The following is a 64246-nucleotide window of genomic DNA, read 5'->3' on the forward strand; positions in this document are numbered from 1 at the left end:
CAAAATATCAGTATACGATGTAAAATAGTAAATTTGTGTTTTGTCAGAATTAGGTGTTGTTCCAGATGTTACAACATCTGGGACAACATGCAGCGGAAAATCGTATTTTGTAACACAAATTCACTTAACTTAAACAGATAGACGAGATTAAATTTGCACAAGTATTCTTTATGGCAAAAATTAATCACTAGAAAATCAAACCGATTACAAAAACCTAACACTAGTGATTATGCCAAAAATCAATTTTCTCGACAAGTTGAGAAAATAAAGCTTTCTAAAAACAACCAACAATATTAAAACATGAATAAGAAAGCAAAAAACGAGATCCCTAAAAACACGAGCAGCTAAACACGATCTTCAGCCAACATCGTTACAGATGTTGTCTGTAGATGTTGGCAATATTCAAGGTAACACGTAAACCAGCACTCTTCAAAACAGCAACGTCTTTGTAGAATTATTTGTCTCTGAAATCTCGACGTGCAAAAGTGCATGAGTTATGCATTCATGAAAACCTCCAAGCGAAGAGTGGAAAACAAAACGGACTACTCCTCTTATTTATAGATGAAGAATCCTATCTCCACAAGGAAACCTAGTATCATAAGGAAAGTAAGAGTTTTATTAGAAGTAAACTCTATTTAAACATTGATATCATATCTCTTTAAATTATTCCAATAAATATCATATCTAGTCTACTTTTGAATGATAATCTTATTATCTAAGAAAGGTTAAATATCACATAAAATATTATACTCAAATGAATCAATAAGGAAAAGATATTGTTAGGGAAATAATTTAAAATCCAAAGACTTATATCAATTAAATTCCGAAATAATATTTCCCTTCAATAACCAAATGAGTTTGTGGAAAAAGAAACGCGAATACAAAGAGTTTTGGTCCACTAGATTTCTAAAATTTGGTTTATATACTCAAATTTTTAATTTTCGATTGTTTTTAACTAATTGCTAATGCACAGCAAATTCGAAATCAGAGAAATGAGAAGTTGATTATAACTTGGAGAAATATTATGTTTATAGTATATGTTTTTGGATGCACAAAGTCTCGATGGATTGTTTAGTTGCAATCTTTGTTTGATGGTATGGTTTTAGCCGAATTCTCAATTGGTAATTAGTTGTCAATTTTGCATTCTACTGTGTTCGACTCAAATAATACTAGAACAATTATTGAACAGTTAAAATGAAAAAATTCAAACTTAAATGTTTATGCTCTTGAGAAGTTCAGAGATTTGGTGATCAACAAGTTTAATCGTTCCGGTACCCTGTCTTTACGGTTGGTAAGACCAACAAGTTAAGGGTTCGGTAATCAACAAGTTTGGGCAAAAACTTATGTGAGACGGTCTCACATGTCATATTTTGTGAGACGGATCTCTTATTTGGATCATCCATGAAAAAATATTAATTTTTATGCTAAGAGTATTACTTTTTATTGTAAATATCGGTAGGGGTATTATTTTTTATGCTAAGAATATTACTTTTTATTGTAAATATCAGTAGGGTTGACCCGTCTCACAGATAAAGATTCGTGAGACCATCTCACAAGAGACCTACTCACAAGTTTAAGGGTTAGCAAAATAATTTGTCTAGGGCAGCAGCAGATGATGGGGAATAACAGTTTTTGTTTTATAAAATGTATTTTAAATTTTTGCTCATGTTGTCAGTAAATTCACATTTTTAATACGTTAATTTGTTTTTTCCCCAATTTAAGTCATTTTCAACTCGAATGCTGATTTGACACCGAAAACGCAAATATGACACAAAATATTACTGACATTTGTTTTTATATCTAATCAATACTACGATGAAAATGATTAAAATTTTTAAAAAAATGGGTACTATATTATTCTACCCACATGATGAGTCCTCAATTCTCCACTGGTGGGTTCTCATATTTAAGAATCATATATATCTTTCATAGGTTTGCAATAAGGTAGAGCAAGATTTTGTGGGATTGGGTATACCCAATTGTGTAAAGCACTGGGCCTCTATGGAAAGGGCCCACGGCCCGAAATGGAAAAGGATTCCATCGCCAAGGATATTAATTGGATTCTTTGGGTTTACGTCTCAACCGAATGTCGGAATGTGTGGTTTCAGATATCAGCATCTGCATTACCTTTTGCGTCCGAAGAAGAGAGTGTTTGATTAAATTTATTTAAAATAGTTTATATATTTTTATATTTTATAAATTATTTCATGAGCTTATAAATTGTATCGTCTTATTTTAAAAATAAATTGTTAAAGTGTTTGGATAAAATAAGATAATAAAGTTTAAAGTTGTTGATATGTTTGATATTATAAGATTTTTTGTTTTTGGGATAATTACTAAACGAGCATGATAATATTAAATTGATATACATAGTTATTTTTTAACATCTACATATAACATGTGGGGACCCGGACGCTAATCATATTCATAATCATCATTGGGACAATTCAATTCATTATAATAAACATGGTCTAGTTTTTTTTTAATGCGGAATGTATTCAATTTAATATACATATCAGTATTAAGGTACAAGTCTTGTACAACAAGCATCAAACTCAAACTAAGGTTCAACAACTAAATGTCAAGTGTTGAATCCTATCTACAGCAATGTCAAAGTCCGTAGTCTCCACTCTAATCACGATCACTCATCATCTCCTCGACTCTGATCCTATCCCACCTGTTGCCATGCACACATACAAACACGACAACAGCCGGATAACTCTGGTGAGAATAAAATCCCAGTATAAATCAATGAAACATGCGATCATATAAACAATGTAAAAGCATGTAACAAATATCAGTAATATGTATCAAATCTGAAAACATAATCAATATAAAACTGTCAATCAGACTCGTGACTCTACGTCTCAGACTAGACTCATTCCTAGTCTAGGGATCCCGGTTTCCAGACGTTGTCATTCCTATATCGAATTTCAGTAATAGAAGAAACTCCAATTCTATTCAATCGATATAACCAAACATCCGGTGTCTTGACCTATCCGTCACAGACTTTAGCACTATCGCCAAATCACTGTCCTGTGACAATGTGCAATGTGACAGTGACGATTCCATCACTATCTGGCACTTATGTCACAAGATCACTCGTCTAATACTCGTCTAATACATGCTTTCTATAAATCAATAAAACAAGTCTATCAATTCAAATCAATACACATAATAACAATAAGTATGTGATTTAGGGAAACTCAAGTATATCATACTCGAGTCGTTCTCCCGGTACCACATTGACTTATACATTTCGTTCGTAGTCTCGGTATGATGAATTGGAAATTCTGAATTCAAGACTGTCTCTGTCAATCTGAAATGACATATCGAGAATAGTAATATCAACATTCCATTCCCAATTCAATACTAAATCCGATCAATCTGAATCTAATTCAAAATTAACAGCATAACGGCACAATCCCGATATCCCCGTCAATACAATATCAACAGATATAAATTACAAATCATAACCAATATCCGATACAATCCAGAATCAATCAATAATCCAAATCTGTTCAATTTCCAATTAATATAATCAGAAAATCATAACAATTCCATAATCAATCTGTTCTTCGATCTGACTTCGATTCTACGATGTCTAACATATCCAAAACACCACATAATGATCAAATAATAATTCTTCCAACATCATAATTTCAAATGATAACAGAACCCAATAAAACTTACGTCCAGTTGTAGCTGTCGATGAGAGGAGCACAGAACTGTGTTCGGATTCAAATTCTGATAAACGGATCTTGCACAATAAATTTATAGGCTTTGAGGAAATTTGAGAGAATAGCTATGGAATTCGTTCGGTTCTTGCTGGAGTCTGAAGAAGGAAATGATATTTGACATATCAAGTTGCATAAGAAAGCCAAGTGTCCCATTCAATCCAATTAATTGCACTTTAGCCCCTGAAACTTCACTATTTGCAATTTGGTCCTCACAATTTTTTTAATTCAATTTCAATCCTCAACATTCCAAAATCATAAATTAAATAATCTCGAATTAAAATGATAAAATCTCGGGTCTCACATAATAACTTATATGTATAATATAATTATTATTAATAACAATTTTATTAACCAATTCACGAAAGTACACTTGAAATGTTATAAATATATAAAGATAATTTGGTATTTAAATGAGATTCAAATAAGATCTTAAAAAAAGTGCGGGTACTGGACTTTTTTTAAAACAACGTATAAACAATAAAACAACTTATTTTGACTACTTATAAGCTGTTTTTTAAAAAATTTATCAAACAGAATTTCAGAGTTTGTAAGCTCTAAAAAAATATATAAACTGTTTGAGAGAGTTTATATCACCGGAGTTATGTATAATTTTTAACATCAATATTTTAGAAATTTGGTAAATATATAGATAATTGTAAATTGAATTAAATTAAGATATATTCAATATATATTTATACTCATTAATAGTTTAATCCTTTGTCGTGGAAATTCGACCTACCAATTCTTTTTTAACTTCATTTGGGCTCATAGTATCAAATTTTATTTAAATACAAACTCCTGAATTTTCAAAAAGTAAATCTTGAAGCATCGTACTGTAAAATTAACGATAATATGTAACATAACGTATGTCTAAATAAAATATGTTGGCTCGGATAGTTGTCGGGCAACACTGAAAGTTAATTGTTGTCCGAGGGAAAGGAGTTCGGGCAGTCGGTTCGCCAATCCAATGGTAAACTGTTTAGTAGCAATAACATGCTTGTCAACATGAAAAAAATCAACGTAAAAGACACAAATAAAAGAAACATCACTTCAACTTGGACGAGAGAGAGCTTTCAACATAGAAGAAATTACAAGAGCCTAAAATATATTTTCTCTACAGTTTTTATGTGATCCGATGATCACTTTATTGTGCAGCTGCTGAAGTTTTATGTGATCGGATGATCACTTTTGTAGGAGCTTTTTGGTGAGTCTTTTGGTGTGAGCTTTTGAGAGGATCGACCGAGGAGTTCTTGTTTGGAAGAAAAATACGAGAGCCAAGCCTATTTTGATGAGACGTTTTTGTGTGATCGTGTGATCACTTTGCAGCGCAGAAGAGCTGCTATAGTTTGTCTCTGAACACACTCACATTTCAGAGTTGAAGATTTTCGTGTGAAAAGTTTGTGTGATTAATTCATATATTTACCGTGTTGCTAATTGCTGTCGACAACACTGACGCAGAGTGTTGATCAAATAGTGTTCTTTTATTTGTTTTAAGCAACTTCGGTTTATGCATCTAGTTTTATGTTGTTTATTTTGATGCATTTTTAGTTTTTTGGAGTTTTAAGGAATTTGGTTTTGTTATTCTCACTAGTATTGTTTTGTGTAAACGATTTAAATATTTTTCTAGTGAATTTTTGTCATGTGACATTGCACAAGTATTCGTATTTGTGCATAATTTAAATTCGGTTTTTCTTTATTAAAAGTTTACGTGTTGTTAAATAATAAATTTCTGCTGCATGTTGTGTGCTCGTGTTGACAACACTAGAGCACAACACTAACTTTTGATACACATATTATAGTTTATTTCCTGTACGTTTATGAGCAACAATCCCTTTTCATATACTTTAATTATCAAGTTCACAATTACGAGTACCATGAGCATTCTTTGCCATTTACTTTTCTCATTCTTTGCCATTTACTTTTCTCAGGAAAAATCAACATCCAATTGAAGCACAACTTAATCATTTATTGTTTGATGAAGCTAAAATTCGATTGGCGAAACTTTTCGAATTAACAAAATAAGCCCATGTAATCAAAAAAATTCTAAAATGAATCACACTCACAAACTTCAATAGAATAAGCATTATTCCAGCTATAGTTTGGAAAAGAGCTTGTGGCTGCGATACAGTGATCTCGACGACAGTGATGGAGGATGGTTAAGGATAATCAGCAATGATCCAGCAGAGAGTATGACGCCGACAATGTACAAACACATTTGAGAAAAAAGTCATGAAGAGGAAGAAAATAAGTCCCGTTGGGTCGGACCACAACTTTTTGATACATGGGATTTGAAAATAAATTATTTTTATAAATACCGAAATTTTTGGACTAAAATCTATTAAAGTTGGAAACCCTATGGACTAAATCATAATTTAACATAAATTGTTTCGATTTTTCAATACATAAAAACCTAAAATTTCCAAAACTTAACCGAAAAATCGAAAAGCCGAAAAAAAACCAAAATTTCAAAATCCGGTCGATCTTTTGGGTTATATCCAAACAATTAACACCCCCGTTTACAATGTAGAAATTGGAAACTAGCCTTTTCCGGCTTCCCATGCCTTTGCGAGTTGCAAAACGGAACTTACACTACGCGTTGAAAATTTCGTCCAAAACCTGAAATGTGACAGCCCTAAAACCCCTAATTATTCCAATTTCAACTAGATCTGGCGCGTTTTTCGAATTGTTTTCTTCGCATATCTTAGATTATGGCTAGGGTTTTTGATAACTGGAATAGATTGGTGAGTGCTGCGCTGCGGAGGGACCAGTTGCGGGCTACCGGGCATGGTCACGAGCGGACCTCCAGTGGAATTGCAGGCTCCGTTCCCGATTCGCTTCAGCGGACCACCAATGTTGAGGCAATTCTGCAGGCGGCTGATGAGATTCAATCTCAGGATCCCAATGTTGCAAGGATACGTGAGTTACAAATGTTTTTAGGAGCTCTTAACTGCCAGTGGAATTATATACTTAATGTTTCGGTTGGGTGCTATCATATCCTTTGTTGAAGCGTATGTGCGTGATAAATTTGTTGACAAGCTGAAATATTGTTTTCACTTGAATTTAGACCTGGTGTTGCACTGAGTAAGGACACTTGTTTTTGAGGTTAGTGGGGGCTCAAACTGTCTATTCCAACAGCCACTATCTCAATTTTTTTTAGTTGGATTGGACCTGGTGCTTTGCCACGTTCAATTGTCGAGTTAGGTTCCAACATTGTGTACCCCAATTGTACTTTGGTCTCGATCCGTAGCTTGAGCCCGACTCTATCGAAGTCTATCCCAAACAAGCAATGCAAACTCTTGTCAACAATTTCATTTTGTGAAATATCACCCAAGTAAATTATTAATTGAACGTGACATACATAAATGCATTTCAGCGGAAGTACGGGAAAAAACTGAAGAAATTTCAAGGATTGTTGAGTGTTAGGGATGTAGATGGTTTCAAGATTTGTTTCTGTTCTAGAAGAATCATTTTTTTCATGTAGTCCTCAGAGATTTTCATTTCTCAGCAAATAGTTGCTAATTGGAGCATGATGTGGGTTGGCAGCCATGACCAACAATTTTTATGGCAGGTTAATTGGAGTGGTTTCCAAACGACGAGGGAAGATATGAGATGGAAACAGTCAGATGGTGGGAAAAATTGAGAAGATTATGTTTATGTTTGAAAACTGAAATTAAGATTATTCTCTTAATTTGATCTTCTGAGTTTTGTGAAATATTTTCACATAGGTGGAATGATTAAATCCCCAGCCATTACTTCACACAAATCTATTTATTTCATTCCTCTTTTTAACTTGAGTGGGCAGTTAATGTAGACTATACTATTTTTTATGAGTATTGTGATAGAAATAAAACAAAGCCAGCTGAGGCCCAAAGCCATCAATAAATTAGATTTGAATCAACCTCTATTTGAACTTTGAAGCTTACTCATGCATGTGGGAACTTGGATTAAAATCAAGCTGGCTCCAAGCGGTTCTTTAACCATTTTTGTTTGTCCATATGGGTTTAGTGATAAATTATGTCACTTCGTTTAATTTATTATCATTTCAACTAGGGGTGACCTTGCTAAAAGACAGTGGCAGTATGAAATTCTTACCATATTTATTGAAACTACATGTATATGTTCCATATTTATTGTAGGGTATAATTATGTGAATAAATTTGTTCATGATATCCAATATGTCTGCTACAAACTGTTGATCAACAATAAAATAGAGATTCATTACCATACAAGCAAATGTGAAGGAATGTGATGTTGTAATTCGTGTTGGATTCTCAATTCTTGCATTGAGGACTTGGTTTATTGGCTTTGAGCCTTTAAGGTATACCAAGGTGCAGGCTTTGGTATCAAGACCTTGATGGTTGTGCGTTGATTTTATATGTGCAGCAGAGTTTACAGGATGCTTGTGATAAATCTATGGATGTATAGTACCTTATTGATTTGTGTTTAAATTCTTGGAGAACTATATTCGAAGTGCTTTTGTTTTTCACACAAATGCCGCTTATGGAGGTTTCTTATTTGTGTATGCTTGATAAGAAAGTGGGGATTATATTGATCATGTTACCAGTGACAATGACAGTGGTGGGCTGGTGTCAGTTTCTATTGAAAAAGTTGAGCCCTGGTATTTTTGAAATATCTCGAGAACTTTGAGTGGGATTATATTCTGTGTATCCTTGCTGGCATTTGTAGTAGGATGGATTATTGAGCATATATTCCCACAATTTGTTGTAAATTCTTTTCCCCCCTTGCTCGCTTCATGTTATATTATTTCTTTGGATAAAGGTCTGATTGTCCATGTTTCGTCACCCCATACTGATATGTAAGAACTGGGAGTAGTTTCATCAATTTGATTTCCATTGTATTCATAACTGTCATGCTCTGAGCCCACAGGGTAAGGTCCAAAGCAAGACCTAATATAACGGGTTCCACCTGGAATTTCTTCGCACATTTGGTCACTTTGCAAAGATAAAGTTCTCCAACAAATCGTTGTGGGAACTTCAATAATTAGTTTAAAGCTTGTATGCATCCTTGCTTGCAGTGTGATGAGTCATAATTGCTTCGCTTTCCCGAATTAGTTAATTGCTCTCATTTGTTTTTATTTTCTAAAAAATTTAGCCAAAGGACACTTTCAAATTTTAGACTCAACAAAATTTTTTTTGATAGGAAACTATATTATTTTAATTAATTAGAAGTAATAATAACAGAAAGCGGACTAGTGATCCGCACAGAAAGAGAGAAAAGGAAAAAGTCATGGTCAAATCAACATGTATAACTCCAACTCCAATTTCTCACTAGGTTCGAGTGATCCTCTTCTACACCTACCTGTTTTGTAGTCAAATTTGAAGTTTTGGTCCGATGTTGATCCTATATTGATATCGGTGATTTTCTTAGAGATATATATCCGATGTATTTTGATGTCCTTATTCCAAACATCAAAGACTGCCTTCTTTGTTAATTACAAAATGCAGATTTGTCCCAAATGATACTCTTCTACTCATACCGTCAATTTTGATGTCTTGGTCTGATGGCGATCCTATTGTTTTCGTGATTTTCTTTGGAGATATCTTTCCAGTGTTTTTTACTGTCCTACTTCCAAGCATAAATCATGGAAAAAATCACCTTTTTGTTTGATTGTTTCTAGGTAGTCCTGCGAAATTTCTACTCAAAAAAATATTATTGATTCAATTATAAAAACGTGAAATGTTTTTTACCGTCGAGTTCTCCATTTGCTGTCAATCTCTCATGCTTGATTTCCTTGCTGACTTTGCTTGATTAACTGTCTTAAAGTGGTTTCAGATATTCTTTCATGAATGCAATTTTTTTGTGTAAATGATTTCTTTGTTGTTATAGCTATTCTTTTCATTCTTTTCATGTTAATAAGTTCAGGTATCTGCTTCGACAATCTAAAGTTTATTTAATCATGCCTTGACTTTTGTTCTGAAGTATGTGAGCAGGCATACAGTATGGCTCAGAATTTGGACCCTAACAGTGAAGGTAGGGGTGTTCTTCAGTTCAAGACCGGTTTAATGTCTGTTATTAAGGTACAATAGCATATTCATCTATGCTCGTGTCTTTGATAGCCTTGGATGCAATTTTTGAATATAGGAAATCATGTCATAGGAGTATATTGTATTTATTTATTGCTATACGCATCGTATTTGATCTGAAAAACTTCTGTAATTGATTTTGATAGTCGCATGTGATCATCAGGACTTTAGTTTCATGTTGTGCTTGGCACTCTTCTTTGAGAAGTACAGTTTTAACTAGGCTCTTCACCATTGGCTGCAGCAAAAGCTTGCCAAAAAGGATGGTGCTCGAATAGATCGTAATCATGATGTTGAACGGTTGTGGGACTTTTATCAGCAGTATAAGAGACGTCACAAAGTTGATGACATCCAGAATGAGGAAAAGAGATGGCGCGAATCTGGAAATTTTAGTGCTAACATTGGAGAGTGCGTTATTTACTAATTTGTTTATTTCATTATTGTTTGTTTACCCTTGGCCACCCCTTTGCCGTTCTCATGTGATCAATAACATTCCAAAAGCTACCTTGGACGAATGTGGATTCTATTTCCAATTGCTCTTTTCCGTTCCTAAAAATGAAGTCAAATATTATAGTCTCCTTGCATTTTACCAGGAACTCGTTCTCACCAATTCTCATATCTCCCATGTATCTATTATTTTTCCTTTTAACTATCACTACTTCCCAAATATTTTCAAACTTTAGATGCCCTCCATATTATTGAAAAATATTTATCTATGACATGATATCATTAATTTAAAATATTTCTGCATGAGATGGTATTGTACAATAAAAGATGTCTTCTTTAGAAGCAAAACCAAACATATATTATATTATCCATTTTTTTTGAAAATATTTAAAAAAGTATTTTCCAGAAAAATAATAAACAGAACTAGATATGGCTGTTGTGTTTGTGGGTTGTTCATGACTAGTAGTGCATTCATATAGTCCAACGAAATTACCTGGCTTGTGCATGTAGCATTTCTGCCCATTCAAAAAGTGAAATTTTCTAAATACCACCGTTTTACATCTATGCACGTGCACTCTCTGAATTCTTTGTATTTCTTTATTTTTCTTCTCTTGAAATTCCCTTGCAATGTCAATATGCTGGCCTTTTGATTTAGTGAAACTTTAGACACAACTTATTGGAATATTAATATTTATAAATATTCTTGCATGCTTTATGAAAGATGAAATTTGGTTTCTTTCGCCTTTGTCTCATCTTGATTTTTGCTCAGTTACTTTACCTGACATCTGCAACGCAGCCACCAAAATTTTTATTCACTCCTGGCACTGATTAAAATTTTCTGTATCTTTTCTGTGTGTAGCCTTTTCGATTAAAACAGTTCAATTTCAACATATGTTTTTTAAATAATAGTTTTTCAAAGGGCAGACACCATCCATTTTACCTCGATTCTGCTACTTGATACTTATCAGAATATGGTACCTTTGCAAAGTATCCTTACAGCTTCTCTGTTTTCTCCACCTGTTGTAGCTTGGAACTTAGATTCTCGGAAATGAAAAGAGTATTTGCTACTCTGAGGGCTTTGGTTGAGGTGATGGAGTCACTTAGCAAAGATGTGCCTTCAGATGGAGTGGGAAGGCTAATCACGGATGAGGTATTACCTTGCCTTCTTCCCCAGTTTCTTAAACTCTTGATATGTATATATTTCCGACTGCTTTGCTTCTTTTATTATTTTGCGCCATTGATTGATTTATTTTTGGGTTAAAGCACTCATTCCTAGACAATTTGTTTTCTCCAAACTTGCTTTCTTGTGGTTATTGTTACAGTTGAGAAGGATAAAAAAGTCAGATGCAACTATGTCAGCAGAACTGATCCCGTACAATATTGTCCCTCTGGAAGCACAGTCTCTAACCAATGCTATTGGGTACTTTCCAGAAGTAAGTTCATACTCGATTATATAATCGATACATCTGCCACTTACCTGATTTTATCAGCATTTCTAGGCATGAAGTCAAAAGTGCTTTTTGAAATTTGTAGAATGATTTTGTGATCTTTGGGTTTTATAACCAATATCGGATGTTAAGATCTCGTGTTTCTGTGGAATGAATATTTCTTGATATTGACAATCTTTCTTTCTCGTGTTTCGAATTTTGCTGTCATGGAATTCTCTTGAGACTTTTAAGAAGTATTTTCGATTTGTTCAGATTTGGTTTTGCTGATGATCTATGCAGGTCAGGGCTGCCATGTCAGCAATCCGATATTCTGACCAGTTTCCTCGACTTCCAGCTGGTTTTGAAATTTCTGGACAGCGAGATTTGGACATGTTTGACCTGTTGGAATATGTGTTTGGTTTTCAGGTTTTATCTCTTTTCAGTCCCTTTGTCTGTTGGGGGAATTTAGCGTATATGATATTGAAACTTTGAATTTTGAATGATTTACGTTAAAGTTTGGCAATCCAATCAATTTTGGGAAAACAACTAACAAATTCACTCTACAGAATTTCATGTTAAAAAAAGTCATGAAATAAAAGTTTTATTTTAAGTTATCTATTTTACTTAATTTTTATGCCAAGAAGCCCATTTATTAATCTAATATTATCTCTTCCTAAATTTCCATACTTAAAAGGTGAGTATTGTTTAAAATATAAAACAATTTTTAAATTTTTTTTACAAGATAAAGTGTATGTCCACGGCTATATTCAAACATATATTCGTAAAAAAAAATTTGTTTCCAATTTAAAAATGTCTATTTGGATAAACTTTTATTAAAAAACTTTCAAATGAACTTTTTATATGTTTTTAGTAAAAATATTATGTTAATTAATTAATTTGATATAACTTTGATTTAATTAAGTTGAACTTTAATGTTATTATTAAATTTTATATAAGAATTTTTATGTGGTAATTAAATTTGATAATTTGTAGATAATTAAATATATTCATAAAATATTTTTACTTGACGATAATTAAAATATTTTTCATAAAGTTAAGGTGTTTTGGATAAAATTTAACTTTCAAGTATATCGATCAACTATCAAGGGTAATTGAGGACAAGATAATCTTGAGTTTGATCAAATGTGTTTTTTGGTAAGAAAATGTACAGGAGTGTGTTTTTAAGTCGTAACTTTTTCTGGATAAGAAAGTTGGTGAAATGGGGTTTTTAGTAATTTTCCCATTGTTTTTATTCGAGTTACTTTTTTAACCCTTTATTGACTAAATCAAAATGTAAAATTTATGTGGTCTCAGTTATTTAGAATGTTTTCCTGTAAATGCACTCCACGTAGGCAGCTATGCTGATACGTGAATGATTGACTGATATGATTGCCTATGGCTTCTTGTTTCATGGTGATATTCGTTCTCTATTCTCCCTTTGACTAATTTAAGTTCTAGATTTTGCTTATTCCAGAAAGACAACGTGAGGAACCAACGTGAGCATGTTGTTCTTGCTTTAGCAAATGCACAGTCACGACTAGACATCCCGGTTGAGACTGATCCAGTGAGTGGTACTATTAGTTATTACTTCTTATTGTACTGTTCCAGTGTTCTGTGCTAACTCATTCATAAAATATATCATGTCGTAGATGACAAATATTAATATCTCTCTGTGTGTGTGACTTTCCTTCAGAAACTAGATGAGAGAGCTATAAGAGAGGTTTTCCTTAAAGTTCTGGATAATTATATCAAATGGTGTAGATACCTGCGGATTCGACTCGTATGGAATAGGTTGTTACTACATCCTCTTATATCTTATTATCTACAAATATTTGATACAATCTAATTTCTGCTCAGTTACTTGCTACAGTTTGGAAGCTATTAATAAGGACAGAAAGCTTTTCCTAATTTCACTCTACTTCTGCATATGGGGTGAAGCTGCAAACGTCCGCTTTCTTCCCGAATGCATCTGCTATATATTCCACCATGTATGTTGTTGATGTCCATGTGTAGAAAATTTTATGTGGAGAAGTTATCTTGTATTCTTATGTACTGTCTCGTAAAGTATCTCTTCCTTTGTTGCTTATGTTTGTCAAATTTGATTATTTTTCCATAAACCTTTTTTGTAATTTAAATTAGCATGGAGTCCACCTTTTGTTTTCTGTTGTTATGTATAGGAAATGAAATAGTTATTATTGTAGTTTACGAGTGCAAATTTTGTTTCATTACATTATCTTAAAAACATCTGACTATAAATTTTTTAAATGTTAGTTCAATCTTGATATTTGTTACTTGGTTTATTTAGATGGCACGGGAATTGGATACAATCTTGGATCACGGCGATGCGATTAAAGCTGCATATTGTACAAGTGAAAGTGGCTCTAGTACCTTTCTAGAACGATGTATCCTTCCCATATATACGACAATGTCTAAAGTGAGTATATTTGGTATATGCTTTAATTATTTTTTCCCACGTGTTTTGCATAACATGTAGCTATTGCACCCGAACATAAAAGCTGATGCCCCTGTTTTTTGAAATCATAATATTAATTTATGTCTCTGTTCTTGAATGATGCCGATTTCTCAAACCTTCAGTAAAAGTTTGGTGGTTAGTTATTATTGAACAATATGGACTTGGTTGGCTAAGTACTCACAGATGTTTCCTGATTATTTTAAAGAAAATTTTATCCTTAAAAATCCTTTCTATAAATTTTTTGTTTTTTTCTTCGGGTGCGTTTCAAAATTACGTTTTCATTTACAGGAAACTGAAAATAACAATAATGGGAAAGCTGCGCATTCAGAATGGCGGAATTATGATGACTTCAATGAATACTTTTGGTATGTGCATGTGTGTGTATGTATGTATGTTTGTATCTGTCTATCTCTCTCTCTCTCTCTATATATATATGGATGCTTCTTGGATTTTTTTTAGTCCTGTTTATTTCATTCATATTGCTTGTGTAGGTCTCCTGCATGCTTTGAGTTGGGTTGGCCTATGAAAGAGGATTCACCATTTCTTTTGAAGCCTGGAAAAGGAAAAAGGGTCGGTTTTGATTATTATTTATTTTATTCTCTCTTTACTTGCATCATATGTTAATGTGCGAAATGTAAATCGAACTTTTGTTTCTGCTTTTCCTGAAGGCCTTTCCTATTATCTGCTATTATTATGTTTCATTAACTGTGAGCTTGAATGATTACTTAACAGTAATCTGTTTTTAATTTACATATACTTTTTAAAATCACAGACGGGTAAAAGTTCATTTGTTGAGCATCGGACTTTTTTTCACCTTTATCGGAGTTTTCATCGTTTGTGGATCTTTTTGATCATAATGTTTCAGGTAATTCTCTATGTTTTTCAGCACTCTACATCATATGCCATGCTGTTGCTTGATATACGCCCCACCTCTTGGGTTTTTCGCCCTATTTTTTTTCAGGCCCTTGCTATTATAGGTTTCAACAAGGGGAAGATTAATCTCAATACCTTTAAAACTTTGCTTAGCATTGGACCGACATTTGCTATCATGAATTTTTTTGAGAGTAAGCAATTATATTTTTAAATTTTGTCGTCTTTGATATCCCGAACTTACTTTTCTTTTTCCCAGCTTCCATATTCTCTGATTTCTTAACAGCCTTTATTTTTTGACCTTTAGGTTGTTTGGATGTTGTCTTGATGTTTGGGGCTTATACTTCTGCCAGAGGCATGGCTATATCAAGACTTGTTATCAGATTCTTTTGGTGTGGCTTCAGCTCTGTGTTTGTGCTATATATGTACCTGTGAGTGCATACTCTTGGTTTTTTCGTCATGTTTTTTTTTTTTTGATAAGAAACATAATAATATTATTAATATATGATTGTTTACATTACAAGAAGTGGACTAGTGGTCCACTGCCACGAAATAGAAAATCATTCATTTAACAATACACATAAGACCAATCTCGTAGAAGATCAAATATAGATAAGCCCTGAAACTCTTTATCCGCTCCAATCCAGTTTGCTATTATGAACTTGATTTTTTCCCAACATTCTTCCGTGCTGTCTTCCAGTTCTTCAAAAATTCTACTATTTCTCTCTAACCAAATTGCCCAACAAATTCCATGGATCACCACTCTCTAAAATATTTTACCTCTGTTGCCGAGCATATGTCCAAGATCCGTAGTAAACAAATCTTGAGTTGTTTTCGGCACGACCCAAACCAATCTCATTTCTTCCAAAGCCTTAGCCCACAATGCATGAGTGAACTTACAATGAATTAGCATATGATCTTGTGTTTCCACATCCTTACGACACAACACGCACTAGTTGGGACAAAGAGCACATTTAGGACATCTCTTTTGCATCATCTCGGATGTCGGTAATTTTCCTAGGATTGCCGTCTAGGAGAATATTTGAATCTTTGTTGGAATATGTGTTTTCCAAATCATATGGAAAAATTTGAAATCTTGGGCACAATTATTATTCGAAAAGAATTATTATCCTATACTAGCAACTCATATAACAATGTTAATTTTCAGGAAACTTTGGGAGGAAAGAAACAGAAACACCTCAGATTCACTGTATTTTCGGATTTATGTACTTGTATTGGGCGTATATGCTGGTCTTCGCATCCTTTTTGCACTGCTTCTCAAACTGCCTTCATGTCACAGGCTCTCTGAAATGTCTGATCAGTCTTTTTTCCAATTTTTCAAGTGGATTTATCAGGTATTTACTGTTTTCTGTAGTATGAGTTCATAATGATCATCAGTGTTCTGCTCTATGACTCCTATGGTAACCTTCAGGAGCGCTATTTTGTTGGTCGAGGACTTGTAGAAAAGACAACCGATTACCTAAGGTCTGCTTTGTTTATTTATTTATAATTATAATTAATGAAATTGGTGTGTTAATTCCCTCAGATTGCATTTGAATGAAGGGGTCGGATGGGGAGGGATTTTAACCATGGATTCAAATTTCACTAATACTTGGTGCACATTGATATCCATGATGATTATTACTATAATTTGATGAGGCCGGACTAGCTGCTTTCCAAGTCAAATAGCAACCAAATTTGGTGTTTACTTGGAACCATTTTTGATGGAAAAACAAACCATATGCTCCTCGTGATGGGATTCAAAAAGTCTTTACAAACGCCTAACAATTTTTGACAAGCAATTGCTTTTATTGTTTCCCTTCTATTTCTCTGACCATCCCCAGAAAGAGATCATCCAAGGAGTCATATATTATTCCTCTCCATATTCCACCATCCTTCAACCATATCCAGTCTTTGGTACTTCATTTTTGCGCATAGATTCGATCAGCAACTGGGTCTCGAACTTTTGAATCCCCAACTAAATGATATTTCACCACCGCTTTCAAGATAAATAAATGAAGTTAATTTGTTCTCTGAATCCCTTTTATGTAACTTTTCAGTTGTCCTGTGTACTGGGGTAGTTAAAGTGGAGGGACATAAAGTTTGTAGGAACTCATGACTTTTGCTATTATGAAAAGTCATTTTGCATCTACAATTGACAAATATGTAGGAAAATCATTTTGCATCTACAATTGATAACATGCAAAGATAAGCAGCTAATTTATAGAATAACTATTGATTGGTAGTTGGGTATTGATAAATTATCAAATTGATACATAGGCTATTTGTAGTTACCTAACTATTGCATCATGGCTAACTAAAGGAAAAAGTCAATTTTGCCGCTGGTCTAAATGTTTTCTGCACTGGAGAGAGGGACTGATGTGCTGTGTAATTAAATATTCCTGTATACTCCATAGGACATGGGATGAACCAAAGCCCGAGTAGGTGTTACCCCGTGCTGTTACTTTTTCAGAATATTGTTTGTGGCTGATGCCGCATGTTTCTTGTCTTTAGAGGAATGGATGTTCATGGAGATTTAGGTCACTAGTCAGTTTACCAGCAAGGCATCTTAATTTGATTGGTTATTGGTTCCATGAAGAGATGGAGCATTGCTTAGCCCTGTTACCGGGGTTGATTACTTAAGTGATGAATTCTCTGAAATTTGTGGCGCATTAAGTTTTACGTTTTTGTATTATTGTTCTGCATAACCTTTTGTAACATTTTATTGTTGATTCAGGAGAGGGTTGAATAATATGTTCATTATTTTGTTAAATTTTTGCTACTTGTACACTATATATATATATATATATATGTATATGTATATGTATGTATATGTATGTATGTATGTATATGTATGTATGTATGTATCTGAATATTTATTTACTTGACCAGAAGAATTCTTGTTTTGTCGATAAACTTCAGCTCCGTTATTTGTCAGATCATAAATCTTATCTTCAGACCATTGCTGACATGCGTCCACACACTTGTGTGTTTGTTGCCTTATCACCACAAATGTTATTAACGGATCTTAATTGTGCGCTTTTGTTTTTCGACTGCACAGCTATGTGTTATTCTGGTTGGTGATCTTCTTGTGCAAATTTACTTTTACTTACTTTCTTCAGGCAAGTCATCAAATTCTCTCCTTTGTATTTATGACTAATGAAATTAGCTGGATTTTGTTCACTGAGAATCAGTTCAAAAATTTCTCATGGCAGATTAAACCTCTAGTCGAACCAACCAACATAATTGTAGATCTACCACCAGTGCAGTATTCATGGAATGATCTTGTATCAAAGAGTAAGTTTGTTTTTATTAAATTTTCTCTGCTAGCATACTTGCTTTTAATCATATGTTGATGACTGCTTAAACAGAGAATTTCAATGCCTTCTTTTAAAAGTCACCTGTTTATGCCTTCCGAGAAATGAAATAAGTTACCAGACCTCATTAGAGTTGCAAATTAGTTAAAACATGTTTCCTTACTTTCTACTTTTTTTTTTTCCATTTTCTGGCAGAGTGGGTGATTTACCTTCGAGGAAAATAAAATTTCTTTGCTTGTCATTGTAGTTGAGTAGGCAATGTTTTTGTTTCACGTCTCCCTGTTAAACTTCTTTCATACTATATCACAAGCGTATTGCCAACGGCCAACCCCACAAACCCCTCTGGTCAGCACTTGGCCTCAATTGGTCGTGTTTGTACATTATTGGCATGGGACTTGGCCAACTAATGATTTGTTAGGTTTTGGACTTTGATTAAGTTAATCCACCTCAATCCTTTTTTTTTCTGAACTATCTTTCCCTGCAAGACTCGACCCATTCGTCTTCAAATAACTCAATTAAGGCATCTATATGTCTCTCAACCCGTGGACTTGAGATTGGACCCCCATATATGCATATCAGAGCCCTTTTGAACTTTCAAGCGTAGTATTTCCAGTTCTGACCTTCATTGATTTGTCCATGGATTATGGTGTTGATAACATCATTTGGTCTCTCTTTGGTCAACAAATCCACTCTATCCTATCCTGCCATCCTGGCTTGGCAACATTGATCCCAGCCCATTCCCAGGGTCTATAATTTTTGTGATGTCAGTGATTGCATTTGCCCAAAGCTCTACACAATTGAGATAATATTTTTACTACCTTCACACCCTAGAAAATTGGCAATGCAAAGCAGTGAGCTTAGGCGAAAGTCTTGATGGCATCAATTTCATGTTTTTGCCTTTGCAGGCCATTCCAAGACCTATTATTCTTTAAACAACCTTCCAAAACCTAATCCTCATCAATCATCTTATGCAATTCTCAGTCGGTGTGGTCTCCTCTATGGATTTTGCATGTTTTTTTTTAATCAAGTACACACAGGTACTTCATTTCCTTCCAGGTAGTTCCACTACCTTTGTGCAGTCCAACTTCAGGTGGCTGTAGTACGTTCCTATGGGTATCCTTGGGCATTCCTCTTTATTCATTTTCCAATAGAATTTCTACCTCATTACCAAGCCATCCTTTTTTTTGCTAATCCACTTCATCAAATATTACTCTCTATCCACCGCAATGCTGCTAATCTCCAGTGATCCTCTGGCAGTCATCCAAACTCCATCCATTCTGCCCCTAGCAATATATCATCTGTCACTTGCTAGCCTCCTCATCGCTATGTTGCCCAATGTGTGTTAGCAGCACCACCCCTGAGGAAGTGGGGCAGTTTGACCTGCTGTTCCACTGGTCTCTTTTGTGGGGTCTCTGATGCCGGCCACTGCATATCACCATTGTGGTACCTCTGGTTTTGTTGCTGACTCAATCCAGTTGTTCATCAAACCTGATAGTTTTGTGGAATAAAATACAGTTTCAGAGGGGCATTGTATATTTACCCCGATTGTTTCACATATCAGGTTTCCAGCAACCCCAATCTCAATGTATGAGATGAAGCATGTAACCATTCCTTTTTTAAATATTTCAGCTGTGCTTTATGCACACTTGCAGTGCTTGTGCTTGGCATGAAAAAGATTTGTCTCTATGTTTGTGATTTCTGGAATGGCTGTTTCACTGACCTCTCAAGTTTCTTGTAAATTCATTGTATTCCTCATAGGCACTTTTTCCTTTTATGTTGTTTTCTATGGTTTGATATTCTGTACACTTGTAGGAGCTACCCTTCATTTTTTCTCGTTGATAAAATATTGGTTGGTGTGAGGCTTTTCTTGTTGCGCGACAGTCTAGTTTAGTATTTTTTTTAAATCTGCTTATGTGTAATCAATATTTTCTTAAATTTAGGGCAAGTCCTAAATCTAATTATGTCTTACTAATTTTTTTTAGTTGAAGCTTCTTTTTTGGTCCTGTAGAGATACAGTGAACTTAACAGTCTCTGATACTCTCTTATTTGGTATTTGTTGCAGACAACCATAATGTGTTGACTATCGCTAGTTTGTGGGCACCTGTTGTGGCTGTGAGTATTTCATCCTCTTTCTCACGTGTGCAAATTTTACAGTTAGGTGATTTGATTACTTTGTGAAGGAATTCCTTGCAACATACATGTGACAGCTCAATTAATGAGAAACATATACCTGTCCCACTTATATTGTAAACTTTTATTGCTTGGCATCTAATGTGGAGATTGCAATATGAGTTGAGCATATGTGAATGTTAACTTTATCATTCATTGTTGTATACAGATCTCAGTAAAAAAGACTAGAACTCAAATTGTGTGATAAATAAACCAATATGTAAGACTTATTCTATTCAGTTTTAACCTCGAGATAAAAATTTTCTTTTCAGGGAACATCTTTTGAGAAAATTTGATTGGCATCCCCTTTTTAGAATATTGTTTATTCAATGAAACCGCACTATTTATGCGTGAAAACATTTTCTCACAATGACCATCTATTTTATGATACTTTTTTCAACAAGCATAGCAAAATCACTGCACAATATCATTAATCATCTATAAAATAACTTTTTTTTAAAAAATTTTTGGAACATGGTTGCAAACTGAACAAGTATTTCAAACGAAACAGTTTTGAACCAAAGTTGCGACTTAAATAGTTACAGGATGTATTCATATTATGAATAGTTCTGATGCAATTAGGTAACTGAGAAAATAGTTTTAGAAATAACGAAAAAGGAAACAAATAATAAGAAAGGAAAACTTGTTAAATATGCATCGATTCATCTCGAAGAAGACTTGTCCTCGAGTTTTATTGGTGCAAAGAGAACTCTTGTGGAGAGTACTCAAAGATATCAGAGATGTTGTAAATGTTGGGTTTTCATTCAACTGAACGATCAATTTTGTAATTATTATCACCAATCATTTTGAGAATTCCGGAAGGACTAATTTTCTCGTCCTAGAGCTTTCTTCAAGTGCCATCTGGAAATTTGTTCTTTCGCAAATGTACCGTCACCAAATCTACCATGTTTAAAATCTTCTCACGCCTATGCGCATCTGCTGCTCACTTCTACCAATAATTAGCCTCAAGATTACTCATCACTCTGTTATGAATCCACTGAATCATAAGAGGAAGACAAATCAATGCCGCAGTTCACCTGAGCATCAGTGTAGACACCTTAGAAAGTATCATTTTGGTAGAACTATTTGGCAGACTATTGAACTTGTAGAAAGATTGCATCCCATTACTTCGGTTTGTCATCACAATCAGCCTGAAAACTAGCCACAATCACCATTACATAGTGGGTGGACTGTGGATCGCTCATCCACTGGCTTTGTAAACTCAATTATTACTACTTTAATAAATTTATAGTTTCCGATCAAAAAAACAAAATTATCCCTGACGGAAGCCCCAGCAGTAAAGTGTACTGAAATTTCCCCTTTTGTCAACTCTGGGTAAATACTGTTTAGTCTGAAAATGAATTCTTAGTTTTCTGTTACTTTGGTTGAACAGTGCTGCAAATATTTCCTTGTGTTCTTACTTCCTAAGCCTTTGATCTTTATTTTTTCCACTCAACATAAATCTTTCACCATCAGTTGCAAATCAAATTCCTGTGATTTGCACGTGCATGGTCCCAAGCCTTTTTCATAAATTTTATGACCTTTTGGGTTTTTTTATGATAGTGATGATCACTTGTTGTATTTCTTGTTTTGGTGATCAGTCTCTCTTCCATGACCATTGAATATGCAGATTTATCTCATGGATATTCATATCTGGTATACTCTACTGTCTGCAATTTATGGGGCTGTGATGGGTGCAAGGGCTCGGTTAGGGGAGGTACAATTTTGATTATGTGCCAGCTCTGGCGGATTCATAGTTGTTTACTGAGAGTTCCATATGCAGATTCGTTCAGTTGAAATGGTGCACAAGCGATTTGAAAGTTTTCCAGAAGCATTTGTGAGGAATATGGTATCTCCAAAAATCAAAAGGTGAAATTTAAAATCACATCTGTAATTGAAAATGCTAAACTGGGTAATACTTTGTTTATAACTTTTTGATGCTGAAAAACATGTTTTCCAGGATTCCTTTCGAGGGACAAGCATCACAGGTCAGATTCTCTTCTTGGTCTTTTTTCCCAAACTTTAATGCGTTATTTGTTTGCATCGGATCCAGTTTCAACGTCGATGGATGATTTTGTTTTTTCTTGTCTGGCTTTAAGCATTTCCTCTGTCTAGAATTCAATCCAGAAGATGTGAAGTACCAAATTTGGCCATTTACAATTGTTGACTTGATAGTGTCTTCTTTCTCCACATATTTCTGCATTTATGGTAGCTCTATAACAATACATTTTTTTGTTTCATTGCTCTATTGGTTGAGAGTAATATTTGTTCCTTCGTCGCGTTAGTTTTCCTATTATTGGAATTTGAGTAACTGATATAGTTGTATAGTAAACTTGAACTAAAAGCATCTTTAATAAAGTGAAGTGTGTTTCATTTGTGAGAACACTCCAATGTATTCATTCATTCTATTTTGACTAGTTTGCTATAATTTGTGAGTATTCACATATAGTTGGATTTTATTTTCTATAAGAAAGAGGTACTTCCAGTTATGTGGTTTTCTAAATATATCCACGTTTTTCTTTCGTCTCCCAAGATTCTTTTACTAATCCTACTTTCTGGGGAAAGTTTCCTACTTCAGTACCTTGACTTGGGACAAAATATTCAGCTCATTCCTTCATAATTTTGTTGTCACATTACAGTATTTATTCCATATGAATTTGAGACTGTTAAGACCACAATAGGAAATGCACAAAGATATCGAAATAGAATATGAACTTAATGTATTCTGATGAAATAGAAGGAACTCCGAGAGAATTGTCGCTGTAAAACCCTAGCTTACGCTATTATTGGCTCTTGAGAATAGAAAATAACTTCCCCCTCAACTCTAACCAACTCGTATCTGTTATACTTCCTTTTCCCCTTCCCCAAGTCTTTACTTCCAGAAATCTCTTAATGACTAACGAGTGACTGAAGCCCAATTCATTGAGGCCCTTAACGATATCATTCCCTTGAGTAATCAAGCCCCATAACCTTAAGACCCTAACGGAGACTCTCTGCTGTACATTGTAATACTTGGGAATGTGGATAGAAGTTTTGAAATCCGGGTTTAATTTCAGTCTTCCTTCTGGAAGGGCGCTAAAGTTCTGTTTTACAATAATACTTGGTATCACAAGCTTCACATGGTTTTCGATGACTGCTAAGTTTACTGTAGTACTTAATTTCGTATATTTTTTTACCGCTTTCGTATTTATCGAATATTACCTTATGTATTTGTTTTCATGTAAAATGTATGGTTTGGTATTTTTTAGGGTTATCTCAAATACCTACTTTCGCATAAATCGAATTAATTGATCCAGTGTGGAAGCACTCTGTATTATGCTTTTTATATATATACTGTTAGCAGAAGTATGTAGTATTACTAATTTATGCATGTGAGTTTATTGCATCGGTGTTACTACTGCATGAATGGTGACATGCTCATAACGTTTTTAGGTATTTACATTACATTTCCTTTTCTCGTATAATATTATTCCTTTGTTGTTCTGTACGAGTCAAATTTTATGCTATTTATTTTTTACCGTTGATAACCAGGTTTCTCATGATAATAACAAGACCTATGCAGCTATATTTTCCCCATTCTGGAATGAAATTATTAAGAGCTTGCGTGAAGAAGATTACTTGAGTAACAGGTAAATGGTTACATGCACATTGTTATTATATTATTTGCTTCCTGTTATATCTTGCCGAACTTCTTTGCTGCTAAACCTTTGCTACTTTGGTTCACTGTCGCATTATTTCAGGGAGATGGATTTACTTTCTATGCCGAGCAACACCGGAAGTCTGAAATTAGTTCAATGGCCACTTTTTCTCCTTAGTAGTAAGGTGATGCCTTTTTCACATGGATTCTATCTCTTAATTGGCATCATTATGATAAGATTTTGGTTTTGTGTCAATATATCAAAGTCACACTGGAACAATAAATCTTTCAGATATTATTGGCAATTGATTTAGCTCTGGATTGCAAAGACACACAAGCGGATCTTTGGAACAGAGTATGCAAGGATGAATACCTGGCTTATGCTGTCCAAGAGTGTTATTTCAGTATTGAAAAAATTTTGCACTCCTTGGTTGATGGAGAGGGACGACTTTGGTAGGACATTTTTTCCTTGGTAAAATTTATTGTTCTCTTCTTTTTAACTATTCCCTGAAAGTATCGCTCCTTGCCAGGGTTGAAAGGATATTTCGTGAGATTAACAGCAGTATATCAGAAGGTTCTCTTGTCATAACTTTGTTTCTTCAAAAGCTTCCAGTGGTGCTTTCAAGGTTTACCGCGTTGACTGGGCTACTGGTAATTTTTTTCTCCTATTGTAAAAAATGTTAATTATTTACTAAAGGAATTGAGATTCCGTGCTTTCAAGGTTTACCGCGTTGACTGGGCTACTGGTAATTTTTTCCCCTATTGTAAAAAATGTTAATTATTTACTAAAGGAACTGAGATTCCGATTCCAAGGAATTGACGAGATTGCTTCGTCTCTCAGATGCGAACTGTTTTGGCTTAAGACTTAGGTGGTGTATTATATATGAACAGAGACTAACAATTATTGTAGAAAGCATCAAATTAAATGAAGATTGGGAAGAAAAAGAGAGGAATATCAGAACTGTCTTACAATATATTTCATCTACAAATGTTTTATTTCTTACCGTGGAAAAAATATTCTCCATGAATTCTTGTTCGGTTTGTTCCAAGAATTTCTATCATTACTTCATGTTTTGATCAACGACCTTAATCCACACAATGTGGCGTATTGGAACATCCCTTTCTGATAATTTTCTGCTACAGTAAGTAAACTCCTTGAAAAGCTCAAGATCTGTCTTGTAATATTTCAGAACTTTTTTGACATACCTGCTGCTTAGGTTCATTATTTCATTTTTTTCCCTCTTTCTAGTTCTTTTGGCTCACCGAGTTCATTTTTATGTGACTTTGTCTCACATGTTCATTTCCAGTCATCGGGTGCATGTCTCCCTAACTTTGATCTATTGTTCAAGAACATTACCATGTTCTTAGATTCTCGTTCATTGCAACTTGGTGATTTGAAAGACAATGATATTTGTTATTAAGTTGATTATTATGTTATTTTCCTCCATTTCATTTCTATTTTACTAATTTGTTTTTTCAGACGCGCAACGAAACTCCTGAACTTGCAAAAGGTGCTGCCAAGGCAATGTATGATTTATATGACATTGTTACCCATGAGCTGCTGTCCCGTGATTTGAGGTGATTCCTTTTTTTGTCAATAAGGTTTTATGTAAAATTTTTAATTCCCTTCATTTTCCCCAGGGAGCAGCTCGATACGTGGAATATATTATTGAGGGCTAGAAATGAGGGCCGTCTATTTTCTAGGATAGAATGGCCGAAGGATCCTGACATTGTGAGTTTTCAAAGTTCTTGTTGTACTTAGTGTTGACTTTAATAAAGATAGGTTGCCTTTAATGGTCTTTCTCGGGAACAGAAGGAGCAGGTGAAAAGGTTGCACCTACTTCTGACCGTGAAGGATTCTGCAGCTAATATACCCAAGAACCTTGAAGCACAAAGAAGGTTGGAGTTCTTTACAAATTCGTTATTTATGGACATGCCACCAGCTAAGCCTGTTTCTGAAATGATGCCATTCTGGTAATTTACTATATTGTCCTGGAAGATTTTAATGTTTGACCAGTGATTCGTTCTGATTTTTTTCCTGATCTGTATTGGCTTGGGATAGTGTCTTCACGCCGTATTACAGTGAAACAGTGCTTTACAGTAACTCTGAGCTGAATGTTGAAAACGAAGATGGGATATCAACTCTTTTCTATCTCCAAAAGATATTCCCAGGTATTTCTTCTCGCATGTTTTGGATTCTAATTACAAAGGTAGTTGTTTTCTCTATCTGTTTTTTTATAATTTATTGTATTTTATTTTTCTCCTTATAGTTGGTCTTCCCAGACTTAAGTTTTCTAATCATCTCCAACTTCTGCCGTCTTTTTTTAGATGAATGGGAGAACTTTTTGGAACGTATTGACCAAAATGACAGTGTAAATGCTGACCTACAAGAAAGTTCTGTTAGCGTGTTGGAACTTCGCTTTTGGGCATCTTACAGGGGACAAACTTTAGCTAGGACAGGTAAACAAATTCATATATTCACACTTAAATCTTATTCGGCTACTTTTCTGAAGTACGGCCACTTAAGAAAGTGAACTTTTGATATTTTCTTTAATTCTATGAGTTCCACTTCTGTTTAATGCAGTGCGTGGTATGATGTATTATAGAAGGGCATTGATGCTGCAGAGCTTCTTGGAAACCAGATCTCGAGGAGGTTAATTATTCCAGCGTGGTTAGTATTGAATAATTTTGTAGTGCTTACTGATGTGCTTTCTCTGGTGCAGATGATATCTCTTCTCAGACAAGTTCTTATGCAACTCAAGGCTTTCAGTCGTCACATGAAGCACGTGCTCAAGCTGATATAAAATTCACTTATGTCATTTCATGTCAAATTTATGGGCAACAAAAGCAGCGGAAAGCCCCTGAGGCAACTGATATTGCACTGCTTCTGCAGAGGTAAGCTTTTGAAGTTAGTTTCAATCGATTTGGACATGTGTTTCATCTCATTTTTTGTAAAATGTTTTTGTTGAAATTTTCTCCAGTTCACACACGTGCTGTACTTTCCTTTCATTTTAGCTTCCAGGTAAAAAGGGGTGTCAAAGATTTCAGAAATGGCTGAATACCCTAGGTTAATCTCCTGTGTAGGATTTTCTGAACTCTGATCCTGGGATGCTTGTGTTTCGTTGCTTCTAAGTTTGTAAACCTGAGTAAAATTTTTGTTCCAACTTTATGCTTCCTTTTTCCTCAAGTCAAGTTGATGCAAAATGAAAAACCTGAGACTAACTAGAATATGGGAAATTTGACAGAGTATTTTCTTTTAGCATGGGGTGAAAAATGCATAACTGACAGTAGTCACATATGCATGCGGATTACTCATCCGCTAGTATTGTAAAACTTTATCTATTAATAAAATCTAGTTTCTTATAAAAAAAAAGACAGTAGTCACATATGCGGCACATTGCATTTTGTTGCTGTTGTATCATTGGGCTGTTGCCTTGGTAACACTGACATTTTGTTGGAGCGGAATAGAAGGATTATTAACAATTTAGAAGAGTCAGATGAAAAGTGTTGTGACACGATTATCTGGCTAAGAGTGTTGTGACACGATTATCTGGCTGGATTTGGAAGAATTTGGAGTTTAAGAATTTCTCGATCTCAAATTTAGTGAGGGATTAGAGCAATATTTGTTGTTGATATGATCGGTTCTTTTGTTTTTCCTTTTTTACCTTGTTGATTTCTTATCCGCTTGTTTTAACTATTGGCTTTTAATTATTTAATGTAACATCATTTCCTATAAAAAACAGTGACATTTGGGGTTGTCAAAAAACATGGTGTAGACTTGTGATATTTTTCCATCGTGAGCCGGAAGGAACAGAACTAAATACATAACTGAAAGTGAATGTCTAATTTTAAATGCATAAGATTTCCTTGAGTACCTTGTCTTTTATAATTAATCGCAGACTGTCACTGTCTTTGTTTTATTAGGAACGAGGCACTTCGTGTTGCCTTTATACATGTGGAGGACAGTATCGGACCTGAGGGAAAGCCGGCAAAGGAATATTATTCTAAGCTTGTCAAAGCTGACGCTAACGGAAAGGATCAGGTATTTGGTTTAGGAGCTCATACTCCGAAATACGTGTCTTGTTTGAGAGATGTTGAGAGATTTATGGAATCATCACTATTTCTTGACGTACCCAATTCCTTGAACAAAATACGAATTAATGATCCTCTCTAAGAAAGTCGGTATTTACACCGAGTGATATCTTGGACGAGACCTTAAGAGTGTGCATGCATTCGGAGAGCTTGATGAAATAATTCTTAATTGTTCTCGTGTATGATGGCTTAAACCAGATTTAGAAAAGTGTGATGTCCAAAACAAAGTTACAGTCTGAATGGAGAAGATCAAATTCAGAGTTGCCATTTGGACGATAAAGTTGTCAGACTTTAATCACCTTTTTATATCAGATCTAGTTAGAGATCGAAAATTTATTTACAGCTGACGACAGTGTATTAGTCGTTGGTGGGATGTTTTGCCGATTTCTCATCCGCTTTTTTGCAACTTTTTCCATTATTCTAATAAAATTTTCGTTTCAAAAAAAAAAAAGAAAAGAATGGAGAAGAACAAACTGCTTGTTTCCATTTTCACCTTTGTTATGGTTAGGAGATATGAGCAAGTAGGTTTGCAGTCCCTATGTTTCTACATATTTCTGTGTAGCAATATCATATATTTATAAAACTCATTTTGTGATCTGAACCATTTGAACTACTACATCTTATCATATTGCACATGATGAAATCAATGTACATCTTTAGTATATTCTGTGTTTGAACTTTTGATTTTAGAAACATTACTGGATAGCATGCTTTCTATGGATTGACACCTGTTACTCGCATTACTGCTGGCTTGATATTAGCCTTGATTTATGCTGTTATTTGTTTCAACACACCTCTTGATGGGCAGGAAATTTTTTCTATTAAACTTCCTGGGGATCCTAAGCTGGGAGAAGGGAAACCTGAGAATCAAAACCATGCAATAATTTTCACACGTGGAGAAGCTGTTCAAACTATTGACATGAATCAGGTTGATTTTCTTGTGAAATTGAGCAAATTACCCTTTATATGTTTAGTACAAGATATGCATGCTATTTGGATTTTTTATTTGTTTTAATGGACGGCCATTATCTGAGAAACTTGATTTTGTTTTTGATAATTGGATGGCTCAATAAGTAAAAGATTGCGCTTATATGGTATGTTTGGAAACTGGGACAATGTCTGTCAATTATACTTGATGCTTGACTGTGGTTTTGACAAATGTTTTTGGCGGCTATATGGACTGAGTAACAATACAAAGTGTTCAATTAACTAGGAAAAGAATCAGAAAATAAATCCCAACAAACCAGAAAATAAAATCATATCTTACCAAATTTTTGCATAAAAAACTATACCTGATGTTGGCGCAATTTTTTTTGATAGGAAAATATTCATTAAATAGAAACACAAATTACAAAGGACGGACAAGAGATCCGCACTGCGACGAAAAGTACAAGAAAAATCCTTGTCAACTAAAACACAAATATAACTCCAACTTCTAACTAAATCTGAAATCGAGAAGTTCTTAAAATATATATGCTTTACTTTCCAACTAGATGCACAAATCTTAATTTTTTCCCAAATATCTTCAGTCGAGTTTTCTGAACCTTCAAAAATCCGTCTATTCCGCTCCAACCATACTGAGCAGCAAATACAGTGTACTGTTAATGTCCAAAAATATCTACCCCTCTTACCTGGATCGCGTCCAAGATTTGCCTCAAAAAGGTCGGGCAATGATCTTGGAACCACACATACCAAATTTATTTACTCCAAAGCTTTGAACCTTTGAAACAAAGAATGCCCGTGAAAGAACACTAAATAAGTATATGATTCTGATTCTCCACCTCCTTCTGGCACATAACACACCAATTAGGACATAGAGCACACGAAAATCATTTTTTTTGCATCATCTCACAAGTGGACAGTTTACACAACACTGCAACCCACGAGAATACTGGAACTTTTGATGGGATTGGACTTTTCCAAATGGCATTAAAGAACGAAAATAAAGGAAAATCCCTAATCGGAAAGAAAGACTCGTAGAATGATTTGACTGAGAAAACTCGTGAAGGATCCCCATCCCAAACCTTTCTATCTTCAACCCCGTCAACCAATCTGACACTCTCTAAAGATCCTAACAAAGAACTCAGTTCGGAAAGAAAGCACGGGGGCCGGATGGATTTACTTTGGCTTTTTTCCAACAAAACTGGGATACGGTAAAAGCAGCTCTTTTGAAAGTGTTTGCTGAATTTTATGAGGGAGGAGTGGTTAATGGATTCACTAACGAAACTTACATCTGTCTAATTCCAAAGAAACAAGAAACGCTCAAGGTGAAGGATTTTAGACCGATTAGTTTGACGACGAGCTTGTATAAGATTTTGGCTAAAGTCTTGATTAATAGATTGAAAAAGTTTTGGCAAGTACAATCGCGGAAAACCAGTGTGCTTTTATTAAGGGAAGACAGATCCTAGATTGCTGTCTCATCGCGAATGAGGTGGTTGAGGAATGTCGAAGGAAACAGAAGAAGAAAGGCTGGGTCCTTAAAGTTGATTTGGAAAAAGCATATAATAATGTCGACTGGAGATTTCTGGATTATGTGTTGCAAATGAAAGGATTTGGTGAAAATGGAGGAGGTGGATGATGGGCAGTGTTTCCAATGTCTCTTTCTCGATCTTCATTAACGGAAGGCCGAGGGGAAAATTCAAAAGGGAGAGAGGACTTCGGCAGGGGGATTCATTATTCCCTTTTCTTTTTAACTTAGTAGTTGATGCTTTGGGAAGATTGGTAGATAAGGCCAAGGGTTTGAATGAGGTCAGAGGACTCGAGATAGGAAGGAGGAAATTGGAAATCTCGCATATTCAGTTTGCGGATGATATTTGGTTTATGGTTCAGACAGAGAGGCATATAATGGCATTAATGGATATACTTACTTGTTTTGGGCTTACATCGGGATTGAAAATTAATTTGGAAAAAAGTGTTGTGTTGGGTATTAATTATCCGGAAGATGCAATTGATGCTTTGGCACAGGCAATTGGATGCAAAAAAGATATTTGGCCAATCAAGTACTTGGGGGTTCCATTGGGAGGTCACCCCACGAAATTAAATTTTTGGGAACCAGTTTTATCAAAAATGTCAAGAAAATTATCTTCATGGAAAAAGGCATTTCTATCCGGGGGTGGTAGGCTAACGTTGATACAGTCAGTGTTGAGCGCGATGCCATCCTATTTCATGTCCTTATTTAGAATTCCACGACGAGCGGAGAAAAAGATGGAAAAGATGATGAGGGTTTTTTTGTGGGATGGGGCAGACGGTGACACGCATTGTCATGTTGTTGGGTGGGCACATGTGAGCATACCGAAGAATAGGGGAGGACTGGGACTGGGGAATATTGGCTTCAGAAATAGAGCATTGTTGGGGAAATGATGGTGGAGAGGGTCAGTGGAGAGGGAGCCGTTGTGGAAAAATGTTATAACAAGCATATATGGTCTTCAAGATAATGGGTTTGACAAAAATTCTGTTAGAAATGGGTTTCGACTGGGTATTTCTGAGGAGGGCAGCAGATTTGTTCGTTACGGAGCCGGGAGGAACTTCAGACAGAAAAATGAGGACTTTCTGGTATGTGGTCATACACTGTACGTTCTGGTCTATCTAGTTGGAGAGAAATAATAGAATATTCGCAGACGTCTCGAAGGAAGTGAACCAAGTTTGGGAGAAGATCAAGTTCAGGGTTGCTAGTTGGACAACTATTGTTAAAGATTTTAATCATTTATCGGTTTCAGATTTGATTAGGGATTGAAAATTTGTAAGGGCATGACAATAGTAGGGTAGTCATCCTCAAGTTGTGCTTGTAATCGTTTGTGCGGACTACTCATCCACTTTCTTTTTGTAAAATTTTATCTATCAATAAAATATAGTTTCGGATAAAAAAAAAAAGAAGTGGAACAATATTCCTCCATCGAGACAAAATTAGAAATAGTGTCGTTGTGAATCGATGAAAATTGGAATAAAGTTGGATAAAGATCCTTAAAGGAAGAAACCTCCACCACCTTTCCTCCCAAAACCTTAACCTATTTCCCCGTCTAACTACCACCCTCATAGACCGATGAAATGCCGGATAAATTCTTGAAATAAACTTCTACGGACTTCGAAAAATACCATATCTCGCTAGACCTGCGTCCCAACCGTTGTCATGTAACCTGTATTTGCTCACAATAATTTTCTTCCATAGCGTCTCTTTCTCATCATAGCACCTTCACCACCACTTCCCCAACAGAGCCCTATCCCTTAGACAAATTTTGCCAATACCCCAACCTTCCCTTGCTTTCGGTTTACAGACTAACTCCCATGCTACCATATGACAATGTGAATCTTCATCAGCTCCATCCCATAAAAAATCTCTCATAATTTTTTCCATAATCTCTGCTATACCCTTTGGGACCCTAAATAGTGACATGGAATACATTGGTAGCTCATTCAACACCACAAAAATTACAGTGAATCTTTCACACCAGACATAAATGCTTTCTTCCAACTTGCCAATTTCTTAGCCATTTTAGACAAAACAGGTTCTCAAAACGAAATTTTCATCCGGTTTCCGCTCAGTGGAACCCCCCAGATATGTTATTGGCCAGCTTTCTTCCTACAAACAATTTCTCGAGCTAAATGAACCTCTTCTTCGCCACAGTTAATGCCTAACAGGGCACTTTTTTCCTTGTTGATCTTTAATTCTGACATCTGACAGAAAGCGTTTAAGACCTCTACCAGAAATCTCAAATGACTTGCTTTTTTGACAAAGTACGGAGTCATCCGCAAACTGAATGTGTGGCATCTCTACTCGCTCTCTTCCCACTTCCAAACCCCGAATGAGATTCAATGCCTTAACCTTATCAATGAATCTACCCAGCACTTCTACTACCAAATTAAAGAGGAAAGGTGAAAGTGGATAACCTGTCCTTTCTCGCCCTTAAATTTACCTCTGGGCCTTCCATTAATAAGAATTGAGAATGAAACAGTAGAAACACAACTCCGAATCTACTTACGCCATCTCACTCCAAACTCCTTTTTCAATGGAACATGATCCTAAAAACCCCAATCTACATTATCATACGCTTCTCGAAGTCGACTTAAAAAGCCCATACCTTCACCTCCTCCACCACCTCATTCATTAGCTATAAGACAACAATCAAGAATCTGTCTTCTTTTTATAAAATCACTTTGATTTTTTATATAGTGGGTAAAACTTTCTTCAATCTACTTGCTAGGACCTTGGCAATAATCTTGTACAAACTTGTTGTCAGGCTGATTGACCTAAAATCTTTTACCTTGACTGAATCTTGTTTCTTCGGTATGAAATGTACGTCTCATTGATAATACCATTTATAACATCCCCCAAGAATTCATCAAAAACCTTCATTAGATCACCTTTAACCCAACACTCATGAGTAAATGCCATTGTAAAGCCATCTGGGCATGAGGCTTTTCCCTCACCATTCTCAAACACCGTTTTTTTAATCTCAGCCTCTGTAAAAGGTCTCTCCTACTCAACTAAATCCTCACCATCGATTGAACACGATTCCACTCCTTCTATTCCCCATCTCCCCAGCATCACGGTATAGTTTTTTGAAAAACTCTATTATGGTCAACTCAATCTACTCACTGTCTGACGATTCTACCCATCCACGACCTCCAATTTCAATAGTTGATATGCTCCTGCGATGATTTAATAATGAATGAAAGAATTTTGTGTTACGATTCCCTTCACTCAACCATTTTACTTTTGCCTTTTGATTATCAATATAATTTCTTCGGCATGCTAGCTCTTCTATTGCACATTTGATCTTCTTTCTCTCAATTGCTAGCTCTTCTGACCTCTCTCCCTCTTATTTTTGCTCATCCAAATGCCACTTTTTATTTTCCAGTGCTGCCAATAGCAGATAGTAATAACCAATCAACAAACCTGGACTTCCACAGACTTGCAATAAATCTCCTATCCACCGATTCCCTATTAATTTCTCGAAGAGCAATAATATTCGGTTTCTTTTTCGCAAAACTCTAATTAGTCCCCTGCGTGTACCCAACCCTCCTCCCCTGATATTCCAGGAGCAAATATTTATTTAACCACTTCGAAATCCCGCTGCGACAATCCTTTCTCATAATTGATCTCAAAAGTCAACCTCCTTAACTCCCTAATTTTTTTGGATCTCGACGCATAACTACTTCATTCACTAAAGGCCTCTTCTCAATCCCCAATGTCAATCTCGACAAGCAATCCTCACTACCATTCAAACATGTTAACCTCACCAACGATTCCGCTATATTCCCTTGAAACACCCTATCCTTCTCATCCTCGGAATGGTTGCACACCAATTGACTTGGCTTTTCACCCATCAATGATTCTTCACCCTCCCCTGATAATCCCCGGGACATGCCCAACACAGGAAAAGGCGAAGGAAATGTAAAATTAAGAAAAAAAGATTGTTTTAGAGGTAAATTTTGACAAGAATGAAGAAGCTCTCCCACTTTAGGATTCAAAGTCCCCTCGTAGCCCGGTATTCGCAAATGTTGAGAAACATGAGATAATGCAAAAAGACCTCGTATGTCTTCCATACCCAAACCCGTAGACTTTGAGATATCGGAAGTAACTGGACTGCCGATCACAAATGATTCTGAGCTTTCGCCGAAATTGTCTACAATATCCTCGTTCTGCATTTGGTCCTCACACTCACCGAAACCTCCACCACCCAATGTTTGTTCCTCCAGCCTCAGTGGGTCTGCCCTTGACAATTCAACCACAGATGGGACGTCATTACCACCTTTTGTACGAACCTTTCTTCTGTGGTATACAATGTGAAAAGTATGCTCCGTTATCCCTTTCTCTGCCCCACAGTTAGGCGATACTACACCTCCAATCTCTGATAATTAAATTTTTAATTGAACCTCTTCTAAAATTTCCTGTCTTTTAGGAGTAATCCTCTTTAGAATCTTGATATGTCTGCTATCGGTTCTGACCCAAATTGCTTGTCAGCTGAACTTGCCCCTTTGCTTTTATTATTGTTCTGCTCTTGGATTTCTCTACCAAACAATTCCACTTCTTCAATTCTGTGAGTATGTCCAAAGTCCCCAATCTCATTAATGCCTTTGGATGTAGCCCTATCTTCATTCTCACAAATCCCAGTTTCATTTTCTTTTCCCACGCTTTCTTCCTCATTCTGTTTGTCCTTCTCGATCCTGATATCCACATCTAGCATTTTTGGACTTGTAGACGGTCCTGCTTCGCTCTGCCCCTCATAAATTCCTTTCAGTTTCCCCCATCATCAGGCTTCTTAGCCCGATCAACAACCACTTGAGCATAAGATCATTGTTCAGATATCTCATACGCGGCTATATTGACAGAGTTCACCACTACTCGAATGTTCAGAAGCCCATACTCCGATTGAATCTGCACCGTACTATTAATGAAACCTCCTTCATGCCCTACCACCGTAATTTTGGCTGCTGATAATTCCTTAAACATAGTAGTTTCTTTACTAATTCCAACAAGCTTCCACAAGAGTCCCTAATAATCTTAAGCACATCGGTCGACCACAGATTCCACGGATGTCCAAATATCATAACCCAATTATCACAACACTCCAACACTCTCTTTTTTCTTATGTCCTGTCTCCACTGTTCAAACGATAAAGTGACCCTCTTTTCAAAAAAGCATCTCCTGAACCTCAAATAAACATGGAATCATACTCACTATTCAGCCACCACACCGCCTTATTAGCTTGGAACAGAAAGATTTCACTGTACTGTTTGACCGCCTTACCAAGAACCGCCCGAATCAAGTCCCAAGAGATGTTAACTTCCTCTCTTGTGATAATAAATGCTTCACTCCAATCCTTATCCTTACATTTAAAGAATTCATTCTCCTCGATCTTTGTAGACACTGGTTTTTGCCATGCATGATAATCTTTCTGATTTGATTGATTATCTCGCTTTAGGCCTACATGTGGAAAAACTCACATCTCTATCGTCCCACGCATTGCTTTCGAAATATTATTTGCCAAACACTTCCACCCTCACATGGCAATGCCACACGGTATAATGATATGCTGCCTCTTACCTTGTTGCATGATCTGAGACACTTCCAAAAAGCGGCCTATATTGTTAACAAACCTTTGAATAGAGAATACTGCATTGATGCCCCTGAAACGGTTAAAATCCGGGCATGATTTAGAGTTATTGATGTACTCCCTAAGCTTTGAAAATATCCATTTGGCACACCCAACAAATAGCTCGCATGTTGAGTTCCTCCCACTTCCCTTTTTATTTATGAACAATTTTTGTTCAACTTTGAATTCTCCCTCCACACTAGGAGCAGCACATCCCCAGAACACCTCAAAGGCAGATTACCCATCCTATTTGGGGATCCCGTGACATGCTGCCTTGAGAGACGCCACTGCCGCATATAGAAACCTGAAGGCTGGTGCTGATTAAAACGAAAACAAAGGCCATAATCAGTGGATTGTGGAGTAAATCGACGAAACTAGACCTAGGGCTAGCAGCACTGGATGGAGCTAAAACAGTGCTGAGGCTGAGGTCAAATTATGAAGAAGAAAAGAAGACCAAATGTCCCTGGCGATAAAGTTGAGACCGGCGGAAATCAATACTGGTCGGAAAGACCACATGAAGGTAGGCTCAGGTTGGAAGAAAAAGATGCTGGGCTGATCTAGTCTGGACTGAGGTCAGCGTCCATATTGAGTTTGGAACGCAAAAGAGAAAGAGATCAGCAGGGGAAAGTGAGTGCCGACAGTGTGGATAAGTTAGTTTGAGGCCAGGAGATGAGGCCGCTGGTCGAAGCTAGCCAAGTACGTGATTGGGGGCCATTTACGTTAAAAAAAGTATGAAGAAAACTGTCAAAAAAAGAAAAAAGAAGAAGAAAGCTTCAACGACCGGCGACCGACGAAGGGAGGTGTTAGATGGTGGATGTAAATGGTAGATGTTGATCGGTGATGGTGGGTCATGGAGTAATCTGCCGCCACAATTCAGGAGCAAAAAGGGAGAGCATTTTCAAAAAATTCTCTCTCTAGGGTTTTCACGTGATTCCCCTGATGTTGGCTCAATTTTAAGTTTCAGCCTTAAATCTTCTTATTTCCTTCAATTTGAATTGCTTATGAAAACCTATTGGTGATGTTTGTATGTTATGTGCTTGCATAGTTGTCAAGGGCGCAAGGCGCACCGAGGCGCACAAGGGCTCTGGAGCCTGAGGCGCGAGGCGCAAGGCGAGGCGCGCGCCTTACCGAAGCAAGGCACACGTTTTTAATTTTTTTTAAAAATATATTTATCTTAGAATGAAATAGTAAAATATGAAATAATTAAGTCACAATGTCACACAAAACAACAAATAATTAATAAGTTCATAATAATAAGTAACACGATTAAAATTCTTCAATCATCCAAATCAAGTTCATCTTCTTCCATCGAATCATCAGAGTCCCTAGAACTTTCGGACTTGTATTCTTCTTGATCTTCACCACTTTCTTGATCAACGTCAATTTCTTCTTCCTCTTCATCCAAAAGATGTGAAATTGGCCTTTTACTGGTTGTTTTGGATGTAGATGCCCTTACCTCGTTTGAAGAAGATGAAGCACGAGATCTAAAACCATAAATCGGTTCCCCAACCCCAGACGCTCGGCCTACATCACCCCATGTCAAATCATCATCCTCAAAGACTAGATTATTTTCTTCATTGTCCAATCCTCCCATCAACCATTCATTGCTATCATCGATATCATCCAATGAAATAGGATCAATTTTGTCGCGCAATCATATTGACATTTCAATGCCCTGTTATATTTAATGAAGACTAGATCATTCAAACGCTTCTGCGCCAACCTGTTTCTTCTTTTCAAATGAAGCTGCAAAAATTTTAAAATACATTCATCCTTCATGAATTGTTCAAAATAATAATTACAATTAATATGTCAAGACTCAAGAGTATCTATTCAATGTTAAAATTTAAATACTTACATGCTGAAACATACTCCAGTTCCGCTCACAACCAGAAGCACTGCACGTAGGCTGAGAATTCTCACATCAAAATCTTGCAATTGTGGGGTCGTAGAACCATAAGCCAACCACCATTCAGCTGTCACTTTTTGACAAAATACTACACCACAGAGTCTCTCACTTTTTTCTGACTTTCATCATATTTTTTTGAATCTTTTGCTTCTTTTTGCTTTCCTTGACTCACAACTTGATCTATATTGTTGGCAAAGAAATAATCAAGAGGACCAACAGTCTTTGTCTTTTGACCGGAGAAAACAGGGAGGGATGGCGGCGGAACTCGGTGTTGACTTTTCGAGGGATTGGAACCACATCATCATCTTCCAAAATTTCCAATTGCTCATCAAATTCATCAAAACTAGGATTCATGTCCATTTGCCGCTTGATTTTTTTTTTTTGATATGTAAACTTGAATTTCAGTTCTAACATGCTCAGGGCATTTTGGACATGCTTTGGCATTTCGATGGCCTCCAGCAAGATTTTGCTTGAGACGAAAAATTTCTCCCTTGAGAATTTTGTCACAAAAAACACATTGCACGGAATTAGTGTCTTTTGGATTGATTAATTTCCCATAATTCCAGCCAAGATCTTTACGATTCTCCAAATTTTCAGAGGCAGACATTAACCTGGAGAAAATATTGCAACATATTAATCAATAATTCGGTATATATACAATAACATAATTTAATAAACCATGCAGAGCCAAATACTTGACATTTACTCACTTAATATTCATCCAAATTTAGTTGCCTTTTCAAGGCTTCACATGAAATAACAAAAGAAATCACTGGAATAAAAATATTAGAAGATATTAAACTCTTAAAGGTAGTGACATCCCTGGTTTGTCTAAATATTAAAAAATATTAAAAGATATTAAAGGCAGTCCAATTGGTCTTATTGATAACGTGTCCCTTTAGCTGTGGTTTCATGGATTTAAGACATGTGTAGTTTTAAATTTCATTTTAATTTAATAAGGCAGTCCAATCAAATATGCTTTGATTTCTGCATGCCTTTCTCCCAGTTCTCTATCTTTCTCTGCACATGTGCTACATTCTTTAATATGAATTCTAAAATAGGTACCGGCACTTCTGGTTTAAAAAAGTAAAAATAGAAATAAGATATCGACAACATGAAGAACCGATACCTAAGCTTCTTCAATAAATGGTTCTTGGCCTTTCTCTTATTCACGTTGTCGTCACGTTGTCGGCTGTAATTCTGTTGCAGTGCACAGCTCTTGTCGCTTATTTAATTTGTTAACTGGGCTACTAGGGTTTGGGGTTGGGTTGGGCCTTTTACATTTTAAGTTAATATTAAAAAAAAAAACAGAGAAGTTGCATTTCAAAATGCAACTTCTCTGTTACAGAATTTTTTTTTTAAAAAAGGAATCTTAAGGCGCGCGCTGGGCTCGCCTTTGTAAATTATGCGCCTGGGATTGTCCCAGGCGCAACACCCGCGCCTGGGGCGAGAGGCGCTCGCCTTTGACAACTATGTGTGCTTGTGGATGCATTTTAGTGTGTGTAATTCTATTTTGTGTTTTGAGTGTAAGTTTTCATGTCCCGAAGATGTGTGCGTGCGTGCGCAAAAAGCTCTTTCAATTTGTGTATTGGCCCTTGTGATCTGTGTGCATATCTATATGTTTCCTGAACGTGGAACTTCTGTAATGTGGGTGTTAGGGATGGCTATTAGCGCAACTTGCAAGTGGTTTTAAGGTAGAAGCAGCATGTTGTGAACCTCTGTTGGGAGCCGTCGGTGTTGGCTGGTATTGTGTGGTGATCTAGAGTGGCAGTTTAGGGCTGAGTAAGTGTGTGCACATGATTATACTGAGTCTTACTGAGTTCTGCCAGACTCGGCTCTTACAAATCTTATGGGCACTCACTTGCTTAGTGTTAATCTTCTTTTACTGTGATTTTGTTCAGATGTTACTCCATTCTTCTTTATTTTGTTGCAAGATTATTTTATTTTTCTTTGGAATAAATTCTTCAATGTCATCTAGGACAACTACCTTGAGGAGGCAATAAAAATGCGAAATCTCCTTGAGGAATTCCGGGAAAATCATGGTCTTCGGCCCCCGACAATTCTTGGTGTAAGAGAACATGTGTTTACTGGAAGGTTGAATAACCTCTTACCGTCCTCTCTTCCTCTCTCTCATACTACTGTTCAATTCATTTGGTGAGAAATCTCTATGATCCAAAATTTTGTCTGAAATCAATGCAGTGTCTCTTCCTTGGCGTGGTTCATGTCCAACCAAGAGACAAGTTTCGTGACCTTGGGTCAGCGTGTTTTGGCTAAACCTTTGAAGTAAGTGTAGATTTTTAATAGTTTAATGATGCATTCTAGACTCACTTTTCGGGTGTATACTTTGTGTTTTCGCTTCTTGCTTTCTCCTTGTGCATGGCAATTACACGTTCCCGAGATGTACATCATGTGATTCTTTGTTATTTGATAATTTTCATCTTACTTCCCTGCTAAAACCACTGAATCTACATGTTGGGAATTTATCTAATTTCCCATTTGAAATCATGCAGAGTCCGTATGCATTATGGACATCCAGATGTCTTTGACCGAATTTTTCATATTACTCGTGGTGGTATCAGTAAAGCATCGCGCGTCATTAATATCAGTGAAGATATTTTTGCAGGTAATGTTGGCTGATTTTCATTATGGGCACGATAATGTGCTTTCACTAATACACCTAAGTACAGATGTGGAATTTCGGCTATTCCTGATAGTGGCCCTCCTGCCTATGCATGCATACTTTGTCCCACATTGCAAATTAAGATATTAATTCTTTAACTTGAGCAGATGGACCTTCATATATATAACTTGCTACATTTCTCCTTGATACGAATGCATATTATTAGTTGTCATTTTATGGCATGGCTAACATTATGTAGGAGGTAATATATGCTCCTGAGTTTTGAATATAAATAAAGTGGTGGAAAGGTTTGTAATTGAATTGCGTAGGAATCTGATGTTTTCAAGGAGAAATAATGAATAATATAATATCGTTCCCTATAAAAAAATAAAAATAAAGTCGCATTATAATAGGATATACCGTTTCAGTAATCTGCATTTGTTAAAGTGATTCTTTCAAACTGTTTTTTCTCTTCGTGCCATTCATTGTTTTGGACTTGCAGAATAGCACTCAGCAATTAATTGTATATCACTGTTGTATGTATAGATGCTTCAGTCCTGTCGTATTATTGTTATTTCACAATATAGAATCCTTTTAAATTATTTTGTATATTTCTCAGTCTGACTGTGAGATTTATTTTATGCACTTGCCTCTCTACACTGTCTCCTGAAATTTGCAGGCTTCAATTCAACATTGAGACAGGGTAACATAACTCATCATGAATATATTCAGGTCTTTACGGGTTTTCTTGTTTACCTATAATGGAAGATTACTTGTTCCCATTATTCTGACATCCTGCTTCTTGGCTAGGTTGGGAAGGGAAGAGATGTTGGGTTAAACCAAATAGCCTTATTTGAAGGCAAAGTCGCTGGAGGAAATGGAGAGCAAGTTCTGAGCCGGGATGTTTATAGACTTGGGCAGCTTTTTGACTTCTTCAGAATGATGTCCTTCTTTTTCACAACTGTTGGCTACTATGTTTGCACAATGGTAAAACTGAATTGCATTCTTCACTGTTGAAAACTCTTGGTGTTTGGCTCCATAAAGTTTACTCAATCATCTAATAGAACTTCTCTTAATTGCAGATGACTGTTCTTACCGTGTATGTTTTCCTGTATGGAAGAGTTTATCTGGTAACTTCTCTCTTTAAATATAATTTTATTTTGTTTTTGGACGATTGATCAAGAATTTAGAATTGGAAACATGATGTGCTTTCTGCATCCTAGCAAATGATTGCTTGTGGAGGGTTACAAATTTTTTATTATTATTAGGTACGAAGTTTCAAATTATGCAAGGAACAAGGATTTCTTCCTTGGATATGTACCTATCTACATTTATACTAACTTTAGGTGCTTACTGATACTACAAATGAGCAATGATCATCTAAGCAGCGTTTTAAAATAATTTCAAATGTACCTATCTACATTTATACTATCTTACTTTTGCCACGAGTCTATAATTATATCTAATTATTATATAGTGCCATGCGCTTAGAGTTTTGATTTGATGGAAATAAGTCTGCCGGTACATGTAAGCAGCGTTTTAAAATAATTGTACGATTGAGGGCTTAACTTTATTGGGCTTCAAATAATAGGATTGGCTTGGGTTATCTTAAAATGCAAAAGTAAGGATTACAGTAGAAAATGGGAATGAGATAAAAAGTTTTTTTCATTAAAGATTGTATTGGAGAACGTGATACATATTTTTTTTATTTGGGAAGAATTGAAAATGTTTTTTAGAAGCATTGCCAAACATGACCTGATTTTTTTTATTTCTTTGCCAAAATGTATCCTCGAAGACCCGATTAACATCCAGTAGCTAATAAATATTTATCTTACAATGAAATTTAACCTAGACTAAAGTAACAAGACATTGACCCCCAAACTGAATAAACAACTTAAAGCGGAAGAATTTCATGTTTTGACCTACGTTGGTTGGGAAGCACAATTATGCTTCAGGTTTCTCAACTTGCACAACTTAACAGAAGACTTGAAAAGATTTTTTTAAATTTGCAATTGATGGACGACCAAGTCGATGTCAGAATATAGAGTAGATTAAAGATGTTGTCAAAGCTAAGTCATGTGTCAGACATGGGTTATTCTCACTTAAAGAATAAAAGTCCTCATTCATGGCCTGGATTAGTCTTTGTATCAATCCATAGATTCCATAATTCAAAAAGTTCTGTCAATCGATATTACATAAATTCAAAAGGAAAAATAATTTTATGAAACAGTTGTTTATTTCAGTAGTTTGACTAATTAACAAAAGGTTCATAGGAAATTTGAAATTTAAATATATAAAGGTAGAAAGGAACAGGATAATATATTTCTTTATTACCTATCATGTGAGATGATACTCTCGAAGCTACAGTCGAAACCTAGCATGAGAAGATAATGACTAGTGTGAAGATTTATTTCCCATAGGCAGTAAAGTATGGAATGGAAATAGATTTTCTTACTCCTTTAATAAATCAAGTATAAATTGATCATGAACTGATGTGTATTCACAAGCCCGTGATAGCTGCTCTAGTCTAATCTGACTTTCCAATTTTATCTCAACTATTTCTCGACATGGGATTGCCAGGATCACAATACGTACATGTCAAAATCCTTTATTTGAAAACCTCCCCTATAATCTCTATTGGGTGATGTACATGTTCACTTGTGTCAATGCCGATTGATCAAAATATCTCAAGAGATGCATTAATTTAGCATTGCTAGATGCCAGAGGAATCGTCAGAAATGTAACTGTAAGAATTGAGGTAGTATTTTCCCACAACGTGCCTTTAAAGGTGCGTAGTCAGATACGAGAATTTTGAGATGGCCAAAATTTCCAATAATCTTTGAGAGATTGTAAACCAAAATCAATGGCTGATATGCTTCCACCTCATAAATTGATCTGAGGAATGCCTGGTTTTAAAGGATAAATTCGTTACCTGGCTAATAATCATCTTTATTTATCTTAGATGCTAATCTTCCAGATTATATTTTTAAAATTTCAGGCATTCTCTGGACTTGATGAAGGAATTTCATCGCAAGCTAAAATTTTGGGTAACTCTGCATTGGATGCCGTACTCAATGCTCAGTTTCTGGTCCAAATTGGAATTTTTACTGCTGTCCCCATGATCGTGGGTTTTATACTGGAATTAGGATTACTACAGGTTGTTTCTGGTTCTTATTCATTAACTTCATGATTCCACCATATGACCTCTACATTGTTGTTGAGATAGTTATAGGCCCTAAAAGTCGATTGGGAATCAAAATCTATTTCCATGGTATCCTTGTTTATCCTGAGACTGTACATTTTACAGCTCTTTTGATATGGTAAAAAGACTGGTAAACAAGTCAGTTTTGCTTAATTCACTCAATTCTCTTGGGGTTCTTCAATGTTTGGACTGTCATAAATTTTTAGTTAACATGTGACTTGTTACTTTATTAGTTATAACATGTGTTACCCTTTTGAATGTTCTATATATGCATGGATGACGGGTGTTTATTATTACCTAACATAAATTCATGCAGGCTGTTTTCAGTTTTATTACGATGCAACTTCAGCTTTGTTCGGTATTCTTCACATTTTCTTTAGGGACAAGAACTCATTATTTTGGGCGTACTATACTCCATGGAGGTGCCAAGGTATCTGAATTTCTTTCTGGTTGATTGGCTAAATATTTATGTAGTTTGTTATTAAAATCTGTTGAATATAATTTTTCCAGTACCGAGCAACTGGAAGAGGTTTTGTTGTTCGTCACATCAAGTTTGCGGAGAATTATAGGCTTTACTCAAGAAGTCATTTTGTTAAAGCGTGAGTATCATCGACCAAAAAATTCTGTTGTGTTGAGTGCATCCATCTCTTTGTGCCACATGAACAACAATGCTTGAATATATATTTGTTGGTTTGTTTGTTTTGTGTTGGTGTGTATGTGACGAGTTCACAGGCTCTAAGTCTATTTTTCAGGCTGGAAGTGGCAGTGCTACTTATTGTTTACATTGCTTATGGTTACACGAAGGGAGGTGCTGTTTCCTTTGTTCTACTAACTCTGAGCAGTTTGTTTCTTGTCATCTCTTGGCTCTTTGCTCCTTATATATTCAATCCCTCTGGATTTGAATGGCAGAAGTAAGTTTCAGTATTACCTACAAAAATTACTGTATTGATAATTTGCCTCCTTGCCTTTTTTTTAAAGTTAAAGAACTTTGTTCATGCTTGAGGAAGAGAAACTATGCTGTTGATGTGCCTATTCTTTCTGTTGTTATAGAATGGATCCTGTGATGTTGCAGGACTGTGGAAGATTTTGATGATTGGACCAATTGGCTAATGTACAAGGGTGGAGTTGGTGTCAAAGGCGACAACAGTTGGGAGTCTTGGTGGGATGAAGAACAGGTGTGTTGCAGGAATTTTAGTAGGGTGGGAAGGATAATTTATCTTCAAATTGTTAATGGCTTTATGTAATTTTTTGTTATTATATGTCGTGGTATGATACCTCGTTGAGTAACTGTGAATTGATAGGTGTTGAGAAGTTGAAAGTTCGATGCTTGGATTGCGTTTTTCAATTTCATATCTGCTTTAAGAATTGTTATAGTATGTTGATTTATTGAAAATGAGAATTTGACTCTGCTACATACCATGCAAAAACCGAGTATGGTTTTTCGTTGTATTGGAAATTTCCAATTTGCAGTTTGTGTTACTAATTTTTAACTTAAAAAACTCTGCCCATTCTCATTTTTTACTGCTACTTCTCTGAGAAACTTGTTTCTTTCCGCAGATTCATATTCAGACTTTGAGAGGCAGGATACTTGAAACAGTTTTGAGCTTGAGATTTGTAATATTTCAGTATGGCGTTGTTTACAAACTCCATCTTACTGGAAAGGATACGTCACTGGCGGTATACTTTTTCTCTATCTTACGGGCTCTGAGTGTATGTTTGGTGTCTAGTTACAAGATAATTAGTCAATACATTGTATCTAGTAATTCCTATACGAACTCCTAAGCTATGAACACAAAACAAAAAGCTGCAAAAACGCCTACAAATATCGATTACCCTACTGTTTTGGTGAAGGTTTTTTCAAGAAAAGGGGACAATATCCAAAGTAAATATTTCTTTGTTCTTGATAGTTATATAGTTAATCAGTAGATAGGAACATACTCTGTATCGAAATTGTGCCTCTTAATCATTTCTATCACTTAAAGCCTAGGTGTTATGAAAAATATAATTTATGTGCTATTTGGTGTCACATTTTATTTTTCCAAAGGCCTTGTTCTTTTAACTTATGCTGCCCCAAAGAGTTGCCATCATTTAGTGTGTATTGATTTTTGAGTGACAATTGACATCTATTTGGACATGGATCAAATTCAATGAATTTTGCTGGTGTACTTCGATTTTGGCATGTCATCTCTCTTAAACTCCAATTGTTAATCATTTAATCAGTTCCATTATTTGTCATTAGATCTACGGCTTCTCTTGGGTTGTACTTGCTGGTATAGTTATGATCTTTAAGGTTTGGCTTTGTCCTTTTGCTTACCGTTATATGATTTTTATACTTTCACTCAATTCAGAACAATTACTTAATCTTCCTTTTTTCAGATATTCACATTTAGTCCTAAAAGGTCCACCAATTTCCAGTTAATGCTTCGGTTTATGCAAGGAGTTACGGCTCTGGGACTCATAATAGCCCTTTGCCTTGTCGTTCTGTTCACGGACCTATCTGTTCCTGATTTGTTTGCTAGCATCCTAGCGTTTATTCCCACAGGATGGCTCATTCTTTGTGTAAGTTATTATCATTAGATCCTGCTTGCGTTTGTTTTCTTCAGGAATTGAATGAGCACACACTTTTCCTTGTATGTTGTATGCATAACAATCACAAAAAGCGTATCAAGGAATCTTAAGGTGATTACAATGAATTCTCCATATCAAACGTGTGGTTTTCTGACTCTTTATCACTTGTCAAGGCACCATGTGTAGTTGTAAATTTGAAAATGAAAATCCAATAAATGCAATGATAAGGTTTGTCTACGCTAGCACTTACGCTTCTAGGTCGTGCTTATACATTGATTGATTTGTTTATGATGTATACCTTCTTTCAATGAAATTCCATCCATTCCAAGCATACTCCACCATTGACAATTAAGGAAGTTTTGTTCATGTTACATCAACTTGGTGCTAGTATATCTGCTACTTCAATAAAAAATCCAAGTGTTTCGCTAAAAGAGATACCCCCCAGGAAGAATGGTTTTCGTGTTCTATTTCTTCTGTGCTGTATTTTAGTGCAGTTTCCTTATGATTGTCCTCTAATTGCATTTCACAACAAATTTTATGCAGTTGGCCATCACATGGAAGAGAGTAGTGAAGAGTTTAGGCCTTTGGGATTTTGTGAAGGAATTCGCCCGAATGTACGATGCTGGAATGGGTATAATAATCTTTGCCCCTATCGCTATACTCTCATGGTTCCCCTTTGTGTCAACATTTCAGTCTCGCCTTCTGTTCAACCAAGCGTTCAGTCGTGGTCTGGAGATCTCTCTTATTCTTGCTGGAAACAAAGCTAATGTGGAGGCCTCCTCTTTTTAACTTGAACGCTAAATTTGATTTTTTCTTCCATATTTCGCTCTTCTCAGTTGAATGTTGTGGAAAGCTTTTATAGTTCGGTTATGATGTTCGACATCAAATTTTGGTAGCACGTCATGTAAGTCTATTCATGTGCAAATATTATTGGTGGTTGATGTTTTGGCCAAATAATATATTTGAATTTTCATACATCGACTCTTGGAGAAAATTTTGCACGCCCCTTCACCAAATTAACCCCTTTGACGTTGGATAATTTGGTGGATGGTCACCTTTTCCAAAATTGGCATATGTTTTAAATATTTTTCTACCAGTTGAGAGTTTATGGGACTTCGTTAAACTTAAATATTGCCTCACGCTTGAAACTATACGATATTTTTTGTCAAATGAGGTAATTGATAATTAAATAAAATCAGGATAAAAAAGTAGAAAATGTGTGCTTGAATGGGATCAAATAAAATTGCACCCTGTCAAAATAATAGACAATTCATAGGCTAAACTGAGTTTACACCCCTTCCAGATATATATCGTTCAACCCAAAAACTAGGGCCTCCTCAATAAATAAAAATGCATCCCGATTTATTGTTTGTCCCGGTTCCATCGGTGGTTCTTGCTAGTGCTAATGATAATTTTAAAATAACTTTTATGGAAATGTGTTTTTGAAAATAAATATTTTGTTGCATGATGCTATATGCTATGGTTAATGAGTAAGCCATTCTGATCAGCTGGTGGATTGTGTGTGAATCACAGTCATTTGGTTGCTTGGGAGCAAGTGCGTCAACCCAAAAATAGAGAGGGTTTGGGTATTGAGAATATTTATTTGAGGAATAGAGCCATGTTGGGGAAATGGTAGTGGAGGTTTTCCGCAGAAGAAGGGACATGGAAAAAGATTATAGTGAGTTAGGGCGTTACAAGATAATGGATAGGAAGCGGATTTAGCAAGAAATGTGACGTTCAGATACCCATGGAAGTTTATTTCTAAATCTTACCCGAGTTTTCATCCATAAGTGATGATAGTGGTTAGATGAGGTACCGAGGTCAGGTTTTGAGAGGATAGGCGGTAGGAGGATTATTTTTTTCGGGATCTTTATTCGCCTTTATTTCAGCTTTCTTCGGTTCATAATATGCCTATATCTCATTTTGCTTTATTTGATCATTCATCCTTGATGCGATCCTAGTGAAATGGATGAGCAGGGTCGAGTGCTCTACCGGATCGAATCAATAATGTTGTTTAGGGAAAATGAGCAAGGTAGATGGCTTCGTTCGTGACCTGCAAACAATAAAAGGAACTCGTGAATGAGCGTCGGAGGGGTGTCCGGCGTGGCCACTCCGATGCTTAAGTCAGTAGGTTGAAGATGTATATGTGAGAATATATGTGAGTGCTCGAGAGTTCAAAGAATTCGGAAACATTTAAATGAGATGCATACCTGCTATTTATAGGAAGGAAAATCAAGGATTACCTCGATTTGCGCGTACACCTACCACTCATAGCCTTTGATGTTGACTTCCTGTCAAGCCACCCTACCTCTGATAGCTTTTCTGACACGCCAAACTCCTGTAGTTTTGACAGATAAGATAGCACTCGAGTGCGGTTCTGTTATCGAGGTAACCCGGGTAGAATGCCTCCCGGGAGCTTATATGAGAGCCCGGGCTTCTGGTTGCCCGGAGAGTTGAGCCTGAGCTTGCATCTGCCTGGCTTCAGAAGAATCAATCATGCATAATAACCCTGATTTGAGAATCCATTTGTAATGACCCGGGCTCTTATGAGGGTATCATCACCCATCCCTTAAATAGTAGGGCTAGAGTCATACTCGCTGTCCCGATCAGTCATTCTTGGATTCCCAAAGAGATAATCAATCTTGTTTTATAAAAGCATCGGGGGGTTCATGTCTCCCATAGATGGGATGAGGTGTCGGAGCCTCATGTCTCAAGGACTTGATATAATATGCTGGGGCCTCGTGTCTCCCGAACTTAAATAATGTGTCGGGACCTCCTGTCTCCCGGACTTTAGATAATATGCCGGGGGCTCATATCTCCCGGACTTTGATTAATGTGTCGGGGCCTCGTGTCTCCAGGACTTGAATAATGTGCCGGGGCCTCGTGTCTCCCAGACTTGGGAATGGTCGAGGTGTGGTGCCCCGAGCCAGGGTGCGGAGCCCTGGGCTTAGATAATGGTCGAGGTGCAAAGCCCCGAGCTAGGGTACGGAGCCCTGGGCTTAGATAATGGTCGAGATACGGAGCCCCGAGCCAGGGTACGGAGCCCTGGACTTATCAATAACCAAGGTGCGGAGCCTTGGGCCGGGAAGCATGTCCCGGGACTTGGAAATGATCGAGGCGTGGTGCCCCGAGCCAGGATACGGAGCCCTGAGCTTAGATAATGGTCGAGGTGCGGAGCCCACAGCCAGGGTACGGAGCCCTGGACTTATCAATAACCAAGGTGTGGAGCCTTGGGCAGGAGAGCATGTCTCGGGACTTGGGAATGGTCGAGGTGTGGTGCCCCGAGCCAAGGTACGGAGCCCTGGGCATAGATAATGGTCGAGGTGCGGAGCCCCGAGCCAGGATACGGAGCCCTGGACTTATCAATAACCAAGGTGCGGAGCCTTGGGCCGGGGAGCATGTCTCGGGACTTGTAAATGGTCGAGGTGTGGTGCCCCGAGCCAGGGTACGGAGCCCTGGGCTTAGATAATGGTCGAGGTACGGAGCCTCAAGCCAGGGTACGGAGCCCTGGACTTAGATTGGTCGAGGTGCGGAGCCCCGAGCCAGGGTACGGAGCCCTGAACTTTAAATAATGGTCGAGGTGCGGAGCCCCGAGCCAGGGTGCGGTGCCCTAGACTTAGATTGGTCGAGGTGCGGAGCCCCGAGATAGGGTACGGAGCCCTGGACTTTAAATAATGGTCGAGGTGCGGAGCCCCGAGCCAGGGTACGGAGCCCCGGACTTTAAATATGGTGCCGGGGCCCCATATCTCCCGGACTTTCAAGAATGTGCCGGGGCCTCATGTCTCTCGGACTTTAAAGAATATGCTGGGATCTCGTGTCTCCCGGACTTTAAATAATGTGTCGGGACCTCATACCTCCCGGGCTTAAGATAATGTGCCGGGGCCTCGTATTTCCCGGACTTTAAATATGATGTCGGGGCCTCGTACCTCCCGAGCTTTAAAGAATGTGCCGGGACCTCATACCTCCCGGGCTTAAGATAATGTGCTGGGGCCTCATATTTCCCGGACTTTAAAGAATGTGCCGGGACCTCATACCTCCCGGGCTTAAGATATGTGTCGGGGTCCTCGTATCTCCTGGACTTTAAATATGATGCCGGGGCCTAGTACCTCCCGGACTTTAAAGAATGTGCCGGGCCTCGTGTCTTCCGAACTTTAAAGAATGTGCCGGGGCCTCATACCTCCCGGGCTTTTAACCATTTTGCTCCTCCTGTTATATTAGTTTTATTAAAAACCAAATCACTAACCTGGAAATATTGAATCCGAATTCATTTTCGGTAGAGTGAAACTTCTCTGGTTGAGCTAAATTAGGTGACTAATATAACTGTATGCTACTGAGTGCATAGCAAATACTCTTCCATGCCACTCCAAGATAGATGTTTTGAATGGAAACCATATCTACGTCTTGAGCTCAAGTTCCCACAGACGGCGCCAATGATGCGATCCTAATGAAATCGATGAGCAGGATTGGGTGCTCCACCGGATCGAATCAATAATGTTGTTTAGGAAAATGAGCAAGGTAGATGGATTCGATCGTGACCTGCAAACAATAAAAAGAACTCGTGAATGGGCACCGGAGGGGTGTCCGGTGTGGCCACTCCGATGCTTAAGTCAGCAGGTTGAAGATGAATACAAGCGAATATATGTGAGAATATGTGAGTGCTCGAGAGTTCAAAGAATTCAGAATCATTTAAATGAGATGCATACTTGCTATTTATAGGAAGGAAAATCAAGGATTACCTCGATTTGCGCGTACACCTACCACTCATAGCCTTTGATGTTGACTTCCTGTCAAGCCACCCTACCTCTGATAGCTTTTCTGACACGCCAAACCCTTGTAGTTCTGACAGATAAGATAGCACTCGAGTGCGGCACTTTTATTGAGGTAGCTCGGGTATAATGCCTCTCGGGAGCCTATATGAGAGCCCGGGCTTCTGGTTGCCCGGAGAGTTGAGCCTGAGCTTGCATCTGCCTAGCTTCAGAAGAATCAATCATGCATAATAACCCTGATTTGGGAATCCATTTGTTATCCCGGGTCATTCATGACCAATGACCCCGGCTCTTATGAGGGTATCAATCCTCTTTTCCATCACGAGACTTGCATTTTGGAGGGTTGTGAAGGATGAGGAGTTGTGTGAGTTGAATGCGTTAAAAAGAGATTTAGATAGGGGTAGATGATGTCGAGTGTGAGGTAGGGATCCGTCAGGTTTCTTTTCAGTCAAATCTTTCATTGAGTCTTTCTTCTCGAGCAATAGCTTTCTCGCTTTTCCATTTTACAATGTTATTTGGAAAGCTCCAGATCCAACAAAGATTCAAGTATTCTCATGGACAATGGTTTTGGGTATGTTTCCGACTTTGGAGATGATGCAAAAGAGATGACCCACGTGTGCTCTGTGCCCAAATTGGTGTGTATTGTGTCGGTCTATGATAGGGAGACACAGAATGTCGATTCCTTGTACATTCACGAGTGGGTGGTGGGCGAGAGCTTTAGAAGAACTGAGAATGGTTTGGATAGTGTCGAAATCAATGCAAGATTTATTCGATACAGATCTTGGACAATTTCTTGGCAAGAGAGTCAGAACTTTTCGGAAATTGGTTGTTCATGACATATGTTGGTCTGTGCGGACGGAATAGAAGAATTTTTTATAACGTTGAAGATACGAAAGAAAATGCTGAGAATCAAAATATCTACTTGGATTGAATCTCATGAAGACTTTCAGAATGTCTCAATTTCATATTTATTGAGAGATTTGACTTTTGTGTATTGTTGATAGGGCTAGGATCTTGTCTAGTATTTTGTTGTGAGTGGATTACTAGTCCGTTTATTGTAATTAAAAGCTTTAAGTATTTAACAAAATATCGTTTCTTATATTAAAAAAATATCGTAATAAAAGAGCAAGAAATTAAATCTATAAAATGGAGGAACAGTGCAGAGGCATGAAACTGGAAACTGCTACAAACAAATGCCAATTTTCTGACCACACACTTCTCCAACAAATTCAATACCTGTCCTATACCCCTGGATGTATGACAAACCATATTGTAGCATGATTTTAGACATATATTTGGCCAGTTGGGATCATGAAATATATAAAATTGTAAAATGCTTTAGAGTAGGAAAGTTCCACATTTACATAGAATCGGTGAAATTGAGTTTAACAAAGGCATTAGACGTTCTTAATAAATGTACTTATTAATCTTAGACAACAGCAGCATCCAACTATAAATATGATTTTAGCAATAGGACACCAAGAAGGCTCCGACTTATTATTAAAGTGCAACAATAAAACAATTTTTCACATTAATTTAGCCACAGAATATTTAATAGTTTCCATTATTGAATTGCGTTTTCAGGTGATTTAAAGTAAGAACACTTGCTATTTCGGTCCCAAATGGAAGGAATCATCACCATAAGTAAATGATTCAACAAATCAAATTTATGCTTAAATGCCGGGAATAAACTTGGAGGACACCGCAAGAAACAGGAGTGGGCAGAGTGATGCAGAAAGGAGTCACAGCCAAAGTTTCGTACCTAACATTAAGTTCACCACACCAGATAAGTGGCTCATCATACATTCTGAGCACAAATTCTAACATCCTCTCATCCCATTTTCTCCTCCTCTGGAATGAGGATTCATCCTCTTTCCATCCATTGTTAGGAAGTAGGAACATATGTGTTCAATAGACGGAATGATTCAAATTCAGTCAAAATAACTCGGCCATCTTGCTCATGTTTTGAACCTAAATACAGAACAGATTCAGAAATCAACTTTTTACCTAGCACCAAATCCTAAAATTAGAAGCAAGCAAATATATTTAACAGTCAAATTAGGTGTTGGTCTAATGCCCCTCCCTCCTATAAATGTTGTTTCATACCTTTCGATAGAGTTGGCTTTACCTTAAAAAGAAGAAAGTATACTACATACAGTTGAGTAACATAACAATGTCACAGCGCCCTTCTGCCACATCAAATAATTCCAACCAGAAATGCAAAAAAAGGGGTGATTGAAAGAAATATTTTGTTCCTATTTAATCTACATTTCATTTAAATGAAATATTATAATTTTGCATTTCTAGACTAATTTAAAGTGATTATATGATAAGATTTATTCCATGTATTCAAATTTAGGACCTATATCTAAGATATAACATCTTAGCCTAATATAGAGTTCAATTCCTAATAAACTCTTTATTTTCCTTGTTTATAGGATCTTGAGCATCTATGGAAAGAGATAGAGAAAAGAGATCTATAAAAAGGGAATATGGAGAGAAGAATATTCGGGACTTCTCACAACGAGGAATAAGAGCGCTGCAGCAGGACCTTTTCGGAGTTGAAGATTTCGGCGTAAAATCGTTTGTGAGCGATTGACTCACGTTACAACAGTGTTGCTGATTTGCGTTATCAACACTCAAGAACAACACTGACACAGAGTGTTGATCGAATAGTGATAGTTTTTAAGCAATACGTGTTTGTTTTATGCATCATTATTTGATTTTTGTTTTTGATGTATATTTTAATTCCGTAGAGTGTCAAGAAATTTAATTTTGTTATTTTCACTAGTATTGTTTTGGTGTAAACGATTTACATATTTTTCTAGTGAAATTTTTGTCATGAGGACATCGCACAAGTATTCGTACTTGTGCATAATTTAAATATGATGTTTATTTATTAAAGTTTACGTGTGTGTTAAAAATAAATTTCTTCTGCATGTTGTGCGCTCGTGTTGACAACACTAGAGCACAACACTAACTTCTGATACACACATTATAATATTTTAATTAATTTCTTGTACGTTTATGAGCAACATCCCTTTCAAGTGGTATCAGAGCCAACACTTGATACACTAAGTGATTGATTCTGGTCGCCTGCTGTCTTTACAGGAAATACACTAATAGTTTGATGGATCCGTTATCATCTAGCACTGCCTTTAGACCACCAGTCTTGGATGGTTCAAACTATACTCTCTGGAAAGTCAAGATGAGAATGTTCATCAAACCTATCGAAGAAAAAGCATGGCAACGAGTCTTAGACGGTTGGTCTCCACCTAGGATACTTGATGATGATGGAGATAGTAGAAGTAAACCAGAGAATTCTTGGTCCAATGATGAAGTCCAAACCTCGAACTTTAACTCAAAGGCACTCAATGCTATATTCACCTCTGTTGATGTCAACATGTTCAGCCTCATCACCAACCGCATCTCTGCCAAAGAAGTATGGGATATTCTTCAAAAGCACTGCGAAGGGTCTGAAAGTGTTCGCAGAACCAAACTCAGGATGTTAACCTCCAAATTTGAAAGCTTGAGAATGGAGGAAAATGAGACTATTATAGAATATGATCGAAGATTACATGACATTGCAAATGAGGTTTTTAGTCTCGGTGATCCTATGTCAAACGAAAAGCTGGTTAGCAAGGTCCTGAGATCCCTCCCTGAACGCTTCAATATCAAATTTGTGCCATTGACGAGTCCAAGGACACTTCTACACTTAACTTGGAAGACTTGGTCAGCTCACTTCGAACATTTGAAATGAATCTGGACCTACAGGAAAAAAATAAAGGGAAGGCCATTGCTTTACAAACTACTGATGACTCCATGAACAGTCTAATTCAAGAGGCAAATGAATCTGATCTTGGTGAGGAGTCAATATCCCTGATTACTAAGAAGTTTGGTGATTACCTGAAACGAATGAGAGACAAAAAGAAAACTGTTCCAACACTAAAATCTTCTTTTGTTCCTTTTGAAAGGAATAAAATGCCTGCACCTATTCAAGGGAATTTTAGATCAAGGAATGAAACTTTGGGTCGACCAGAGGGAAAGAAACTTGACTCAGCCCAGTGTCGAGAATGCTCCGGATTTGGCCATTGTGCAAATGAGTGTGCCAATCGACTTCGAAGAAATAAAAACATGGCAGTCACCTTGAGTGACGAGGACACTGATGAAGACAGTGACTCTAAGGAAGGAGACAATTGTACCTCCCTTACTGCCATCCAAAGAGATATGAAGAAACTGCAGGTCAATCCCTTTGGTGTTGCTACTGGTGTTGCAACACCAGGCCGCAACACTAAGTCAATATCACGATGTTTTAATGCTAAATCGCTGGAAAACTCAGATCTCGATAAAATCCAGGAATCTGAACAAGAAGAACTTACTGTGGAAACCATCCAGATGATGTACGAAGAACTCGCTCAAACGAAATGAGATAAACTCCATACTGTCAAAAGAAAACACTAATTTGAATAGTAACTTGTCCCGTCTTGGAGTCTTGCTGACTAGGAAGGACCTTGAACTATATAAGATCAAGGATGATCTTGAAAAAGCATAAAAGACACTTGCAAAATTCAACTCAAGCTCATCAAAACTTGACACAATGCTGACTATGGGAAAGGACAGCAGATCTGGGCTTGGGTATGTTGAAAGAATGTATGAACATGGTGAGTCGTCTAACTTAACTCCAGTTCAAGGACCACAGTTTTTGTAAAGGGTGTTGCAGACTGTATTGAACCCTTAACAGAAAATCCATCGATAAAGACGATGCAAAGCTCAAGGTTAGTTACTGAACAAAAGCTGAAATCATCCAGTTCATCTTCCTCACCCTCGAAAGTTCACTCTTCAGCAAAGGTGTCACAATTCAAGAAACCTGCTTCAACCCCAAACTCCAAGCCAAGAAAGCGTCATTTCATGTGTCACTACTGAAATAAGCCTGGGCACATCAAACCATTCTGCTATAAACTCAGAAATGACTACCTCAGGTGGCATATAAATCGGGTGTTGCATAAGGAGTTGCCCAACACTACGCCCAACACCGCAGTCAAAAGTCCCTTCACTAAGAAAATTTGGGTACCAAAAACTGTTGCACGATACAATGTCATTTATACCTTGTTAAAATCTAACATTGCGGGTGCATGGTACTTTGACAGTGGGTGTTCTCGTCACATGACTGGATCCTAAAGAACACCTCATTGATTATCTTGAAGTAAAAAGTGGACGTGTAACCTATGGTAGTGGTGCCAAAGGGAGAATTGTAGGCAAGGGAACACTGAATGTTGATGGACTTCCCGTACTTCACAATGTCCTACATGTTCAAGGACTTAGTTCGAACTTAATAAGCATAAGTCAACTTTGTGATGATGATTTACATGTTTGGTTCAACAAAAATAATTGTGAAGTCTTTAATGATGAAAATGTTTGTATTATGTCAGAAACTCGGTTTGCTGACAATTGTTATCTTGTGGGAGAAGGTGATGATTGCCGAAGTGCCAAGGTAAGCAATTTGGATCTATGGCATCAAAAACTGGGTTATGTGAGCTTCAAGACCTTGAAGAATCTGTGTAAGTTTGAAGCTGTGAGAGGTATGCCTAATTTGTGTTCAGATAATACATATGTCTGTAGACCGTATCAGAAAGGAAAACAAACACGTGTTGCGCACCCGATGTTGCAACACTTTGTGACAACACGATGTCTTGAACTCTTGCACATGGATCTAATGGGTCCAATGGAAGTTGAGAGCTTGGGTGGTAAGAAATACTCGTTTGTTTGTGTTGATGATTTTTCGTGTTTCACTTGGGTAAGTTTCCTTAGAGAAAAATCTGATACTTTTGATGTCTTTAAAAATTTCATGCCAGGATAGATAATTTTTACGATATGAGGGTGGTTAAAATAAGAACTGATCATGGTAAGGAGTTTGAGAATTCATATTTCACTTCCTTATGCGAAAAGAAAGGAATCACTCGTGAATTTTCAGCCCCTAAAACTCCTCAACAAAATGGAATTGCGGAAAGGAAGAATTGAACCCTTCAAGAAATGGCTCGGGTCATGCTAAGTTCTAAAAATGTGTCAAAACGTTTTTGGACCGAAGCTTTGAATACTGCGTCTCACATTTACAACTGTGTATTTTTAAGGAGTGGATCTACCATGACATCCTATGAAATCTTGATGGGAAGAAAACCAAACCTTAAATACTTTCATGTCTTTGGTTGTGTTTGTCATGCCCTAAATGATCGTGATCATCTTGTAAAATTTGATTCCAAAAGTGATAAATGTTTATTTCTTGAATATTCCATAAATAGTAGGGCTTACCGTGTTTTTAATTTGAGAACTAGAACGACTATTTAGTCAATTAATGTTGTGTTTGATGATTGTGCAGATCTGACAGAGAAATCTAAAGAGGATAATACTGAAGGACTACTGGATACATCATACAAGTGAGCCATCAACCAGCACTGGTGTTGAGATTTGTGTTGAGTCCAGTGAGGTAACACCGGACACAACACCACCTCTGAACAGAATAGAAGCCATGGAAAAAGAAGATGTCGATGGAGATGATGTGATAATCGACAGCGGGAGACATATCCCCAGCAAAATTCAGAAAAATCACCCATCATCACAAATTATTGGTGAAATACATGAAGATGTGCAAACAAGGAAAAAAGAAAAGGTTGACTACCGAAAGATGATAGGATTAGTTTGCATGAGGTCCACATTTTCTCAGGTAAGTCACTCATGCTTTGTGTCTCGAATTGAACCTAAAAATGTTAATGATGCACTAAAAGATGAATTTTGGGTCAAAGCAATGCATGAAGAACTGGAACAATTTGTGCGCAATGATGTCTGGGATTTAGTTCCTAGACCTTCAAATATCAATGTTATTTGAACAAAATGGATTTTCAAAAATAAAACAGACGAATTTGGTAACATTATTCGAAATAAATCTCAGCTGGTAGTTCAAGGGTACACGCAGGTTGAGGGGGTGGATTTTAATGAAACATTTGCTCCGGTAGCCCGAATTGAGTCTGTCCGACTGTTGCTTGCCATAGCATGTTACATGCGCATCAAGTTGTATCAAATGGACGTAAAAAGTGCTTTTCTAAATGGAATTTTGAAAAGAAAGCATATGCGAGTCAACCAAAAGGATTTGAAGACCCACATCACGTGGACCACGTCTACAAACTAAAGAAGGCTCTGTGCGGACTGAAAGCGGCTCCACGAGCATGATATGATAAGTTGGCTGATTAGTTGATCAACTTGGGTTTCAAACGAGGTGAAGTTGATAAAGCTCTTTTCATTCAAAAGCTCAAACATGATATTTTGATATGTCAAGTGTATGTAGATGACATTATTTTCGGTGCTTCATCTCAAACACTTGTTAATAACTTTGTTGAGCGCATGTCATAACAATCCGAAATGAGCATGGTAGGTGAATTGAACTTCTTTCTTGGATTACAAGTAAAACAATTGCATGATGGTATTTTTCTGTGTCAATCCAAGTATGCCAAGAATTTGATTAAAAGGTTCTCAAATGACAACACTAAGCATATGAAAACTCCCATGTGGTCAAGTGAAAAACTTTCTAAAAACGATGTTGCCAACGGTGTTGACAACACCATGTATCGCAGCATCATTGGTAGTCTTTAGTACTTAACTGCTACTTGCCCTGATATCATGTTCAGTGTGTGTTTGTGTGCTAGGTACCAAGCAAATCCAAAAGTATCACACCTAAAAGCTGTGAAACGTATACTGAGATACATTGCAGGTACACTAGAATTAGGATTGTGGTACACTCAAGAGACAAGGTTTTTCTGATGCTGAATCTGAATATGTAGCAGCGGCTAGTTATTGCTCACAACTTGTCTGGATGAATCAAATGATTGAGGATTATGGTTTTAGCGATGCAATGATTGTTTATTGTGACAATTCTAATGCTATAGACATTTCTAAGAATCTTGTTTAACACTCTCGAACAAAACGCATAGACATAAGACATCAATTTATTAGAGATTTGGTTGAAAAAGGAATAATTCGACTGGAATTTGTTAGGACTGAGAATCAACTGGCTGATATATTCACGAAACCTTTGGATTTTGAGAGATTTTCCAATCTTTGGAAGTCTCTCAGCATGTGCGTACAATAATCACACATATTTTTTCATTGGTATTGCCAACACCAGTGACAACACCTTTATTGCATGTCTATTTTTAGGATGCTAGGCATACTGCATAATCATAACCATACTATTTATTTGTGTAAAGTCTGAATAGTGTAAGCAACGACTGAAAGGTACTCTCTGAGTGTTCATACTTCCAATCAAATGTTGAGGAATAGATTATGCTCAATCCAAGGTATCGAGTAAATGAGGATATTCATGGAAATCATGATCTTGTCTAATGTGAAAAAGTGACCTGGAAAATGCGAGCAAAAGGAGAAAAACAGAAAAGAGGCCAATAATACAAAAAAATTGTTTATAAGAAAATGGAAAAATCTACCTAGAAGAGTCCATTGAAGACCGTTATTCTAGTGCGGGAGCTACCATTTCTAAGTAAAAATGGTAATGGAAAAAGCTACCTAGGAGAGTCCATTGAAGACCGTTCTTCTAGTGTGGGAGCTACCATTTCTGAATCACAAGAAAATTTTATAGGAAATTTGAACAAACCTCAGTAGTGTTGCCAGGAGGTGTTGCCAACACCAAGTTCTGACACAGCACAATTTATACAATGCCTGACATTTTGATATTTCATCTTATCGGAGGCATATTTAGGACATGCATATTGATTTATATTTTGTGAATTCATCATGTACAATGACATATCAATACTGACTCATGACGGTTGATGAAAACCTTGATTACCTAAATTTTGAATTTATGTGTCTACTTATGTTCGTGGGGTGTAATCGGCATGGGTTTTCATTGGATAATCTTCTGAAATAGTCGTAGCATGAGGTTGAATCAATTTTACGATTGAATGAGGATGTTACGTGTAAACTGAAAATCAAGTCTACAATTTATTACCGTTACTGTGCGACGTTTCTGGAAGATAATCTTACCGTTGAAGCAAGCTCATATAATTATCCTTTTAAACTTAATTTTTTTCTTCATCTCTTACCAACGCTCTCAATTTCATTGCGTAATTTGCAAATTCTCACATCATCTCCTCTTACTCTCTACAGATGGAAGATAATCGATTTGACCCATTAGATATTCGTAGTGAAATGGCACCAAGCCGTGGTGTTATGCCCTCAGAGGCAACACCACCTGCTGAGTCTCCTGTTGAAAATCCACTGCAACTGGTGCATGTTGCTTCACAGCCTATCCCACTGGAGGAAATTTCTCCAGGCGAACCTGAAAATCCTTGGGATGCAGACAAGCCGCCCGATTATGAGGCTTATCGACAGGCCTTTCCCCCACGACCTCCAAATTATCGGAGACGCTCAAAGCGACAGGCAGGATATAGTCCCCATTTTTCCGCTCCTAAGAAACCATGCGTGGCCACCTACTTCACACTCGATCCGGATTTTTCATCAGGGGACGACTCCAATGATGAGAACTTCGAGTTGGTTGCTTGGAAGAAGTCTACTTTCACTCAAAAGGCATCTGCCTCCGCGTCTACCTCTGCTGTCCCATCTGCGAAATCTCCTGATCCTCCACAAGAGATATGTTTCTCATCTGAGGATGAACAATCTCTGGCTGATTTTCTGAACAGCTTGCGAGACACCAAGAAGGGAAAGGACTCGGTGCAAGAAACTTATGAGAAGGTGCCATCAGAATCCGAGTCTGTGTCTGAAGCAGAGACCTCTAATGATAGCTCAGAACGATTAGCTGAGTCTGTGGAAGATGTTGAAGCAACTGAGCACGGTGTTGAGCCAGTGTCTGGCAATCTTGACTCGGAGGACTACGATCTTACTACCTCCTTCTCCTCCAAATTTTATTCTGAGTCTGCTGTGGCTCAATGGTTCCTGTATGCACACAGAGAATTCATTGAGGAACGAAATATTGATTTTGAAGCATACGGGAAATACAACCTGACCACCTTCCTCCAGTCCCGAAGTTTAAGTTCAACGGTCAACTCAGTTCTGCTATATGCTCGGAAACAAATCCTTGAATTCTACTGTAATATGACCTCCAGTGTTGGAGATGGTAGATCTGCAAAGTATGGGAGGGTGTTTGTCCGAGACACCATCTATGGCTTCTCTCCCTACACCATAAATAAGTTCTACAACACTCCTGCTGCTGATGATGAGCATGATCTCCCACACATTGCCGACATTACTTCTGTTCTATCGGAAGGACTCATCACGAAATTTCCAAGCCGCCCAAAGCATCTTGCAGCGGCCAACTTGACATCATTTTACTCTGTCCTCCACAAGACTACCATTCGCAACTGGACTCCTTCATCCAACACAACTGTGGTTATTAGACCACAAGCGGTTACCCTGTTTACCATTGGCACGGGCCGTAGATTTAATTTTGGGCAGCTGGTGTTCACCACTGTCCTTCAATTTGCAGAAGGATAAATGAAATCCACAAAGCTCTCATTTCCCTCTTTGATTTTTGGAATCCTGGAGTCTCAGGTATTTGTTAAAGAAGCTGAGGAACAATTGATCGACATTGGGGAATCACTCAAAATTTCCCCTGCCTACTTTAAAGGGAATAGAATTTTAGACCTCCCCTGGTCTGCTACGGGTGCTGCCCCGGTGGTTGGAAACAATGCTCCTTCGTCTGCTACTGGTGTTTCCCCTGGTGTTGGGAACACTGCACCCTCTTCATCATCCGTCCCTGAAGGATTTATCTTGCTAACCACTTCAGAGGTTCAGGCACATATTGATTTTGGGCTCCAGCCGATTAAACAGGCTAATGACCTCATTCCTTATTATGAACATCAAATCGCTGACTATCGGTTACTTCTGGAAGTTGGCGTGCGTTCTGCTAAAAAAAGGGAGAGATCGTGCGCCAAAAAATAGGATATGGAGATACTGGGGATAACCCTGCTATGGACTGAGCCTTTTTTGTTTTTTTGTTTTTGCTCTCTGTCTTGTGTTTTCTCTCTTAATGTTCTAGTTGTTTAACTCCTTGTGGTTTAGTTCTTGCTCCCTTATGCTTGCTATTTAATGATGAGTAATGCATTCATACTTTTCTTAACTCCAGCTGATTATGGTGTTGTGAGATCGTGTTGACAACATTGTCAACAACATCAACAAACTAACTTGTTTATTTCAGGGGGAGATGCAACTTTATAACTCAGGGGGAGTTATATGTTAAAACTCAGGTGGAGATTATTTTTGGAAGTTTTGTACAAAAATGCAAAAGGGGAAGATTGAAAGGAATATTTTATTCATATTTAATCTACATTCCATTTAAATGAAATATTATAATTTTGCATTTCTAAACTAATTTAAAGTGATTATATGATAAGATTTATTCCATGTATTCAAATTTAGGACATATCTCTGAGATATAACATCTTAGCCTAATATAGAGTTCAATTCCTAATAAACTCTTTATTTTCCTTATTTATAGGATCTTGAGCATCTATGGATAGAGATAGAGATAGAGAAAAGAGATATATAAAAAGGGAATATAGAGAGAAGAATATTCGGGACTTCTCACAACGAGGAATAAGAGCTCTGCAGCAGGACCTTTTCGGAGTTGAAGATTTCGGCGTAAAGTCGTTTGTGAGCGATTGACTCACGTTACAGCAGTGCTGCTGATTTGTGTTACCAAAACTCAATAACAACACTGACGCAGAGTGTTGATCGAAGAGTGGTTTCGTTTAGTTTTTAAGCAATACGTGTTTGTTTTATGCATCTATATTTGATTTGTGTTTCTGATGCATATTTTAATTCCTTAGAGTGTCACGTAATTTAATTTTGTTATTTTCACTTGTATTGTTTTGGTGTAAACAATTTACATATTTTTCTAGTGAAATTTTTGCCATGGGGCATCACACAAGTATTCGATCGTACAAGTATTCGTACTTGTGCATATTTAAATCTGGTGTTTATTCATTAAAGTTTACGTGTGTGTTAAAAATAAATTTTCGCTGCATGTTGTGCGCTCGTGTTGACAACACTAGAGCACAACACTAACTTGTGATATATACATTATAATATTTTAATTAATTTATGTACGTTTATGAGCAACATCCCTTTCGAAAAATACAAGAAGTTACATCTAAGATGTTCATAAATCGCATGGTAAACCCAAGTTGATTGCATTTAATGAACTGGGATTTTTGAGCCATTTATGGAAGAGTTATGACATGACAAAATTAAGAGTGACTACAGTCCATTATCCATTAATATACAGACAAATGGAGGTAACCATCTGGGGTTTAGAACAATATTTGCCCTGTTATACAATGGAGGTCCCCATGCTTGGTGTCTAACATTTACCTTTAGCCAAAGTTTTTTGCAAGCCAGCATTTCATTTATCTATCTCATTCTCACCTTTTCAAGGATGATATGAGCATTTTCAGCCTTCAATTCCGTCAAGTTCCTGATATCGGGCCTTGTGGAAGGTGTTTCTTCTAATTCAACTCAGCTCGATGAGATTCTCAGGCAGTCTAAGAGAACTTGTTGAACTTGCAATGGATGACACAACAAGGAAAGGAACCCTTTCCTGTTCTGGAACATTTTGGCAATATAGCATAGTGCCGTGAGCTTTTTGGCACATTCATACGTCTACTAAGTTCAATTAGCCTTGTTATAACTGTTTTGCCACAATCCACAGTACCAATCTGCTCAATTTTCCACATTTATTATGGATAGTCAACAGGTGATTCAAAGTGTGGCTAATTCAAACTTGACATGTCATACATGGTTCTCGAATGGAACAACTGTTGGTTTATAATCCCTACGAAGACACTTCACGGTTT

General features: G+C 36.9%; 1 protein-coding gene across 2 annotated transcripts; it reads left to right on the forward strand.

Moving 5' to 3' along the window:
- The first annotated feature begins 6253 nt into the window (after positions 1–6253).
- Positions 6254–47580, forward strand: LOC142549400 (callose synthase 10-like). 2 transcript variants are annotated; one of them, XM_075658329.1, is made up of 51 exons: positions 6254–6656; positions 9681–9778; positions 10026–10189; positions 11255–11378; positions 11551–11661; positions 11956–12081; positions 13130–13219; positions 13349–13446; positions 13526–13643; positions 13961–14089; positions 14417–14493; positions 14620–14698; positions 14901–14993; positions 15090–15192; positions 15306–15429; positions 16167–16353; positions 16431–16483; positions 18060–18120; positions 18214–18295; positions 20378–20427; positions 22115–22201; positions 22268–22353; positions 22445–22472; positions 24016–24113; positions 24225–24306; positions 24414–24574; positions 24652–24772; positions 25602–25699; positions 25763–25853; positions 25935–26095; positions 26184–26293; positions 26450–26581; positions 26706–26774; positions 26845–27016; positions 28046–28163; positions 29022–29141; positions 40194–40309; positions 40415–40498; positions 40726–40838; positions 41515–41567; positions 41646–41822; positions 41918–41965; positions 43834–43992; positions 44354–44467; positions 44548–44636; positions 44790–44948; positions 45110–45212; positions 45595–45714; positions 46277–46327; positions 46414–46596; positions 47149–47580. In XM_075658329.1, exons 1-51 carry the CDS (start codon positions 6449–6451, stop codon positions 47392–47394), a joined length of 5724 nt encoding a protein of 1907 aa, XP_075514444.1. In that variant the 5' UTR covers positions 6254–6448; the 3' UTR covers positions 47395–47580. The 2 variants fall into 2 exon arrangements, with proteins under 2 accessions (XP_075514444.1, XP_075514445.1); XM_075658330.1 differs by lacking the exons at positions 6254–6656; positions 9681–9778; positions 10026–10189 and having other exon boundaries at positions 13114–13219.
- Positions 47581–64246: the final 16666 nt, after the last annotated feature.

This window comes from Primulina tabacum, chromosome 6 (assembly GCF_025594145.1).
Source record: "Primulina tabacum isolate GXHZ01 chromosome 6, ASM2559414v2, whole genome shotgun sequence".
NCBI lineage: Eukaryota > Viridiplantae > Streptophyta > Magnoliopsida > Lamiales > Gesneriaceae > Primulina > Primulina tabacum.

Excerpts from the sequence above, each read along its gene's own strand:
- LOC142549400 (XM_075658329.1), top strand. The coding sequence starts at position 6,449 with ATGGCTAGGGTTTTTGATAACTGGAATAGATTGGTGAGTGCTGCGCTG. Across the intron at positions 22,354-22,444 it reads GTATCTCCAAAAATCAAAAG|GATTCCTTTCGAGGGACAAG; the intron begins GTGAAATTTAAA and ends CATGTTTTCCAG. Across the intron at positions 40,310-40,414 it reads GAACATGTGTTTACTGGAAG|TGTCTCTTCCTTGGCGTGGT; the intron begins GTTGAATAACCT and ends AAATCAATGCAG.